General features: G+C 37.5%; 1 protein-coding gene and 1 long non-coding RNA gene across 3 annotated transcripts; one reads left to right on the forward strand and one right to left on the reverse strand.

Annotated features, from left to right (window-relative positions):
- Positions 1-534: 534 nt before the first annotated feature.
- On the reverse strand, positions 535-51,833 carry LOC110543012 (transmembrane protease serine 11C). The gene is made up of 10 exons (XM_060380841.1): positions 51,778-51,833; positions 44,368-44,483; positions 36,448-36,566; positions 28,677-28,744; positions 25,029-25,189; positions 10,845-10,883; positions 6,812-6,983; positions 5,163-5,422; positions 4,076-4,218; positions 535-696 (listed from the first exon to the last, which is right to left on the reverse strand). The coding sequence occupies exons 1-10, from the start codon at positions 51,831-51,833 to the stop codon at positions 535-537; spliced, it is 1,296 nt and encodes a 431-aa protein (XP_060236824.1).
- On the forward strand, positions 14,055-32,180 carry LOC132653183 (uncharacterized). 2 transcript variants are annotated; one of them, XR_009590932.1, is made up of 4 exons: positions 14,055-14,109; positions 16,448-16,501; positions 30,047-31,038; positions 31,531-32,180. It is a non-coding gene; the product is annotated as an uncharacterized LOC132653183 (long non-coding RNA). The 2 variants fall into 2 exon arrangements; XR_009590931.1 differs by lacking the exons at positions 30,047-31,038; positions 31,531-32,180 and adding an exon at positions 20,840-21,010 and having other exon boundaries at positions 14,066-14,109.
- Positions 51,834-61,951: the final 10,118 nt, after the last annotated feature.

Raw genomic sequence — 61,951 nt, forward strand, 5'->3', positions numbered from 1 at the left:
TTTTGGTTTTTGTCACTTAAAATGATGAAGAGTTAGAAGAATTAGTTTTGACACAGAGAACAGAAAGAAAATAGATATTTTCCTGAGTAATTCTTATGGGCAGGGTTACTGCAATGCAACTGAACTCCATCTGCAATCACTGATCCCAGGGAATCCATGAACTGGTCAGCAGAACATGGCATCTGCAATCAGAAACATGTATCCCTAATGCTCATGTGATACATTACCCAAATATCTGCTCTTACAAAGTAGCAGAGAGTGTTTCCTTAATAAACTGAAACCATATTCACTTATATAATTATATCCATTTTGAAAATGGGTATAGAAAAAAATCATGTTCTTTGGTTCATAATCTCACTAAAGATTTTCCAAACTTTACGAAACAAGTCTTAGATCTAAAATTTCATGCCATTACATTTTCTATTTAAATGTGTAGAAGAAGAAAAAATATCTAAGGAAAATGTGGTTTGAGGATTACAAACTTATTTAACAGAAAGGTAACCTCTAAACTTTAATTTACAGAGAAAAGCTACACTAGAGACCAGTTTTGGATGCGATCCAGTCTCGATAGTATGTCACCCGAGTGTAGACACCAGGCTTGTTTGGAAGTGCACATTCATCTCCCCAGCTTACAATACCAGCAACAAACCAGATACCCTTAGCATCTTCACTAACCAATGGCCCGCCGGAATCACCCTGGGGAGAAAAAAGATATAGACAGTAATATAAATTTATGACAAACAATATATATGTTTTTCTTTAGTAAAAATTACAGGAGATCCCCCAAACAAACAAACAAACAAAACAAAACAACAAACAAACAAACAAGCAAAACCAGGAAACTTTGGATGTTTCAATACTTGAAATGACCCCAGACTTACATTTTTTTCTGTCTCATTATTAACCCTGCATGTCAGAATATATTTTTGGCTAGTGCAATGTAATTATGGAAAATTAGTGTGAAAAGTTTTAACTTAGTTACCAACTAAGGGGTTGTTGAAGGTATTTCTTCCTTTGCAGTCATCACCATATTAAGGAACACTCCTCACTGTATTACTATTTTGCTCAGGGGAAAAGAAATGCGTGTGTGGGCTTAGTTGTTATTCTTCAGCAAATGTTCCCTATCTTAAGGAAAGTAACTTTTTACATCACATATTTACTCTCTTACTTGAGAATACTAAGATTCTACTTGTATCACATTTCCAGTGGATACTATGTTATTATTAAGTAATCATGCTATATATTAGATCTCTAAACTTACAATCTTTTTAAACAAAATTTGTACCATGTTTTGAATTGTATTCCTCCATTTCTTTCCACCTCCCCATTCTTGATAACCATCATCATCATCATTATTGTTGTTGTTACTATTTGTTTTAAAGCTGGATTCTTATTTCTATGTATGTATGTCAGAGCCTGTGGAGGCCAGAAGGGAGCTTGGATCTGCTGGCACTGGAGTTAGAGGCAGCGGTGAGACACCCTATGTTGGTGCTCCCTTAGGCCTTCTGCAAGAGCAGTACATGCTCTTAAATGCTGAGCTAGCTCTCCAGGCTCGACAGACATCATTATATTCTGTTTCAGTGAGTCTTTAATAACTCCATGAGATCATGCAGTATTTGACTTTGACTTTTGGTGTAGGCTTTTTCAGTGTTTTGTTTGTTTGTTTTTAGAAGTACTATACTGTTTTCCGTCATGGCTGTACCATTTTCTTTTCTTTTTAAATTTTTTTCTTTTTAATATTAGTTACGGTTTATTACCTTTGTATCCCAGCTGTATCCTGCTCCCTCATTCCCTCCCAATTCCACCCTCCCTCCCTCAACTCCTCCCTGCCCTTTTCCAAGTCCACTGATAGGGGAGGACTTCCTCCCCTTTCATCTGACCCTGGTTTGTCAGGTATCTTCAGGACTGGCTGAATTCTCTATCCATACCACTAGTATATAATTTTCTCTGAATTCTTGCACACAATTCTTTCTTTTTATTTTAGTCATAATTGACATCACCTTAAAATGATATCTCATTATGTTTTTAATTTGCACTTCTGTGATTATTGATTTTGAGTACCTTTTTGTATGAAAAGGTGTTCGTGTGTGAACATGGGTGTGTGTGGGCGTGTGCACACATTTGTGTGCATGTTTTTATGCATGTGGAGGTCACAAGTTGGTGTCAAGTGTCTTGTTTGATTACTTTCCAGCTTAATTTTTTGTGATCGTGTCTCTCACTGAACCTGGAGCCTACTAATCCAATAGCAAGGCTGTCTAGCTAGCGGTACCCCTTACTTTCCCCAGTGCTAGAGTTATCGATATAGACTACCATCACTGGTTTTCCCACCACGGACGCAGGGGAATACAAATTCAGCTTCCTCATGTGTGTGTGCTAAGCACACTGCTGACTGAGCTCTCTCCCAATGCCCCATCTGTACTTTTTCTTTTAGAAAATGTCTATTTAGGCCCTTAGCCCATTTTAAAGTCAGAACATGGTACTTTTGGTTTATATTTGATTTGTATGGGTTACAGGAAGTTTCCAAGATTTGGACTGAATGAGAGACTTGATGATGTTTACAGAATGTACATAAGGGATCAACAGACTGGGGAAGTTAAAAAGTATGGAAGCTACCATAAATAGAGAGTACAAATAATTGTGTATATGGGAGGATACAGTGGAAAACAAACAAACAAACCTGGAAGAGATTAGTTTTCAATTGTAGAAGAAACTTGCCATGACCAGAAGGTAAACATGGGTACAAACAGAAAGGTATCAAGAAGTAAGGAAATTACAGTGGTTTTCATTTGATTTCTTCAACTTTTTCTAGGTATTAAGAAAACTATAATATTCTAAAGAAGATTGGAACATGGTTACATATGAATTAAAAGAGTACAATGAAATTTTGACATAGCATAATAAAAGGTACATCAGGGTTCCACAGTTAAGAACTCAAAACCTAATTTTCTTAGGTTTCCAAGAGGGAAATATTTCATCTAGTGTGTGGTACCTGATAACGTTGGCAGATTACTCTGTGATTCAGATTATTAAGGCAGGTGTAGGTAAGCAGATGAAGTCACTGGGGGTGCAGGAAACACAGTCCCTGAAGCATGGGTCTCAGGCAGTGGCAGGTTAGGAGACACAAGACTACCTGACCAATTTAGTACAATGGGGATTTAAGCTCCTCAGGATCTCCAGGAATAAGTTTACCTTAGTGTCTTTTTAAGCCCTTAGCCCATTTTGATTTATGAGGGAAAACTAGAAAAGTGAAAACCTGTAATTATAGAGGACAACTATATGTTATAAATACTTATTTGCATGTCCTCTTGTTCTTAAAGTATAGAAATATACTTGTTCATTTCAATATTTGTACAAACAGTACAATAATAAGTTCTATAGAGTGATGAATAAAAAGAGGTTCTTCCTGGGTTTATCACTACCTGTGCTTGACTAGACTACTATGAGACAATCCAGAATGATTGCTTATCAACAGCATAAGAATAGTAGAAGCACACTGATAAGTAAAAGTACCTGGATATAGAGTTCAGAGAATGGGTACAAGTACCTCTGTTTATGCTTCTGCTGTGTCAGCTACATGAGTGACTTTGTCTCTGCCCAAACTCCTAATCAGAAATGGGTTTCAAACTAAACTGTGGTGTAGAGGATTACCATAACTAAAGTAGGTGAATATTTGCAATGATCATAAAACAATGCCTTGTATGTGGGATTTCACATAGAAGTTGCCAAATAAATAAAATAATTAGGATGTTGGAGCCAGGTTGTGAAAACTTTGTAACTGATTAGAACTAGAGTGACTTGAAGCTTTCTTGGAAACAGACTGGTCAAACTAAGGTTATCAGTAATGTATTCCATCTCCTCACTGCTCACTGTGTCTCTCCTTAACGCTGTGCACAGCTCCTCATAACAGGACTGCTGGTTTAAAACATAGCATTTTACTGATATCAATGTACATTTTAGTTAGATGATTTGGCTATAAAGCACACTCGCACTTTTAGTACTGAGAACATTGCACTGTCCATTGGAAGTCTAAATCTATTGGAAACAAATAGTCATGTAGGAGTCTGGGGAGAATTACCTGGCAGGCGTCCACACGGCCCTCCAGGAACCCAGCACACAACATCCCAGGTTTAATCACACCACCATACGCCTTTCCACTGTTGCAGGTCTCGTTGTCTATAACCTTCACCCTTCCTTTCTGGAGTATGTTAGGGCTTTCTCCTGAAGAAAGAATGTTACGTGATATTTAAAAGATAATTTAAGAATTATGTTTTTACATGTGTGAGAAAGTGTGTGTGTGTGTGCAGATTGCACACGTGTGCATGGATATGGAGGTCAGACGTCAGTGTTTGGGTGTCAGTTTTCTCTTTCTATCATGTGGGTTCTGTGTATCAAACTCAGGTTCGGTGGCTTGGAGGCAGTTACCTTTACCTGCTGAGCCATCTTGCCAGCCCTCCGTATTGTAATAAGTTTTTAGAAACTCAATATAAATTTTTCTGAATTAGTATTTAACTCTAAAATTATGTTTTTCAGGAAATGTACATTTTAGTTAAAGCACATCAATTTCTAAAAACAATCATATCGAGAATTAGTTTGTATGTCATACATGTTAGAATTTTTTCTTTTAAAATGTTTTAGAGTTTATATATACTATGCATGTTTTAGAAGGCAAAATAAAAATTCATATGTCAGAAGCAAGCATTTTATAATGATTTATAGATTTTTTTTAGCTGAGCTTACTACTGTGGTTATAGATCTTAAGATCATTTAGCTTTATTTTCCTACTTTATAAACCTATTTTGCATTTATTTTGACCCTAACTCTTTATAGGTTTCAGGTCATAGAATGCACAGGCTATGTGGATTTTGCTCAAATATTACCTTCTAGATGAAAGATAAATATTTATGGAGTGAACAAATGACACAGAGGAAATAATGTATCCAAATAAAAAATATTTATGACAATTACCATTACCAGGGCTTTATGACAAACAACTCTATGAAATTATAGCTTCTAAATAAATGAGCACAACATTCCATCCCTTGTACTTATACTATTTTAAATGCTCTACAGAAACTATTTTTTTTCAGACTTAGTGGTAATTCAAAATGTATTTCTTTTTAAGTCCTAAAGCTGGAGTCCTGCATTGGAAAGATGGAACTTACCATCAGACTTTAACGTTCCCCATCCGGTGACCACCACGTCTGAGTTAGGTGGGAACTGCTGAGTTGCTTCTGGTAGGCAAGCCCTTCTGATGTTGCTTTCATACAATACTGGTGAAGACATGCGCACAACAGCTATGTCATTATCATGTGCAGGGTAGCTGTAGTTCTCGTGGATTATAATATTCTTGACAGTTCGTTGTATTTGTGGTTTATTTAAAAGAAGCCCAAAACTAACTTTCCAGTTTTTGGGATTTGTATCCCTAAAAGAAATAGATTTACTTATTAAAGCTTCTGTGTGTTAGAGCTAAAGGAAGTAGTCTTAACCTTTTACAACTAATTAGTTAATTTGCATTTTCATAGTTTTTTTTTTTTTTTTTTTTTTTTTTTTTTTTTTTTTTTTATGGTGCAGAGAAGTTCTGGCTGGTCTAAACTTGTTTTTGGTTGTCCCCAAACTCAGAGATCCATCCGCCTCCACAGTTTATGCTGAGATTAAAGGCATATACCATATGGAAAGCTTCCCTCTCCCCCTGCACCCCAAAAAGCTGCATATAAATGAATAAATAAAAACAATGTTATTTGCACAGTAGCTGGGCATGCGAGCCTGACACTTGAGGAGAATGGTGAGCTTGAAACCACTGTGGGCTACATGGTAAATTCCAGGCCGTTCTGAGCTATGCATAGTGAGATTTTTGACCTAAAAATAATTAAAGAGAAAAGACAATTTATAGAATATGCATTGTCTTGGCTTGAATAAAAAATTCTGAAGGGAATTTAGAAAGATAAACATGGCAATATAGAATGATAAGACTTAATTAAAAAGTAGGTGGAGATGTGAACCTAAAGAATTTATGGAAATTATATTGTTTAAATCTTTTCTTTTAGCCATGGTAAACAACTAAATACTTTTGTTGTTCATCTTTGCTATTCAGGGTTTTGTATGTTATGTTCTGAAAAGTAGTCCTGTTGGAGCATTTCCTAGCTCTCTACTGAAGTGTTATAATATGTAAGGATGATTTTGAATAGAGATGACCGAGTTAGAGATCGAATTTTGTTTTTTGTTTTTTTTATCCAGCTCAGTGGTAGAGTGCTGGCATACAGGAGACCCTGCGTTTGATCCCAAATACTGAGAAAAGAAGTGAGGACAGTGAGGTTGCAGTACCTCGGCACGATAACTCTTTAATGACGTCATCATTTTCTCTGGGCGTGGTAGACCACACCTGTAATGACAACACTTAGCAGAGGCAGGAGGATTGCAAGTGTGTGGGCAGTTCAAGCTATGCGGCAAGTTTGAGGCCGTGCTGTTGTTGAAACGATTGCTCCAACTCACCTTTGCGGACACTGTGGTTGTTAATATTGAGATTTATCACTGGTGGTTAAGGGCAGGGGTGCTGCCACGTATTCCACAGGGCAAAGGCCAGCTTTCCACGAGAAACTAGTATAACTAGTCCAGAATGTCAGTATTTCTATTTTTGACAAAATTCTGTTACATGACCTCTACGCTTGCTATGTCACTGTTAAATGAATGAGCAGTTTTGAGGCTGTAGCTCACTGGGGTAACAAACAATTGGAAACATAGTTGCATGATCACGTCAGTGGGGAGGTATTATTAGACTCGCGTGCCCTTGAGACCTTCACAGGTCATCTCTCACCTTACAAAGCAGTGAGCGGCAGTGATGAGCCAGTTGTTACTAATCAGAGTGGCCCCACATCTGTGGACACTGTTTTGTTGAAGGCTAGCTTGCCAGGGCCATTCTCCTTCATCAGCATCCTGGCCCCCTGCTACTTTGTGGCCTCCGGGAGTAATTGTGCGTCGTCCACAACCTGTTCAAAGGAGAGTTCATCAGTTTTGACACTGCTTATGCACTCGTGTTGCTATAGTAAATAAACTATCCACAACATATGCCCTTAGTAACTAGGAACTGGGGAAAAATCTCATTGTCTTGGAGAAATTAGAATATCTTTACTGCTGACATGATTTACTGAAAATACACTCCAAGTACATTGCCATCTTAATCTCTTGGGCCTATGTATTCTGTGTCTGTCTTGTCTTGCTATGACCTGATGTATAAGGTTTGGTTTTAGAAGAGGCAAACCTTACTAAATCGCAGAAGGATTATGTGGTTTTTAACTTCAGTGAGGGCTAGAAAACAATGAATGCCATCAAAATATTCATATGAAAGTATGAGCAATTGGTTACTGAGCTACCACAGGCTACAGTGAGGGGAACAGGGACTATTTCTAACAGGAACTCAATGACTGGCTCTTTGGTCTCCCCACCCCCGAAGGGAGGAGCAGTCCTGTTAGGCCACAGAGGAGGGCTTTGCAGCCAGTCCTGAAGATACCTGATAAAACAGGATTAGATGAATGGGGAGGAGGTTCCCCCTATCAGTGGACTTGGAAAGGGGCACGGTGGAGATGAGGGAGGGAGGGAGGGAGGGACTGGGAGGGAATGAGGGATCGGGACATGGCTGGGATACAGGGTTAATAAAATGTAACTGATAAAAAATAAAAATAAAAAATAAAAAAAAAGAAAGTATGAGCAAATATAAATGTTATGATATAGAGTGAATAAAAGTCCCAATACACAGTACCTATACAAAAGAAATGACCTCAAGATGGCCAGAATTTTCAAAGTCACATGCTTTTCTGAAGTAGGTCTGTGCATTGTTGTCAGTTTAAGAACATAGGAACAACCAGACTCTGAAGTCTTCTAAGCAAATTTGTAGTAATAATATAAGTTTTTATTCATCACGCTGATCCTGGTTCCCTTGTCTATCTTAACTTTATGCCCACCAAAGTGCTTTTGAATTTGTCCTTTAAGTTTGTCATCTTTTACTGGAGATTGCCATCTCATTGGTAAATACTTTTAAATATTAGGAATTTTCTTTTTAATAAAATAGGTATTTAAAACTCACCACAGAAAACATATTACCTAAAAGGAACTCAATAATTATTTGTACAAATACAGCCTGTAAAACTTGAAATAAAAATACTTGTTTACTACTTTATCAGGAGAATGAAGAAAGTAATCAGTTCAAGGCATAGATTAAGGGAGTATCTGGCATTGTTGGAGATATTTTTTATTATAAGGTGGGAAGCATTGGGGAGTGTCTGGATATTCAGTGGACAATGGCCAGGATGTTGCTAACTATCCTGTATAAACTGGAGAGCCACTGAAACAAAGAATTACCTGGCCTCAGTGTCAATAGCGTTTAAGACTAGGATACTCTGGAGAACAGAATTGGCTTGTATCATGAATAAAATATTTAAATAAATTAGAAATGTTAGCTGGTCAGTTGCTTTACAATTGATACATGATTACAGTGGCTGTTTAAATTTTGAGATATTCTTTCCTGAAGGGAGGAAGACCTGAGGAGCACAGGGGAGTCATATATACTTCTAAAGGTCCTAGCTGACCTTCCAAAGCCTTTGGGTTGCACATTGCTTTTAGCACTTGCTTGTTTTCTAGACACATTTCTGACCTCAGGTTAGGGCATCTTCTTCCTTGAGTCACTTAGCTGTGGTTGCTATGTCTAATGAGTACTCTCACATTGACTCATTGAATGTCACTCCCTTCTCTTTTTCTTTCTACTCCTTTGTCATTGACTCTAAGGAGGATAAAGCCACGAATCCAGAATCCAGGGGAATGATGGTTGCTCCTTATTCTCCTTTGTGTTTGGGTTACTCCTAAAGGAAGTTGGCTTTTACTCAACTTCCTCCAAAGAAATATAAAAACAAAGATCTTTCTCTGTGGGATGGGTGCCTCCCTAGGAGGCATGGCTTCACTGCTCCTGACCTCACTCATAATTCCTAAGTTCCATCTATCCTGAAGCTCCCAGTTACTCATGTGTGCTGTGTGTGTTAAGCTTTCAGCCATCACCTCTGCAGCCTTACCTGGCTGTTACCTCTGCTCAAGTCCCATGTGGCACCTGTAGCTTTATTGTACCAAAGGAAAGAAGATGGTAAATGTCAAGGATTTAAAGAACAGAATGAAGGTCACCACCTGATACTTTCAGAAGCATCATGGAACTTACAGAGGTTTTACTGCCTTCCTACCCTTCTACTTCTAACGTGTTTTGTGCTTTAATATGCTTCAGTGTGTCACACCCTCATGCTCTATTCTTTGAATTTAGTTGTTCCTTTTTCCCCCCTGCATATCCTTTGCTTTTTATTATAGATGTGATCAGAACCCTAGATAGGTCAATACAAATACTGAGTTCTGTAATTAAAGGGTCTTAGTGTTCCAATTGGTGAGTAGATAAACTGGATTTTTTGTTAGCACTATACCCATGTACCTGTCCAAAATTCTATGAACCTGGCAATCTTCCAAATTATGGATTTTCAGTTTACAGATACAGAAGATTTCACTGGAATAAATTGTTTTAAGATGCTTTATTAAATTGTCCCTGGGTTTTTTAACCAATTTTTTTGAAGGAGAAAAATGAAATGGTCTTGTGTAAATATAACCTAGAACCCCTTCTCGGATGTAGCCCATGGTAGCTCAGTATCCAAGTGTGTTCCCCAGTAAGGGAAACAGGGACTATTTCTGCCATGAACTCAATGGCTGGCTCTTCGACCTCCTCCCCCCCCACACAAGGGAGGAGCAGCTCTGTTAGGCCACAGAGGAGGAACTTGCAGCCAGTCCTGAAGATACCTGATAAGCTAGGGTCAGATGGAAGGGGGAGAGGTCCTCCCCTATCAGTGGACTTGGAAAAGGACAGGGAGGAGATAAAGGAGGGAGGGTGGGATTGGGAGGGAACAAGGGAACAGGCTACAGTGGGGATACAAAGTTAATAAACTGTAACTGATATTAAAAAATAAATTTAATTAAAATAATAAAAAATAAAATAAAATAAATTGCACTAAAAAAAATTGCCCTAGTTCCCCCTAAATAACTGAGTGGTGACTAAGAAAGGTAAGAGCAAGCTGGGTTAGTGTTACCTAACTCTAGAGGGTGAATGCACTAATACAACTACCGCAGTCTAGTTCCCAGAGGAATGCAATGCTTTCCTTTACAGAGTTGTCAGCATTCCAGCCACCTCGATGATGATATTGCCTAAGACCAGTAATGGAGGGGAGGTGTGTGTGAAAACAATGCCTTACTTAGCCAGGAAAAAGTGCTTTGCATATAGAGCTTACAGCTTTCTGCTCACAAAGTTGCTAAGGTCAGAATTCCAGAGAGAAAGACAGAGAGAGAGAGAGAGAGAGAGAGAGAGAGAGAGAGAGAGAGAGAGAGAGTTTCTAGGCCTGGGGTTCTTATAGGCAAACAGAAAATAGAAATAGCTGACAAATACTGAGTGCTAACTGTCAGTGTCTACACTCTGGTAAGTAATTTATTCATATTAAATTATTTTATCTTCACACTCCTTTGGACCTACGGCTTTGGAAAGTTAAAGAACTTATGGTAATTCTTCCCTTTAGAATTTGGCAAATCCAAAACTCAAAAAGCACAAGTAGTTGATTTGAAATTCTAAGTCCTTCATTACCACTCCTTGTCCCTAGGATCCCTCTGCCATTCTTGCATTTAATAATGCTCCTCATTTTAAATCCATGGTATCCGTCAGCTTAAGGGCAATTATAGTAACTTTCACACATATTTCTAAAATCAGGCTTCAACTGCAGGTCTTCTTGGCAGTATAAGGATGAAGTTTTGGCAGAAAGTGATTTTGTTGGTAAACTTACATGTGTTGAGAAGATCTTCTGCTATTGGCATTGAAATGTCTGAAAGTCAAGAAAATGAAAATATTTACATCAATAAACACATTTTATTTTTTAACATCAATGGTACTTACATTGTTTTGGAAGTAGCCTGTAAACATCTCATTTATCCTGATTGCCAGTTCTGTTTATGAATTAACATAGAGAAAAATAAAACATTTATACTTCTAAAAATACTAAAGTTCTTCATTACAGTTTATTTGCAAATCAATTTAGTGTTGAAATGTCCTAAAATATATGGGAAATGATGACCTTCTACAAGATCTTAGAGGGCACTGGAACAATAATCCTAATAACTAAGATGTTGTTACTTTTACTATACTTTTAAAATTAAGATGATTTTTGATTAACAAATAAAGAAATGGGTTCCACTGGCCTGTTTTATACACATATAGTTATACTTTCTTCTTGTTGCCTCTCAATCTTCTATTCTGTTTCTTCTCATCTGGATGCCCTTTTCCTCTCAACTCAGGCCACATTTCTGCTTTCTTTACACATATTCCATTACCCCTTCTTTTTCTTACCTCCTCATACATTTAAACTTTCTCCTCTTTTCTTTTTTCTTTTTATTAATTACAGTTTATTCACTTTGTATCCTAGCTGTAGCTCCCTCCTCCATCCCATCCGAATCCCACCCTCCCTCCCTCTTCTCCTATGCCCCTCCCCCAGTGCAATGATAGGGAAGGTCCTCCTCCCCTTCCATCTGGCCCTAGTCTATCAGGTCTCATCAGGACTGGCTTCTTTGTCTTCCTCTGTGGACTGGTAAGGCTGTTCCCCCTTAGGTGGAGGTGATCAAAGAGCCAGCACATGAGTTCATGTCAGAGACCGTTTCTGTTCCTATTATTGGTGAATTGTCTCGGACACTGAGCTGCCATGGGCTATTTCTATGCAGGGTCCTTCGTTGGAATATCAGTCTCAGAAAAGACCCCTGTGCCCAGATTTTTTTATTCTATTGGTCTCCTTGTGAAGCTCCTATTCCCTCCAGGTCTTTCTGTCTCCCCCTTCTTTCATAAGATTCCCTGCACTCTGCCCAAAGTTTGGCTATGAATCTCAGCATATGTTTTGATACCCTACTGGGTAGAGTCTTTCAGAGGCCCTCAGTGACAGGCTCCTGTCCTGTTCCCTGTTTTTTCCTCCTTCCAATGTCTGTTCCATTTGCCTTTCTGAATGAGCATTGATCATCTTACTCAGGGTCCTCCTTCTTGCTTAGCTTCTTTAGGTGTACAGATTTTAGTGTGTTTATCCTATCTTATAGGTCTAATACCCACTTATAAGTGAGTATATACCGTGTGTGTCTTTCTGCTTCTGGAATACCTCACTTAGGATGATCTTTTCTAGATCCTACCATTTGCCTGCAAATTTCATGATTTCCTCATTTTTAATTGCTGAGTAGTATTCCATTGTGTAAATGTACCACAATTTCTGTATCCATTCCTCAACTGAGGGACACCTGGGTTGTTCCTAGATTCTGGCTATTACAAATTATGCTGCTATGAACATGGTTGAGTCAATGTCCTTGTTGTATAGTTGAGCATATTTTGGATTTGTGCCTAGGAGTGGTATAGCTGGATCTTGGGGTAGCACTATTCCTAATTGTCTAAGAAAGTGCCAAATTGATTTCCAAAGTAGTTGTACAAGTTTACATTCCCACCAGCAATGGAGGAGGGTTCCCCTTTCTCCACCTCCTCTCTAGCATGTATTGTCACTTGAGTTTTTGATGGGTGTAGCCATTCTGATGGGTGTAAGGTGAAATTTCAGGGTCGTTTTGATTTGCATTTCCCTGATGACTAAGGATGTTGAGTATTTCTTTAAGTGTTTCTCTGCCATTTCTCTTTCTCCTCTTTTGTAATTTTCATTAATGTTCTGGCTTATTTCACTTAACATAATACTCCATAGTTCTGTGTATTTTCCTGTAAATGTTATAATGTTATTCTTCTTTACAAATGAACAAAATTCTGTTTTATATAGGTACTACATTATCTTTAATCATCTGTTGATGGATATCTAGGCTGGTCCTCATTCTGACTATTGTGGACAGTGCTGTAATACATATGGATATTCAGATTTAGGATCCCTTAGTGTGTGTCCAAAAGAGCCGTTGGCTCAAATAGTAGTTCTGGTTTTAGCTTTACCATTTTTATTTGTGTTAAGTGCATTTTACTATATTTTAAATTTTATATTCTTTGTGTGCTATAGGCCAATTGTTTGCCATCCCAGTTCCCATTTATTTTGGATCAAAAGAATTTAATTTAGCAATGAGACATAGTTTAAAATTTTCTTTTTACTCCCGGATAGAGAAGACATCTTAGGGAGTTGGAAAGAAATTATTTATACCAGAGCGTTTCACTATGCAGTACATTTGTGAACAGAATTGCAAAGTTGCTCAATCGATGTAGGAAAAGTATGAGGAGGGAATAAACAGATGAGTTATACTTCAAGTATGTAGAAAATATGACAGTTTTCATACGTAGAAAACTGTCAACTTCACTAGCTAGTTCTACTTAAAGGGTTCAAAAAGGCATTAGCCACTGTAGTATGAGAAAAACACTATTAATGTCTATGTTGGTTCATATTATGTTCTTGATTTCTATAAATCAAGGAAGAAGTATACAAATCTTCATTTCTATTACAGTTACAGTTTTACATTTGGTTGCACAATAAATCATATAGACAAAAGAATCCTTTACCAGACGTTGAGCTGTGTGGACAAAAGGCAAGGGCACTTAGCAGTCACCTAGGCTAGAGAAGAAAGGATCCACCCCTGCTTCATAAGAAGTCTGCCATAGCTTAATGTACCCATCACTGCTGCTTCCAGAGGCTGTTTTTTTGTTTGACATATCTATAGTTCAGTTTTGAATTTTTTATGCTTGTTAACATATATCAAATCCAATTAAAATTAAAAAAACACTTTTAAATGAATGGGACTAATATTGTCTTATATTTAACTGATAGTTTTAAAACTCCATGTTATTCATGTAAGTTCCTTCTTTACTAGAGGCTTTCTTTATTAATCTCTTCCTTGCCAAAGAAAACAAATGACTTGGACTTGTAGTTTGCTTTTTAAAAGCTGTGCTGTCCCATAGCTCAACAAAATACTTGTCACTTGGGCATGTGGAAGACAAGTGACAGAAAACTGAAAAATGACTTACATCTTTTTCCTTTCAGATTGAGTCATGGCGGTGGCTGTCTGTTTTTCCTGCCTTTTAAGTCCCGTGACTCATACTCAGAGGTTAGAAGATTTGTGGATTGACCTCACAACCACAGATTCAACAATGTAACCTAAGAGACTCTGTTTACAGTGAACTATATTAAGGAAGTGACAGAAAACAATGCCTCTGTCTCTGCCAAGGAGGGGATGGATCAAAGGATAGTAAGAATCCTGGGAGTGGTGGCTCACAGCTGTAATTCCAGTAGAAGGAGTGAGGTTGAGGCCAGACCAGTTTATAGGACAAGAAAATTAAAAGAAACGAACAGCTCAGCAAACATGCATTGATCTTCTCCAAGGGCGTAGGTTATCAAAGTGCAGGCATAGATTTATCTTAAGTGAATCAAAAATTCATAAATAATATTTAAATAATTTCTAATTCTGTCCATTTTCCTGTGGTAAGTTTTATGGCAGACCTGTAGACAATTGAATGCATCAATAAAAGCAAAAAGGGAGGATTTAAACGTTTGACAAAAATTTCATTTTGTGAAGGAGCCAAGGAATTTATTTTAAGACCGAGCATCATAGGTATGATGTTGTTAAAGGCTGAGTGTTAGATTTGGAACATGCCTTCTAGGTTAGTGCATCATTACTATTCATGGTTGGGAAGTATGAGAGGCAAGTCTGGATGGATTGGGAAGATGGAGGATTCTTGTCCTGGGTGTATTGGGGACCTACTTTAAATCTAACACTCAGATGACAGAGGCAGGTGGATTTCTGTGAGTTTTAGGATAGCCTGGTATACAAAGCAAGTTCCAAGCCAGCCAAGGTTACATAGTGAGATTATGTCTCAAAGAAGAACAAGAAGGAGGAGGAGCAGAAGGAGGAGAAAGAAAAGAAGGAGGAAAAAAAAAAGAGTTGCTGCTCTAGGTGGTAGAATATACTCTTATCCTCATTGATCCTAGGCTATCCACAGTGAGTGACTTCCAGGCTAGTGAGGACTATATAGAGAGAACAAACAAACAAACAAATAGGGAGATAAAGGTTTATAAAAGGAAGACTCCTCTACAATCTGATTTCATTTTTCCTTGAATGAAGAAATCTGAAGCAGATGATGATAATAAAAACCAAACTGTAAAATTCTAAGAATAAGGAGTATTTTTTTTATAATAGTAGTAGGCTCATTCATAATAGTAAGTGTATAGATCATGAATTTTCATGTTAATTAGGTGAATTTATCACTTTACACCTGTGCAAATTCTAAATAAGCCAATTAATTCTACATTTCATATGCATTTCCTGAGTTTTCTATGTAGAAGCATTCAGCCATACTCTTTAGGGATATTTAAAATGTTCAACTGGTGGATTTCAGAAAACTTTAAACTGTAAGCCTATATGGACTTGTTTGGCAAAATATACACAAAAATTGTTTCATGATGGAAAAGTTATCTCCCACTGTTGTTCCTCACTGGTGATATTTTAGCAAACACAGCTGTAATGTAAGTGGTCTGCATTAAAAAGCAAAGGACCATAGTGTGGACCTGGGTTATGCCTGAACAGAACCAGAACACTCCACTCATTGTAGGTTCTGGTTGGCCACCTATCTATCTATGCTCAATAACTGCTTTTCTTTGTTTCTAATTTGACTGAAAATTATCCTGTAGTTACACATCATGTGCCATTTGCTAATCCTCAGATTGATGTAGGTTAATTTTTTTTTAGAATAAAATATTAACTTAATCATGAGTTTTTTCACAGATGCCAAGTTTTGTTTTGTTTTTGTTTTTTTTTAATTTTTTTTCAGATGCCAAGTTTTTTTTTTTTTCCAATGCAGTTTATTCAGGAACATTGAACAATCCTCGGACCCCGGGGAAAGCCAGCCCACAGCTTAAATAGCCTCTGGGTAGCCAACCCAGGCGTGCCACGGGGGCAATGCAGATAGGTCCACATACATAGAAGCAAGCCAGATTCTCGGCCTTAGCCAAATGTGGAGTTGTTCGTGACAGAGAGCACTCACCATCGGGAAGGTGGAAGGCGGAAACCAGCTCCATCTTTAAGGCATAGCATTCCGCAGCTCTCTACAGTTCCCCCTTTTTGTTTTAGACGCATCAGGCAAGAGTAGAGGTCTGATCTCTGATAGCCATGATCATTCAGGCCTTTACAGCCATTGAAGCAGGACATTCTCCCCAAGCATCGTTGGATACCATAAAAAGCTAAAATGATACGCTCAGGATGCGAGGCTAAGCACTGCACTCAGGGTCAGCCGCTTTGGACCCAGAGAAGAGCATGTCTGATTGCATGCGGGTTGATGCCCCAGGTCCCGCCTCTGAGAAAAAGGTATTGGACGGGTCTGATGCTCTTTGGGTGGATGACACCTAAATGAACATCTGTACAAAGTCCCAATTTATTTCTAATATCACAGATGCCAAGTTTTATGGGTAGGTGGCACATGCAATTTCAGAGGACAACTTGGATGGTATGTTATTTTATTATTATATAATAATATTATGTAATATTCTATAACTCTATCCATAATATTATTTTGTGACATTTTAATGTGTTTATCTCATATGCCCTGTTGATCACCATCACCTTTAAGTAGTGACTGTTTTAATAATATTTATGATGGGCAGTATCTAGTACAAAATTGTTTTATTTAGTTGTAAGCATCTCAAACTTTAAACTGAGGACCACATTTAAAAAGTATACAAAGTAATGAATTTCTAATGCCTGGAAGCCGCTTTAAATGAAAAGTTTGGGAAAACTTCCTTATATTTTCTATGTGGTGAAGTCAGGAATTGGGGAAACAAGGTTTCTGCAAGAGTCAAAAAAAATATGCACTGAAGTTTCTATTGAGTAAATGGTCCAATACACTTTCATTTAAAGGCCATTTGTTTTTCTAACGTCCGTATATAAACCACTGTAAAATATTGACAAGAAATGGAATGAAGGTAGGAAGAACTTAGATGAGAAAATAGAAGAAACAGATAAGACAGTAAGAACTCTTGACATCAGAAGATGAAAAGAAGAATAAAATATAAGGAAAAAAATTGAGGACCCAGAACTGCAAATATTTGAAGAATTTAGTGACGATGTTAACAACCTATACTTCCCCAAATGTCATGAGGCCACCACAACACCCAGCCTGTTAGTAGGCTCTTCTAGGGATGTAGGGAAGTCTTTGGTAAGTTTGAGAGTTTTCCAGAAACATTTTAAGAAATAAAACATTTTAAAAATTTTTATTTAAAAGATAAATTACTAACTACTCTGAAAAATTGTCTATCTAACAGTTGTTTTTGCTAACAAATGGAGATGGTTAAGGTGTTTTAATTGAAATATTTTAAGAAACATTTTGCTGATAAAAAATAGATTTGTTAAAGCTAAAAACTGGTTCTTCGCTAAGAAAACACATTTTTATAATCATATTCTCTTTCAGATATCTTTAGAGGTTTATAAAAAAATGATGGGGTTAGTTCAGTCATTTAAGTCATGACACAGTGAAACCATACCTTGTCCCAAGGTCAAGGCTCATGAAGATATGTGTTCTGCTAACTCAGGTGGTGTTCCAGTTTTAGCCAGCTGCTAATGGGTGCTAGGCCAAGCCTTGCGGCTAGGTTGGTAAAAAGCCTTGGCAGTGGGTCAGGGTCAGGATCCATGAATGTGTACATGATTGTTTCCAGTTTTTTTTCTGAAGCTTTGCTTTAACCAATTATGATTTAGAGTAAGTACTTAGCATGATTCATCCCTATTCAATATTTTGATATTATTGTGTAAGAAGTTATTGTTATTATTTAAAAACAAATAGAACCCTAGCCTTAAATTGCCCATTAAAGCCATGAACATTATAAGACATTTCAACTTTATAAGGCATTTCACTTAAAGTGCTTTCATTGGTGTATGAAGCTTGAAGCTTTTTTCCTTTACATGACTGATTTAGGGTTGTTTTTTTTTTTCTTTTACAATTAGCAAGAGACAGCCACTGCACTTGTCTCTGCAGTTTCACAAGTCTACTATTGGACTGTATTCTTGGCTCAGTGCTTCAGTTTGTGTCAGTAATAGGCAAGCTCATCATGTTGTGAGATGAAGTTGTTTATGAAATATCACTTGCATGTCTCTTTGACATTAAAATTTAAGTTATATAAATATTAAATAATAAGTGCATGCCCTGTTTATCCAGCAATATCAGATGAGCATTCATAGAGTAAGAGAGGAGAAACTGTATCAGGGCATGCTGGTGGAAAGGTATAGCCTAGTGTTCCAGAAGAAAGCAAGTTCCAGGCCACCCTGCAATTCTTTTTTTTTTCCTTTTTTCTTTTTATTAATTAAAGTTTATTCATTTTGTATCCCTCCCTGCAGCTCCCTCCTTTCTCCCCTCCCAACCCCACCTCTCCCTCCCCCTTCTCCATCCATGTCCCTACCCACGTCCACTGATGGGGGATGTGCTCCTCCCCTTCCTTCTGATCCTAGTTTATCTGGTCTCATCAGGAGTAGCTGCATTGTCTTCCTCTGTGGCCTGTTAAGGCTGCTTCCCCCTCAGGGGGAGGTGACCAAAGAGCAGGCCGATCAGTTCATGTCAGAGACAGTCCTATTCCCATTACTATGGAACCCACTTGAACACTGAACTGCCATGGGCTACATCTGTGCAGAGCTTCTAGGTTATCACCATGAATAGTCCTTGGTTGGAGTATCAGTCTCAGAGAAGACCCCTGTGTCCAGATTTTTTTGGTTCTTTTGCTTTCCTTGTGGAGCTCCTGTCCTCTCCATGTCTTAGTATCTCCCCCTTCTTTCATAAGATTCCCTGCACTCTGTCCAAAGTTGGCTATAAGTCTCAGCATCTGCTCTGATACCCTGCAGGGTAGAGCCTTTTAGAGGCCCTCTGTTGTAGGCTCCTGACCTCTTTCCTGTTTTCTCACTCTTCTGATGTCCATCCTCTTTGCCTTTCTGAATGGTGATTGAGTATCTTAGCCAGAGTGCTCCTTCTTGATTAGTTTCTTTAGGTATATACCCTGAAATCCTTATGGAGTATCTGTCTCAAAAAGCTATAGGATGGTGTAAAGGGGATATTGTGCAGTTAACTTTATCTATTGACTTAATCATTTTAATGGAACAAGATACTAAATATCACTGAGTACAAATTTTGGGTTTGGGAATGAATATCAGCTTTCCCTCCATTAAAATAAATGGAATTAGGTTAAGAATTTGCCACAAAATTATCATCATCATCATCATTTGTTTTTTTGAGACATGGTTTCTCTGTGTAGCCCTGGCAATCCTAGAACTCACTTAAAACAATTTTTTTTTCTACAAACATGGTTAAGCAAATGTCCTTTTGTGTACTTGAGCATAGTTTGGATATATGCCTAGGAGTGCTGTAGCTGGATCTTGAGGAAGCACTATTTCTAATTCCTATTCTTATAAATTTTTATTGGGTAGGAGAAATATATAAATGTTTTTTTTTCTAAATTTTATTTTAAATAGTCAATGTCCAGGGATTTAAATATTTTACCTTGTAATGGTTTAATATTATAATAACAACAAAAGGTTAAATGTAATGCTGCTGTATCTATATTTATTTAGTACAGAAGTGTTTGTGTATCTTTATTTTATTTGGTGCTTTTATTCTTATATGAGCAATGTTTTCATTTTTTTATTTTTATTTTTTGGTTTTTCGAGATAGTGTTTGTTTAGCCTTGGCTGTCCTGGACTTGCTTTGTAAACCAGGCTGCCTTTGAACTCAGAGATCTGCCTGCCTCTGTTTCCCAGAGTGCTGGCATTATAGGCATGCAATGATATCTATGGACTATTTACTTCATCCCTAAGGCTTGTAAAATCATGTTAAAAGAGCTTACTACCCTGCTTTGAATCCATACATGAAAAACACACATATATATCTCCTAAGACTCAGCTGGTTATACAGTGAATATCCAATATTCAGTTATCAGAAATATCAATGAAAGAATAGTTTCTTGATATACTTTATATAGTAACATTTCTTCTATTCTTGCTATGTGCCAGGTAGTATGCTAAGAGACTTTTCTGTCTATGCTATGAAATCTGTGATGTCATATTCTTCTTTTTAAAGATAAAGAAGTGATTAATTTTGGGGGGAATGTGAGGTAGAGAGTTTAAGTTTTCTGTACTCTCCTAATGTGTAAGAGGCTCTTTTTAGAAATATCTCAGTTTTTTCCTCTTAATTAATAAAGAAATGCGAGTTTATATTAGACTGAGAATTGGATTGTTATGAAATAATCATTTAACCCATTTTATTAAATGAGAATACAGCAAGAACCCCTATGAACCAGGTCAAAGGCCCTCAAACAGACACTGAAATTACCGAACTTTGATCTTAGAATGCATCCTTTAGAACATTGCATCCTGCCAGGCTTCAGATTGATAACCCCGGAATGTTTGCTCCAAAAAAGGGCTAATCACTTCCAAAGGATTTGCTTTCATGCTGAATGACATCAGGATGAAACTTCTATAGACAACTAACAGGAGCTATAAAGAGGAGATGGGTAGTTTTGTAGTGTCCACCCACTCCAAGATGACTCCTGACCCAGATGATGGCTTTGGAAGGTGATGGATGTATTTTTATGCTCGCTAGGATTTCCTGGGAGAAATCTCTCTCCCTTCTCATTCTTCATCCATGTGGTTTAGCTTCCATGTGACCTGACTTGTACACTGTTCTCTATCACCGTTTTCACATTTAATGAAGAAATGTGACCCACTCTGTTCACATTTGTTGGTGGCCAAGCAGAGGAAATCATTACATTTTTCTGGCGTATTAAGCAGAATCTGTTTCTTCTTTCATTAGGATTGCCCTCTGGAGAATTTGTAAGTCACGAGCTGCTGAATGTTTTCCTAAGAATGAAGCTAAAATGGAGCTAAGAGATGGAAAAACTGTTTTCTGTAACCTGCTTAAAGCCCCTGTCTCTAACCCTGCCAGAAGCAATCTGCATGCTGGTTTCACTGCTGTATGAGCAAATTAAAGTAAATTGAATTCATTTCTGTCACTTGACTCGTATTACAAAGCTTACTGAATGGTATTTATCAGCTTTTTTTTTTTTCATGCCAGGCACTGTGCTGTGATGAATTTTCATTGTACTTTAAGGCAAATCAACTTTAGTCTTTATATGTGGAACACTGGAGCCCAAGAGCCAGTAGAGCTGAGAAATTGTGTTTGGCCTAATTCTCAGGTATCTAGAAAATCTTGAAATGTCACAGATGTTTCTTTTATCAGTTTAACCAACAAAGAACATGTTTTATGCTGTGGGCTTACCCATTACCGTGGCACATGATATTATATTAACCACTTTGAGTGTAGCGGTCTCCACCAAGTCATCTCTATTAGTTTTCTTGGGCTGATGTAAAAAATTATCACAAATGGTATGACTTATTACAATTTAGTCTCTCACAGTTATCAAGGCTAAAGTCTGAAGTCAAGATGGCAACAGGGTTATGTTCTTGATCTGCGTCTGTTTCCTTCTTCTAGGCTTCTGGTGGCTCCAGGGACTCCTTGGTGTCCCTTCGTTTACACTCAGTCTCTAACCCAGTCTCTATCCCCACATGGCTATGTTTATTCTTTTAGATAGACTTATTAGGACCCTGTTCAGAGAAGCAGGACCACTGTAATCTAGTGTGGTATCATCTTAATTTAGCTAGTTTAATCTATAAAGACTCTGTTGTCTAATGTAATCATCCCCGTTTATCCTGAAGATCTAATATAAGGATCCTCAGTGGATGCCTGAAACTGGATATTTTTTTTTTCTAGGTCTTAGACTCAAAGCATAGTAGGCAAAGAGAAGGTATGGAAACGAAACAAAATAACACAACAAAGTCAAATGAGCAGGTAAAAGAACGAAGTGATGCAGTGCAAACGAGAAGCCCCTCTGTCATCAGGGAGTTGTTCCACAGTGCTGTTCCTTCCCCACTGTAGACCCTAATCCAGTGCTGTCCAGACATAGAGTCTTTGTGCTCACAGAGGCACTCCATGGAAGCCAGCATTGTTCAACGTGCATTGCTGTCTCATAGAGGAAAGAGGTGTTTAGCCTCTTACTGGTGTGTGTGTGTGTGTGTGTGTTTCTGTGTGTGTGTGCATGCACATGTGCACATGGTATGTTGGGCATGTGGAGGTCATAAGATAATTTGTGAGACTCAGTTCTCTCCTTTCACCATGATCCCAGGGAGTAATATCAGGTCATTAGACCTGTTATCAAATACATCTACTTTTTATCTACTTTTTGAACCATCTCACCAACCCCCACAACTATTTGTACTGACTGTGTGTGTGTGTGTGTGTGTGTGTGAGAGAGAGAGAGAGAGAGAGAGAGAGAGAGAGAGAGAAATTCACAAAGGGAGCTCAGTTGAGAACTTGTTATATTGAACTGCTTGCAGGAAAGCTTTTGGGCATTTTCTTGATTAATGGTTAATGTGGAAGGACTCAGCTTACTATGGGCAATGCCATCTCTGGGTTGGTGGTCCTGGGTTGTATAAGAAAGCACACTGACCAAGCCATGAGAAGCAAACCAGTAAGCACCTTTTCTCCATGGCTTTTGCTTCAGATTTTTGTCTTGAGTTCTTTTTTTTTTTTTTTTAAAGATTTATTTATTTGTTATGTATACAGTGTTCTGTCTACATATACACCTGCAGACCAGAAGAGGGCCCCAAATCCCACTATAGACAGTTGTGAGCCACAATGTGGTGGCTCGGAATTGAACTCAGGAGCTCTGGAAGAGCAGCCAGTGCTCTTAACCTCTGAGCCACCTCTCCAGCCCCCTTGTCTTGAGTTCTTACCCTAACTTCCCTCTACAGTGGGATATGACCTGAGAGTTGTAAAATGAAAGATAAATGCCTTTGTTCCCAAGTTTCTGTTGGCTATGGGTGTTTCATTACAAGAATAGGGACAACTTCCAAATCTGTAAATCATACATATTGAATGGTCTTGTTTTCTCTGGATAAAAAAAAAAAAAATCTCAGTAACTAATAATAATTGTGTTAAACCTAAGTAATGAATAATAATTTTGTTAAATATTTCGGTTCATTATAATGTATCAGTTCTCTGAAATCTCTGTAACAGCTATAAGAAGTATTTAAAAAATTTTTATACTCATTTCTATTATGCCATGGTTTGACAGAGACACTCAAATGTTAAGTAAATGTCTCAAAGTCATGCATCTAATATATAGAAACTGAAAAATCTAATTATCAAGCCATATGGTGAATGTAGAATCTTGAATCACATCCAGAATCTGTGATCTCAACCACTACTTTATGTTACTTTTCTTTTTTGAGTCACATTGTAGGATATTGGTGCTAAAAACCAGCCATTCATTTGATTACCAGCTGTGGCCAGAGGCAGGCAAGTCTGTCTTAAAAATGTAGAGACTTTTCTGTATAATAAGCAGCATGTATGAAAATGTATTTGAAAGCTTTGACACATTTTTTTGTGAGGAACTGAGCTAACTAGTCATCATAAGAAGCCCATGGTATTTAATAAAGTGTTGAAACAGCAACTTGGCTGCCAAATAAATTTCACAGATCCCTATGGCACAGACCTACTTACGTGTTGACCAATGGTTATCTTGGTGAGGGCTGTCATGGATGCTTATAAGCCCTGTAGTAACTTGTTTCATTGTGGTTAGGGGAGAATGGCTTTGTCAGCTGCTGGGTTTGCTACTACATGGGTGAAACCTCACTCAGTTTTATGAGGCACCTAACTTCTGATGAAGAATGAATGGGGAGGGACAGAGTTTCCAAAACTTAAGATGATACCAGACCACAGTTTGTTCTTACTCTACTTTATTTAACTGCTTCTGAAAATAGTGTAGCCTCACATTTCAACACAAGTCCTGAGAAAAATCCGTTGTCTGCAAGAGACCACCAGAACATATATTTCCCTGATATCTTGTGTACTACTTTAAAATTTGGAAGCATGCCAGGAATAAAATATTTCTTTTATACTTGTGTTTGCGTAGTATGTAGCAATGAGTTTCTACAAGTAAACCTTTGTATATGAGGTTCTCTAAAGTTGGGAGGCTGCTTTTTTCCTGCTGTTTTAAGGCCACTATGTTTAGAGCTAGATGAGAAGGAAGGTGTGACAGGGGACATCTCAAGATCTCAGGGAAGTCACAGTTCAGCAAAGAAAGCCTCTTGTCAAGGAGAAGCCTGTTTACACTTTGCTTTTTGATGCTTTGATGTTCAATGAAAAGGAATGCTTGTTTGAGGGCCCCCAGACCCCAATTTTTTAGTCCTTCCTGTAAAGAAAGTAATACTTTTCCACCCGTGAATAAGCTTTTGATACAAAATGGTTTCAATTCTGTCTAAAAAAATTTCTGCATTATCTTTTTTTTATAGTAAAGATTTATTTAATGTATAGCAGTGATCTAGCAACATGTACTCCTGCATGCCCAAAGGAGGGCATATAGGCCCACCCAGTAAAGATGGTTGTGAGCCACCTTATAACTGCTGGGAACTGAACTCAGGGCCTCTGGAAGAGCAGACAGTGCTCTTAACTGCTGAGCCATCTCTCCAGCACCTGCATTATTCCTGTCACACAATTCGTAGTAGAGACTGGCATCCTGTCCTAGAGATGACTGTATTTTTATCACATCCCACATTATTCCCACTCTTAGTGACAGGGATCAACTGTGACCTCACTAAGAGTAAGATTCAGATTATATGTGACCGTGTGAGACAAGTTCCATTAAATGTATGTCAAAAGGGAATTTAATTTTTAAAAATGTCTACCTGGCCATCCAGATTGTTGACATTATTAGAACAGAAGGGGTCATCATGACCACAGAGTAAGCCATGGTTTAAGCTGCTGTGTTTAACCCAAAAAGAAATAGGTTATTTTGGATTCAGGTTACTTTCATGGGGCACAAAAATAGCTATCATTTTATGTAGCGTAATATTTAAGGAAAGAAACTCTGCTTAATATATATAACAAAGCACCCTATTCAGCTTAAAAGATGGAAGTCATTCCATGTCATATATATTCTTACCTGAAAATTTAAATGTAGAAGGATCTATAAGTAATCCAGTTTGGCCTTTGAGCTTCTGATACAAAGTGGTCTCAATGCTGTTCCAGAATTTTTCTACATTATTCTCATAACAAGCTTTAAATTTCAGCACAACATGTAGCACCACCTTTCCATTGGCTTTGCTGTAAAAACATAAACAGAGAAGTAGACTGTTATTTCGGGATAGAACCCCCGTCACTGTTAGTGACAGGAGTTGGGAGATAGTGAAGAGAGAAGGGTTGAAACAGTACCATAGAACTATTCTGCTTTGTTAACCATCCAGTCCCTCCAAACAACATTTTATGGATATAATGAAACAAATTTTTCAGTTTTAGATCCAGGGAAGCTGAGTTTGAATTTTTTATCTAGTATTGGCCACTGTGGTTATATAGCAAGTTGTTCTCATTCTGTTTCTTGATCTCATCCTCAAAATGGAATGATAATCTTAATTATTTTTTTTTAAGGCCTCCCACTTTTGCTTGAACTCAGGTTTCTAACCCAAGATCACGGCTTTTCTCCCATGTGCGGTCCAACACTATAAAATGTGTTGTTTTGTTTTTTTGTCTATGAGACTGTTATGCTTGGATTTAGAAACTAAAGGTCTCTGGTGCCTAGATTATCAATTTTACATACTTTATACATTCATCGGCACTACTTGACAATTTAATTATCTAATTGGTTTCTTGATTAGTAATGAGAGTTGTGATTGTATTTTATTTTTTCTGATACTTCTTGATGCTCATCAAAACTCAAATTTTTTAATGATAACTCATTAATACATATTTAAAAACTAAATTCCATGTATGTGGACCTATCTGCATTGCCCACGTGGCATGCTGGGGTTGGCTACCCAGAGGCTATTTAAGCTGTGGGCTGGCTTTCCCCAGGGTCAGATGATTGTTCAAGGTTCCTGAATAAACTGCAAAAAAAAAAAAAAAAAAAAAAAACCAAAAAAAAAAAAAAACAAAACAAAACTAAATTCTGTTGGCTCCATTCTAAGCTTATTGACTGAATATCCTGGACATTATTTCCTGTTGGGTTTAAAAATCTCATGAGGTGGAAAAAATAGTTTTTGTGCAAATAGGTGGCAAACAGTTTTTGAAGAGCTGATGTTAATTGAGATCCATTTCTCTGTGCCAAAAAAATTTATCTCCTTTACCAATTCTCCTTTCTGTGAACCACCTTGTCAGAGAGGGGGGACTTTTAGAGACACAAACTCCACATCTTCAAATATGTGAACTTCTTATTGCTCCAGCTTCTTTCTCTTCATACCAATTCCCCCTGATTCTTTATTGTTTATCGATATGTGTGTGATCATCTTGACATTGGGCAGAGAGCTGGGAAACCTTACTTCCGTAGGCTCCCTAACTGTGAGGGAAGGAAACCGATGCACTGTTCATGCAGGATTTGAGTGTTAGAGTCTGCTACAAACTGCTAAACACGTAGGTGTTTTTCCATTTATTATTTATCTATTTGTTTTATCCATGTACTTTTAATATTTTTACTTTTTAATATTAATTACAGTTTATTTACATTGTATCCCAGCTCTAGCCCCCTCATCTATGTACTTTTTAATGAGAGAAAATTTCAATATGGAACCTGTCTGGCTTGGAAATTGTGACTGCCTCCTCTCCTTAGACTTTCAGTCATGAATTACAAGAAGGTTCTGCTATGACACAGCAGCTTTTTCCTATTGATACCATGTGGAGTGGAGGACCAGGGTAGTATTAGAATTTGATTTTTAAACAAAAGCCCTAAATCTACTTTCATGTGAAATATTCTTCCTGTGATACTGAATCAAGTTTTTAAATATGTTTACAACCCCCCCAAATAATTTTTCAAAATTAATCCAGACATTCTGCCCATGATCTGTTATTCATTTTAAAATGAAAATTATTTATTTAATGTGTGTGTATGTGTGTTGGCGTGGGAAGAACAGCTCTCTAGTGGCAAATCTCTCTGGAATACTAGGATGGAACTTGGGTCACCAGGCTGATCCCAGTACTTCTGTTAATGAGCCTCTCTCATTCAGTTAAAAAGTTTTTAGTACATTCTTAAGTTTTCATTTATGTTTATTCGTTTATTCATCAAATAAACTGGAAATAGGAGTTGTGGTTTTACTCAATTTTCATTTTTGTTTGTACTTACTTATTTTATGTGTATGAGTCTTACGCTTGCATGTACATATGTAAACCATGTGCATGCAGTACTCATGGAGTTCAGAAGAGGGTATTGGATCTCCTGGAATTGGAGTCATGGATGGTAGTAAGCTACCACATGATTGATGGGAGCTGAACCTGGGTCCTCTGCAAGAGCAAAAACAAGTGCTCTTAACTGCTGAGCTGTCTCTCCAGCCCTGTACTTGTTTTCTTTTTTTTTTTAGATGTAGATATTTTTTATTTAATTAAAATTTTATTTTTTATGTTAACTATAGTTTATTTACTTTGTATCCCAGATGTAGCCCCCTTCCTCGTTCCTTCTCAATCCCACATCTCCTTCCATGCCCCTTTCCAAGTCCAGTGATAGGGGACATCCTCCCCTATCTAGGGTCCATCTGACCCTTGCTTATCAGGTCTTATCAGGACTGGCTGCATTGTCCTCCTCTGTGGCCTGGCAAGGCTGCTCCCTACTCAGGGGGAGGTGATCAAAGAGCTATCCACTGAGTTCATGTCAGAAACAGTCCCTGTTTCCCTTTACCCACTTGGATACTGAGCTGCCATGGGCTATGTCTGAGCATGGGTTCTAAGTTATGTCCATGAATGTCCTTGGTTGGAATATCAGTCTCAGAAAAGACCCCTGTGACAGATATTTTGGTTCTGCTGCTCTCCTTGTGGAGCTCCTGTCCTCTCCAGGTCTAACTATTTTCCCCTTCCTTCCTGAGATTCCCTGCACTTTGCCCAAAGTTTGGTTATGAGTCTCAGCATCTGCTTTGATACACTGCTGGGTAGAGTCTTTCAGGGGCCCTCTGTGGTAAGGCTCCTGTCCTGTTTTCTGTTTTCTCCTTCTTCCAATGTCCATCCTGTTTGTCTTTCTGAGTGAGGATTGATCATCTTACCCAGGGTCCTCCTTCTTGCTTAGCTTCTTTAGGTGTACAGATTTTTGTAGGTTTATCCTATATTATATGTTTAGTATCCACTTATAAGTGAGTATATACCATGTGTGTCTTCCTGCTTCTGGGATACCTCCCTCAGGATGATCTTTTCTAGTTCCCACCATTTGCAAATTTCATGATTTCCTTGTTTTTAACTGTTGAGTAGTATTCCATTGTGTAAATGTACCACAATTTCTGTATCCATTCCTCAACTGAGGGACATCTTGGTTGTTTACAGGTTCTTGCTATTACAAATAAAGCTGCTACGAACATAGTTGAACAAATGTCCTTGTGTACTTGAGCATATGTTGGATATATGCCTAGGAGTGGTGTAGCTGGATCTTGAGGAAGTGCCAGATTGATTTCCAAAGTGGTTGTACAAGTCTGTAATCATTTACTAACAAGGATTTCTCTTACATATATGAAGCAGAGGGGGATTTGCTATACTACATTAAATTTTATTTCTAACTGAAACACAATTTGTTGAAGAACAATGTAAAGGTAAAGATCAAAACTGCTTCTCATGATGTTTGCCATACCTTACTTGGACTGTGTGAGATTTGACGTAATGTTTCCTCAGTTTTGATTCATGAAATGTTTCATTCATCTATTAAAAAGAAAATGAGTTAATGACATGGTTTCACCTTGTTTTCAACATTTTTATCACTGTGGAAAACTTGACATACTGTGGAAAACTTGGTAAATAATAGTAAAACAAGCTATCCATTATCCAGCTTGACCTCATATGGCCAAATGTGTCTAATTTTACTTATTTATGAATGACTGCAGTTAAATAATTTCTATATTTCATAAAATATGCAATGTTGATATCTTCCCAAATCATGAAGAGCAGCATGATAAACTATAATATTGATTTTGAAGTGGTGAATTCAGTGGACCAGTATAGATTAATTTTCTTCCATCTGCAGATTTTATTAAATATCAGTGTAACAAAAGCAAGCAGCAATGTGCATAGAGATATTTCTAAATTGTGCATGTGTGCACTCGTGTAGTGTGTATTATGAATGTGCGTGTGCTGTGGCAGACCTGTAATGCCTATATGGCAATCCATTTTTTTCCTTTTTCAACTGTATGTTGTTGATGAGCTTAGAGGGAGATAGCAGGACACAGATAGTATGAAAGGGAAAAGGGATGGCATACTTTAACTAGGGAAAGGGAAGGAGGGTAATATGGATATAGGGAAAAAAATAACACTATCAATGTTTGAAAAAGCCACAGGGAAACACATCATTTTATAAGCTTACTTATGCTTAAACTATATATGCTGAAGTTACATCCACATGGGGTGACATTGTAGCCCCTCCCTTCCCTGAGCTCTGGACTATCTAACTGAAACCCCAGTCCTAGGCATGTGAAACTTTCTTTTGAGTTGTTAGTCAATCTCTTGTTGTTCCAAGACACTCTCCAAACAATACAGGCTTTTGTCATTGTCATTGTCATTGGTTGCCTCCCAGAATTTGAGGATGAGAGTCTATTGCCACAGACACAGTCTCTTTCGACATAGGACTTAGAAGAATGAAATCAGAACTAACCTGCAAGACTCTTCCCCGAAGATTAGTGCTCATAATATCTGAATGTGCTATACAAGCTGCCAAGGGAGAAGAGCAACCAGTTGTCCTACCTAGCTGTAAAGCCTAGGAACTACAAGACTGGTCTGCCAAGAAATCCCCAATGGTGGCAGTTATATCTTAGGGTAGGCTAGCCAACCATTGTCTAGCTGGACCTCTCAGAATGAGGGAATGCATGCCTGCTACTATAAGTCTAGCCAACTACTGATGGCTATAGAGATCATAGACTCTAGAGGAGAAACTACTATCACAAAACTATCATTTTTGTAAATGAATATAATTTCTAACTGTATTCTAACTACTTATCCATATGTCAACAGGTATCAGAAGCTCTCACCTCCATCAAAGAAACTTCTTTTTGCAGCAGATTGAGACTACTGCAGAGATCTCTAGTCAACATGAAGAGAATAAGTGACGGTGGGATGCCCAATCGCCAGTTGATTTGTTTGCACTATAAACCTAATCTTAGGGAAAAACCGCAGGAGAGGGTATGGAAAAATTTTACAACCTGAAGATGAAGATGCCTGTTTGCAAAATACTTTTAGACTTAACAGTTTGTGAAATCGCAACAAGATGGTCACCCAAACACAGGCATAATGACCATACAAGTCAACATGCAAACCTGGATGGGGCCATTTCTATAAGGTCTCACCCTTAGATGAAAACCTACAGCCAATCAATGGTTTTTGAGAGATGGAGAATCAATTTTCTCTATGAATAAGACACCTGACAGGTTATCAAATCCCAAGTGGTCAGTACTAAACGCATGAACAAAATAGGAATACCAAATAGACTGAATAGGTTGTGTGTGTGTGTGTAACAAAACTAAAGAAGAGGTCTTGAATTTGACAGGGTATGGGGGGCACAGAGAGCGAGGAGAGAGTATAGAGCACTGAAAATTATATACATACAGTATTCATGTATGAAATTCACAAAAATTAAAAACTAAAAGAATGCAAGGCTATACAAAGAAGTCTCAAGAGAAATCTTATGTAAGAATAACTTTTCAATTACTTTTCTCTCCGGATTTCCAATGTAATGGATGGTTCCTACAACAGAATCCTCAACATCACTAGACAAGATTTTCACCTGCTATAGCTTGCATATTGGCAAATATAGCCTTTGTAAGCATCATCATGATGGAACTGACAAAATGTTTCATTTATATGTCTTCCTGCTGCCAAGAATTGGAATATATGCATTTATTCAGTAAATTTTTTTTTTATCTTATGACCTGAACTATAAACAAGATTGTCATACTGTTTAAGTGAATACATGAAGGAAGACAGTTGATTAAGCAAGAAATAGACATGTAAGTATGGTGGTTTGAGATAGGTTTGATCTGACAAATGTTAAGTAATGAGATGGAATGATTCAGGCCTCATTCAGATAAGGCTTCTTTGAAGAAAGGATATGTGAATATAACCTGGAAGATGGAAAGTCAAAAGTAAAGGGAAGAGTGTAGTTTTCTAGGTACAGGAAATAAGAGTTGTGAAGGTCTCAGGTAAGAACAGACTGGTGTATTTGAGAGATTTGTGTCTCAGGTGACAAAGGAGATATCATATAAGTTGTATTTGCACAAGCATGTAGGGATGCCATTTCATAGGACCTTCTGGGCGAATTAGTTTGGAGGTTACTGGTGAGTATTCAGAGACCATGAACACAGAAAGTAACCATGTGTTCTTCTATTCCCAATTTCAAGGTATCTGCCTCTCATGAGAAAAGATACAATTGGCTTTATGAGAGTCAATAAAACACTGAGATGATAAAAAAACAAAACAAAAAAAACCTTTCTTTCCCACAGGTTAGGCAAAAATCCTGAGAACTCTCTGCCCTTGGAAAGACTCAAGATACCTGTGGAGATCCAGGAATGAAACTGACTCTGGTCTTTTCTGGAACTTTCTATAGTTCCATAAAAGCCAATAAGGATCTGAGGCCAGCTTGGCCACATTGCAAGCTGCAAGCCATCCAAGGCTACAGAGTGAGACCATGTCTCAATAGCAACTCCAACAAAACCAAAGCCAACCAACCAACCAACCAACCAACCAACCAACCAACCCAATAAGGGACTGCAAGGTGAGGCTTCCTTCCATCAGAGCAGTGTGCATAAAACAGAGCAGGGGGCTTCTTTCTGGGGCCTTGGTGTGGACAGTAGAATGCCTTTGTACCAAACTAATCTGGCAAGATTTAAGAACATCTCCCTTGAGGACAGGAGGTCCACAAGGAGAGCAATAGAACCAAAAAATTTGAGCACAGGGGTCTTTCCTGAGACTCATACTCCAACCAAGTACCATGCATGGAGATAACTTAGAACCCCTGCACAGATGTGGCCCATGGCAGTTCAGTGTCCAAGTGGGTTCCATAGTAATGGGAACAGGGACTGCTTCTGACATGAACTTTGATCACCTCCTCCTGAAGGGGGAGCAGCCTTACCAGGCCACAGAGGAAGACAGTGCAGCCACTCCTGATGAGACCTAACAGACTAGGATCAGAAGGAAGAAAAAGAAACCCTCCCCTACCAGTGGACTTGGGGAAGGGAGTGTGTGGAGAAGGGGGAGGAAGGGAGGGATTGGGAGGGGAGGTGGGAGGGAACTAGAGGAGGGATACAAAGTAAATAAAGTATAATTAAAAATTAAAAAAAAGAACATCTCTCTTTCCATCTCATGGGGTTGCTTTGGATGAAAAGAAAATGACCAACAAAGAAAGACAGGAATGAAAATAAAGGAACCCAGAAGGCTGAGAACATAAGGCAGATTGAGTGTTCAGTGAAACATAGCTGCTAGAGAAATGATTGCAATTTGAACAATAATTGCAAAAAAGTAAAACAAAAACAAGCAAATAAAAAAAACCCTGACAATAATACTTAGATATAGAGAAAATAAAAAAAAAACTAGTACTGAAAAACAAAAATTTCAGATTAAAAATTTAGTAGTTCAGCAAGGCATGGGGACACATGTCTTTAATCTCAGAATTTGGGAGGTAGGGGCAGCTAAACTTTGTGAGTTTGAGGCTAGCTTGGTCTACAAAGTGAGTTATTAGACTAGCAAGGGCTAGGTAGTGAGACTGTCTCAAAAAAATTAGTAGATCAATTGAAAAACACAGTTTAAAATTTTTTGAGATATGAATTTATGTTTTGAAATTCTAAATGGAATAAATATCTTACATGTTAAAGTATTATTAATACTTTACTCTTGTACTACATTTACCAAGAAGTGATATTAAAAATGTTGTTGATGGAGGTGGAGGAAGGGTAGTCACCTGAACTGCTGGAATAAATGTGAGTTATTTTACCTTTCTTGACAGTTACATGGTAGCATTTCTTATATATATTATGGTTTCCAGTTGTGTATTTTTATGGGATGTGTGTGTTTCTTTTGCTTTTTCTTGGCTCTTTCTCTTTTTGTTTGTGTGTTTGTTGCTCTCCCTCCCTCCTCCTGAGATGTGGATCCTGAGGTGTGGGAGTGGAGAGATGAAGCTGAGCAAAGGCCAGCAAGCGGCATGTAGGCTATGGTAGCTTCCTTGTGCTCTTGACTGTGGATGTGGTGTGACTGGCTGCTTCAAATTTTGTCAGTGTGACTTCCCACAACGGTAGACTATAACCTGGAACTGTAGATGAACCTGTTCTCCAAGTTCCTGTTGGTCATGAAAGTTTATCACAAAAAAACAAATGAAACTAGGAAAACTTCAAGTCACTTAAAATATAAATAATAAGGCCATAATGTTTGATGCATTCTTAATTAAGTTTGAATTACCTCAGTTCTTTTATGGCTAGAATCCTAATTCGGAATGGTTTCTATTTAATGTATCAGATTAAGTATTATGTTTCAAAAATAGACATTGAGTAATATCTGAATTTAAGATTCTTGGAGTTTAAACTGTTTTTTTCTGAAACATTTTGAAGGACATGGAACTGAATGAATGTTAACGTAATTCTTACTCAAATTATAGATTTGCTAACCTATATTAAATGGAACAGAACTATTGTTATTTACTTTATTATTATTGTTTTTAAAATTATATATTTTTAACTCATATGAATCCCATAGAGAACCTGTCATTTGATTAGCTGAATGTAAAAGAGGCATATGCTCTGGTTAGTTTTGGGAGTTTTACTTGATGAATGCTCTGGTTGTTTCGCTAACTGATAGGTACCTTACTTTTGGATACTTCAGTACAGGTTTAGTGTAGAATGTTGGCTGAGTGTGTATATGGGTGTTTTGACCATCTATAAACCCAAAGCATTTATGTGGTAAAAATGATATTGCATTTTATTAACCACATTGAATTATTTATCTGGTTACCTTAACTTCTTTTTAAAAAATTATTTATTTATTTATTATTACAATTTATTCATTTTGTATCCCAGCTGTGGTCCCCTCCCTCAACCCCTCCCAATCCTATGCTCCCTCCCTCATCTCCTTCCCCAAGTCCACTCATAGGGGAGATCCTCCTCCCCTTTCCTCTGACCCTAGCCTATCAGGTCTCATCAGGACTGGCTGCATTGTCTTCCCCATGGCCTGGTAAGGCTGCTACCCCACCTCCTCCAAGGGGGAGGTGATCAAAGAGCCAGCCACTAAGTTCATGTCAGAGACAGTCTCCATTCCCATTACTAGGGAAACTTGGAAACTGAGCTGCCATGGGCTATATCTGTGCAGGGGTTCTAGGTTATCTCCATGCATGGTTCTTGGTTGGAGTATCAGTCTCAGAAAAGATCCCTGTGCCAGATTTTTTTGGTTCTGTTGCTTTCCTTGTGGAGCTCCTGTCCTCTCTAGATCTTACTATCTCCTCCTTCTTTCATAAGATTCCCTGTACTTTGCCCAAAGTTTGTCTATGAGCTTTAGTATCTGCTTTTTATACCCTGCTGTGTAGAGTCTTTCAGAGGCCCAAACTTTTTACAGTTTGAAGTGTGCTAAAGATTTTCTAGTATTTTTGTGGTCTTTAGAGGACCAGAAAAAAAAAACAAAACTCACAAAGTTTCACTTCGGGCAACTTAATCTCTTAGTGTCTCAGTTTCTTTATATGACATTGGGGCATTCTGAGGATTAAATATTGACATATAAGTACTTATATTAATTAATAAATTAATAAAGCTAATTATATTACCTCAATCTTGCCCATTGTTAATTATTCTTAGAACTTCTTTTCTTTTACATATCATACTTAAGAGTTTAAAATAGTAATGGAAGGCATGGAGATTTTGTGAACTGGCCTTTAGAGAACTGTATAAAATATGCACTTTGAGAATGCTTTCTATCAAGACCTTTCCTTTATAGTGCATGGCAAAGCAGCAATTCTCTTGAAAATATATATTTTAGGGTGAGACATTGAAAGATTTATATAGTGGCAATTAGAATAAGAGAGTCCTGTAGTGACTGTGAGATTTGTCTGATGACTTGTAACTCCATCGGGTACATGGTATTATCAGAATGTTGTGATCATGAACATTGTATATATGGTAATAACTGTGCTGCATGGGGCATTATTATATTCAATGAAAACAGAAAGAAAGGCAAGTATATAAATAAGACATTGCACATCGTATATTTGGTATAAGTTGTTTTCAACCAGATGTGTTGGAAGCCTCGAACAAAGTTGCTTAAACCTAAAGGAAATCATCACAATCACTGCTTAAAAGGCAAGGATGATGCAATAATTAGTTATGCCAGTTACTCTAGAACAGTGGTTCTCAATCTGTGGGTCATGGTCCCTTGAGGGGGGATGTCATATGACCCTTTTACAGGGGTTTGCATATCAGATATCCTGCATATCAGATATTTACATTAGGATTCATAACTATAGGAAAATTACAGTTATGAAGTAGCAATAAAAATAGTTTTTGGTTGGAGGGGGTCACCACATCATGAGGAACTCTAAGGTTCACAGAGTTAAAAGGTTTGTGAACCACTGAGAGTAATTAGGGGCTGAGCTGAATGAATTGGTCTGAAGTTAGAGCTTGTCTTAGGGTAATTTCTTAGAAACTCAATATTGGCATAAATGCCATGGGAGTAACCATGACTTAAGGCCCACTCTTCAAGACGAAACCCATACCTGGCATCATCATTGGGCCAAGAACCTATGACTAGAAAGATCATAAATCCTAGAAGAGAACCAACTGCTATTATGCTGCTAAATGGATATAATATTAGACCAACTCTTAATGACCCATAGAGTAAGGCTATCTTTTTTTTTAAGACTGACAAAATAATAGGACTTTGGCTTATGTCATCTCATGTTTTGTAATGTCAGCATTACGTTATTATGTTGGCATTTGTGATATAACATGCAGGTAAAGAAGCTGAGGGTGAAGGGAAATTGAGGAGCTAAAGTCATAAAACAAGTAAAGCACTAACTCTGGATTAACTAAGCCCTTGAGTCCATTTCTTTCTCTCTTTTTGTATTTTGTTGTTTTATTGGTAATAGTCATAGTATAAAATAATTGACTTCATTATGGTATTTTCACATAAGCATATTATATACATTTGCTTGTTTGCCCAATACCCCATTCTGTTTCTGTGCCATTTTTCTTAGGGTTTTTGAAATGTATTACTTTGCGTATTTCCTTGTTCAAGTTTTCAGAGGACTGCATGAAAATGGACTGACTCATATAATCTAGAACTTTGGTATTGATGAGAAAATGTTTTGAACTTGGAAGGTGACTTCTAGAGTCTTAATACTTTTAGGAATGCACAGAAGAAAAAAAAAAAACAACCACTCAACTTACCAAAGAAACGACCTTTTTATTGAGGTCCATGTATTCCTCAGAATATGGTTTTGCAAATTTGCTGTCATAGTCAATGTTGTTAACCTTAAAGCTGACATGGTAGTAGAAAGGTGCCTTTCCTGAGGAGAGAAAAGGAAAATAGTTTTTCCATAGTGCTCAACCAGCTCATTCTGAGAAGTCACGTGCTCATAAAATGTCAGGTTACATGACGTCTAAAAGTCTGAATGCCCAGTGACTGTGGAAAATGCTCAGGTGGAGGAATGTTAAATTATAACCTTTCACCAAAAATATATTCAAGGTTTTTAAATATGAACTTTTACTATGCCAGTTCTCAAGTTTGGGCAATATGTTATGAAACAAAATTATATTAAAATATAGTAATTATCTTGGTCTTTGTGATTGCCATAAATTACATTTTGAAAAATCGGTGAAATCATAGGATTTCTTACTCATAGAATACCTAAGAAATTAAAATGAATAAGGGAGATTATGAAAGGAGGCAAGACTTGAACGTTCTGCACATTAAGGAAACTAAACAAAGATATGAAGCATGTGATTTTAGACAGGCAAAGCAATGAAATGGGCTGGGAGCAAGGTTGGGCAGACCCATTCAAATTCCTTTAACAGAAAAATGAAAACCTCTCTTCTTAAATTTTGAGGTTTGTTTGTATGCCTGGAAAGACTACAGAAGAAGGGAAAGGAAGGAAGAGAACTAGAAACAGTAGAAAAAAAAACAGCGAAAGAAGTAAAATCATTTTGAAGTGTTTTGAGAAAATTCTTTATGACAGTGTTCGTAACTGTTTGGTGTAGTCTGCCTTGCCTTTCACAAATAACTAAAGAAGTAAAAAGTAAAATAGGATAGATACACGTGTGGTGTGCATGTGGGTGTGTGCATGTGTGTGTGTGTTTGCCCCTGTAGGGGTATATGTGGAAGCCAGAAGCTGATGTCAGAGCTGCTTGTTTCTCCAGAACATTAAGAGTGGCATTTTATGTGGGTCCCAGAGATCCTGACTCAAGCCTTTATGCTTACAAAGCAAGCAATTTATCTCTCCCAAGCGCTCTCCATAACCCACGATTTTGTTTGCTTTAGATTAAGTTGAAAAAGATGATCAATCAATCAGTCAATCAGTTAATCTACCAGGATGGTTTTGTGGCCTGTCGGGAGAATGGAAATCAGTACACATTTTTGGAGGACAATTTGGAAATGTCACCAAAACCTTGAAATATATCCTCAGATTTCATTCTGATTCTTCCTTTCAGTTGTATTCTCAGTATGAGTTCCATATAAATCTATACATAAAAGAGATAGTGCTATTTAAAACAATGTTAAAAATTAAGGCATAATAATAGAGCATACAATTAGCAAAATAAGCCAATCATACATAAATAAGTCCAGTTTGTAATAGATTATTATGTATTCATTACAATCACATCTTAGAAAGATATTTGATTAATAAAGTATACATGTAAAGAAATGAAAAAAGGTTGAAAAGGAAGTGGGCTAGGATGTTACATTGTTGTGACTAGAATGCGAGATTACTGGTAGTTTCTATTTTAAAAAAAAAGCTTTTTAGATTTATTTTATGTGTATGAGTGTATCTGTATACCACGTGCATGCCTGTTGCCCGTAGAGATCAGAAGAGGTCATTTGATCCCTGGAACTGGAGTTATGGATGGTTGTTAGCCATCATGTGGTGCCGGGAATTGTTCTTTTCAAGAACAAGTGCTCTTCACCACTTGAACCCTCTCCCAAGCCCAGTTTCTATTTTTTAGAATGTTTTTCTATACATTTCATTTGTAAGCAACAAGTAATATTTCATTAGAAAAATAACATGAAGAAAATTTTAGGAACTGTGTGTGGATGTGTCTGATTGTGTGTGTCTGAGTGTGTGTGTTTGAGTGTGGAAGTGAGCCATGGAACACATGTGGAGGTCAGAGGCAACTTGTGGGAGTCATTCATTTTCTCCCACCATCTGAGTCTTGGGAGTTGAATTCAGGTAGTCAAGCTTAGAAGCACATGGACTCAACCCATGGGTCATCTTGTTTGTCCAGAAAATTAATGTTAGAGGAAAAACTTTCTCTGCAATTACTTACTTTAGCTACTGATTTTCTAATTATTTTATTAGAATTTCTGACATCCGTTTTTAAATATTATATGTACTATTTCCTTGTCACAGGCTTTATTCAGAATAATTCTAAAGAAATATATTTTTTGTCAATGTATATTTGTTAGCACAAATGTCACATAACTTATCTTTGGAAAGGCCAAGGCTTTTATTATTGTGAATCCAGGCACTAGAGAATGAAGCCATTTGTAGCTCCTGATTCTGTTAGGTCACTGAAAACTGACTTGAAAAGAATAGAAGTAAATTGAATGTTTTCATTTGCATGTATATGAATGAACAGATTGTCATAATAAAGGGATACCTCCAGCTTCTCACACACATTATATATATATATATATATATATATATATATATATATATATAATATAGGCCATGAACAGAAAAAAAAAGAGCATAAGATCTGTTTAGGTGTTATTTTTATTTATAAAAGAGTAATTAGTTCAATTAATTGAGGTCATATGATTAGTCAGGATCGAAGCTTAAGGAAAATTAAGAACCTCCATAATTCTCTTCTTTACATTTAAAATTATTGGATACAACCTATAATTATTTTCAAAAATGCATATTTAGTCTGAATGCTCAGATAAATGTTATATAGAAAATATTATTTTGTTTTTAATTTGCATTATTTTTTTCATCTTGTCTTTGGACTTACAGATTTGTATGTGGACTTATAATTAACCAATAAACACTATATATGCCCAGTTTAATGCATAGTTTAACAGCTGAATGTCATACATGTGACCTATTGTGTCTGAATTAATCTTACAAGTTGAGCTATCTTGAAAGTCCTCAGCTTGGGCCTCAACTTCTACTTTTCAGATTTGTTTCCTGCTCTGTTCTCTCAGATGGACCATTGGAGAGTTTACAATGCCCTTTACACAATGTATTGCTGCACTTGGCTTTGGATGCCGAGCAAAATGATGAAGCGAATCAAAGGGCAGTTGTGAAGGCTCTGTTTGCCTGTACTCTTACGTTTTTACTGTTATTTACTATTCCTTGGAGCCAAAGTAGCTATTTGTGGAGGGGTGTAAAGAGTTTAAGAGTTCTGTTTTTGACTAGTAGGAAAAAAAAGGAAATATATTAAAATAGAAGTAATAAGAAGGTTAGTGAGGAAGATTAACTTTCTCCAAGAATCAACCATGTGTCATTTTGTTGACATTCTTCTCTTTTCCAGGGTAACGCATCTCTTATTTTTACCTGATTGAATGCTAATCTTAAAAAGTGTGTTATCCAGATCTAAAAAACTCTGTGCACAGGGGTCTTTTCTGAAACTGACATTCCAGCCAAGGACCACTCATGGAAATGGCCTGGAACCCTTGCACGAAGGTAGCCTACGGCAATTCAGTGTCCAAGTGGCCTCCATAGTAATGGGGACAAGGACTGTCTCTGACAGGAACTGATTGGCCTGCTCTTTGATCACCTCCCCCTGAGGGGAGAGCAGCCTTAACAGGCCACAGAAGAAGACAATGCAGCCACTCCTGATAAGACCTGATAGACTATGATGAGAAGGAAGGGGAAGAGGATCTCCCTTATTAGTGGACTGGGAGAGGGACATGGATGGGGAAGAGGGAGGGTGGGGTTAGGAGGGAAGGAGGGAGGGCGGTACGGGGGATACAAAGTAAATAAACTGTAATTAATAAAAATAAAAATAATCTAAAAAAAGTGTTATCAAGCCTATGTAATATCTAAGAGTGATCCTCTTGCATTTGCATTCTGAAAATGCCTTTGGATTATCTGAGATCTTCTCTTATTTTTACTTCTGAATGAGAATGAAGCATCTTTCCTAGGGTCCTCCTCGCTGTTTAGCTTCTTTAGGTCTGTAGATTTTAGTATGTTTATCCTATATTTTATGCCTAATATCCACTTATAAGTGAATATATCTCATGTGTGTCTTTCTGGTTCTGGATTACCTCACTCAGGATGATCTCTTCTAGTTCCATCTATTTTTTATGATTTCCTTGTTTTTAATAGCTGAGTAGTATTCCATTGTATAAAAGTACCACAGTTTTTGTATTCATTTTTCTGTTGAAGGACATCTAGGTTGTTTCCAGATTCTGGCTATTAAGAATAAAACTGCTATGAGCATAGTTGAGCAAATGTCCTTGTTTTATGGTTGAGCATCTTTTGGGTATATGCCCAGTAGTGGTATAGCTGGGTCTTGAGGTAACACTATTCCTGGTTTTCTGAGAAGGCACCAGATTGATTTCCAAAGAGGTTGTACAAGTTTACATTCCACCAGCAGTGGAGAAGCATTCTCCTTTCCCCACATCCTCTTCAGCACGTTGTCACTTGAGTTTTTGATCTTAGCCATTCTGATGGGTGTGAGGTAGAATCTCAGAGTCATTTTGATTTGCATTTCCCCAATGGCTAAGAACTTGGTTGCCTGTTCCTTGAGAACTTCTCCCTGATGGGACAACTTAGCCAGCCCACAGAAGAAGAAGATCCAGGTAGTCCCGATGGAACCTGTCAGACAGTAGGGGAGGAGGACTTCTCCCATCTATGGACTAGGGAAGAGAGATAGGGGAGGTCGTGTAAGAGAGAGTGGGACTGGAAGGAAATGAGGGAGGAGGCTGCAACTGGGATACAAAGAAAATAAATTGTAAACAACAACAACAACAACAACAACAACAATAATAATAATGCATATATCCAAAAATACTCAACCACAACAAGGACACTTGCTTAACCATGTTCATAGCAGCTTTATTTATAATAACCAGAATCTGGAAACAAACTAGATGTCCCTCAACTGAAGAATGGATACAGAAATTGTAGTACAAACAGCAATTTTTTACAATAAATGATATTAACAATACTTTTATTATAGCTTTTAAAATTTGGATCTAATTCCAAACTGCATTATAAATATGCATCTCTGTGCCAATAAATTAGTATAGCTCATAGTAAACCTCATAATGGAAATTTCTTTGTGATGTGGACAGCAGTCTATTTAGAAACTCACAATTGGTCAAATTATAGAGAATAAGTGTCTGTATAATGTTCGTACACAAATGGTATATTTATAATTATACCCTCTACCACCAAGGCTCAAGGACAACACGAAAAAGGAACTAAAAAGATTCTAAGAGCCAAGATTGGAGAGGTTTGGAATGAAATTGTGATTTCTGTGTATGACAGGGCCACAGTACTCATGAACTCTTAGCAGCTGTGGATGCTGGAATGAAGTCAAACCAGTCAACATTCCAGCTGGAAGAGTTGGGGCTCTTGAGCTTCTATCTCAACCTCATGGATTCTGGAGGAGGACCACTGTGCTTTAGAGCAGTGGCTCTTAATATGTGGGTTACATCCCCTTGAGAGGTCACATATAAGATATCCTATGTATCAGATGCTTACATTATGATTAATAGCACAATCAAAGTTATAGTTATGAAGTAGTAACAAAATAATTTATGGTTGGGGGTCACCACAACATGAGGAACTGTATTAAAGAGTCACACTAGTTAAACTGTATTAAAAAGTCACACTAATGAGAACCACTGATAACCTCATACCCAGGAGTATATGGGTAATACCACCACTTTGGAAATCAATTTGGCACTTTCTCAGACAATTAGGAATATAGCTTCATCAAGATCCAGCTATACCACTCCTAGGCATATATTCAAAAGATACTCAAGTACACAACAAGGACATTTGCTCAACCACGTTTGTAGCAGCTTTATTAATAATAGCCAGAACCTGGAAAAAAAACCCAGATGTCCCTCAACAGAGGAATAGATACAGAAATTGTGGTACATTTACACAATGGAATACTACTTAGCAATTAAAAACAAGGAAATCATGAAATTTGTAGGCAAATGGTGGGATCTAGAAAAGATCATCCTGAGTGAGGTATCACAGAATCAAAAAGACACGCATGGTATATACTCACTTATAAGTCGATATTAGACATATAACATAGGATAAACATACCAAAATCTGTGTACCTAAAGAAGCTAAGCAAGAAGAAGGACTCTGGGTAAGATGTTCAGTCCTCACTCAGAAATACAAACAAGATGGACATTGGAAAGAGGAGAAAACAGGAAACAGGACAGGAGCCTACCACAGATGTCCTCGAAAGACTCTACCCAGCAGTGTATTAAAGCAGATGCTGAGACTCTTAACCAAACTTTGGACAGAGTGCAGAGAATCCTGGAAAGTAGGGGAGATAGTACGACCTGGAGAGAACAGGAGCTCCACAAAGAAGGCAACAGAACCAAAAAATCTGGGCACAGGAGTCTTTTCTGAGACTGAAACTCTAAGCACCATGTATGGAGATAACCTAGAACCCCTGTAGCCCATGGCAGCTCAGTATCCAAGTGGGTTCCCTGGTAAGGACTATCTCTGACATGAACTCAGTTGCTGGCTCTTTGATCATCTACCCCTGTGGGGGAAACAGCCTTACCATACCAAAGAGGAAGACAATGCAGCCAGTCCTGATGAGACCTGATAAGCTAGGGTCAGATGGATTGGGAGGAGGACCTTCCCTATCAGTGGTCTTGGAGAGGGGCATGGGAGGAGATGAGGGAGGGTAGGATTGGGAGGGAATGAGGAAGGGGGCTACAGCTGGGATGCAAAGTGAATAAACTGTAATTAATATAAAAAATTAATAAAAAAATAAGGACACAAAGTTGAAAGGAGTTTGGGATAGGTAGTGGCTCTGGCAAGCATTAGGAGGAGGCATAGAGGTGTTTATGTTCAATATATATTACAATCATTTATGAAATTCTTAGAAAAAAACAATGCAATGTTATACTTAGACTAACAAAAATTCACTACATTATCAAAATCTGTGGTTACCCTCCTGTTAAAGAGAACATCTGAACTTATTTATCCTATAACACTACAACTTAGGACTAGTATATTAATGTGATACTATTTTCTCTCTTCTTTTCAACTTCATTCTTGCCTTCCTTCCTTGTCCCCTCTGGTTTTTCTTTTTCTCTCCCTCTCTCCCCCTTTCTTTCTTTTTCTTCTTTCTTTCTTTCTTTCTTTCTTTCTTTCTTTCTTTCTGTCTGTCTGTCTGTCTGTCTGTCTTTCTTTCTTTCTTTCTCTCTCTCTCTCTCTCTCTCTCTTTCTTTCTTTCTTTCTTTCTGGGTTACTGGGAATTGAGCCTAAAGATTCATGCATTCTACATAAGTATTATATCACTGAGCTGCATCCCCAGCCTATTTTGACAGTATTCTTTAAAAAAAAGTTCCAAATGATTATAAGAGTTGATTTAAAATTCGTTGATTTGAAATAGGGATTTTCAGAGATGATGTACAGAATCAAATCTAGTCTGGTTTGGGGTTCTCTGACTATATAAAGGCTTCTCAGCTTTTATATTTATTTGTTAGCTCATTGATTGTCTCTTTATAGAGCTACTAAGTTCAACAAATAGAGGCTGGGTGTACTTTCTTCATCAATATGATCTCAATTCCAAAATCTTTTCAGAAGACAAAACAAAACATTACAATATCTCTAATTTAGAATGCACTGGGCTAATGTCACTCGAGGACAAAGTCTGAGAACAAGCTTTTGGGGTAAATATTTACTATCTTAATTGTACTGATAGTGCAATGATCATATACCAAAACTAATTAAAATGTTACATGTGCATTTTTTATATATTAGTTATCCCTCAATAGAGTTTTATATATTAGTGAGGTAAATGTTAATGACCATGATGTTAAAAAAAAAGAGATAACAAAAGTTATCTGTTTCCTTTCCTTCCTTAAATTTCTTAGTTTTCTCAATGTAGAGTCAATAAACTCATGTGATTGTAAAGACAAACATAATGAATACTTACCACAGGCGACAAAATAGGCAATGAGTCCAATTACTACTGCAGCAACCACGGCCAGTAAGATGCCTAGGGTAATCTTTCCACACTCTGTAAGTTTTATTTGTCCTTTGCACTCTGTTCTGAGTAAAAGAACAGGAAGGTGTCAGTAAGAGCTCAACTTAGTACCCTTGGAAATACACATGAATTTAACATTAAGGGTAAAATTGTGTTATTTTACATTAATGATGTATTCAGTAGATGATGAGTTTGGAAACAGTGGAGGTAGTGGATAAAGCATTGTGACTGCTGATTTTTTAGTACCCATGATTGATAATGGTAACACTAAATCAATACTCTTTTATTCCTTCTAAAAGTATTGTAATTGTTTTACTCTGCTAGGCACTACTGTAGGAACCTCTGTCCCTGTGGAGCTTACAAACCACAGAGTAGTGCTCCTACATAGGACAAAAATAAATCAATAAGCGCAATGTATAACTGGCTACAAGGTATTAAGTGCTATAGGAAAGCAGGACTGGGAAAGATCAGAAATATGGGCACTTGTTTTCCCTGCAGGAGTGATAAACTGCTATTAAGTACAGTGGTCAAGGTGCACCACGAAGGTAAAGAGATAGCATAGTTACAAATAAAAGAGTTATGCATACTGACATCTGGAAAATTCCAGACAAAGAGAATGACTCAAGGAAGGTCCAGCGTAAGGAGAAGCTTGGCATGCTACAGAGTGTGTCTGTACAAGGATGAGGGGAGAGTAATGGAAAAGCAAGCTTGAGAAGCATTAAGTCCTAGATTTCTTGAGCCTCATGATGATGACGTTGGTTTTTCACTGAGCAAAATGGCAGCACTGAGTAGGTTTAAGCGGAAAATTGTGATGACTTGGCCTAATGTCTTAATGGGATACCTTTGGATGCTGTACAGAGTGAACTACAGAAGACAAGTAGAAGGAGAGGGACAGGACAGAAAATATTACAATGACTGAAACAGACAATGGTGTTGGCTGAGAGCAGGGTAATAAAGGTGGAGGAAAGAGGTTCTATTCTGTATAGACTGTAACTATAAAGCTGACGGAGATGTCCTGATGAAAAAATGGGTTCTAACAGAGGAATTGTGGATGATTTCTAAGTGTTTAGCTGGAATACTTAAAAGATGGCATTGTCATCATATAAGAAGAACAGGCTTTTCTGCAGCAGTATTGTTAGGGATGTTCAGCAGGTGTTCCCATGGCAACACAATGTGAAATTTGGAATAGGAGTATAGGCTACTCATATTAACTTGTCATCCCTGAGTATGCATATTACAGTATGGCAGTGGATGAAAATACCAACGGAGTAACTGTAGGTAGAGAAAAAAAAATCAAGATATTATTACCTGAGTACATTTTTGTTAGAGTGTGTGTGTGTGTGTGTGTGTGTGTGTGCGTGCACGAGAGAGAGAGAGAGAGAGAGAGAGAGAGAGAGAGAGAGAGAGAGAGAGAGAGAGAAGACCTGGCATGGGATAGATACAAGAGGAGACAACAGGGATGAGCAAGCCAGGCAAAGTGGCTGCTGGAGGCCAATGGAGGTGAACCAAGGATGAGGAACAGTCAAAGCTGTGCTAGAAGGTAGCTCAGATAGAACAGAGAATAAGGATGGTAGTCACAGATGAGCATCATAAAGGTGATCTTGACAGAAGGCTTTAGAGATAACATGGTTAGAGAGTTTGAAAGAGAATGGAATTAGTGGAATTAGAGAGCTGGCCATTGATCTTATCTTCCAAGAGTTTGCTGAAAAGAAGAACAAAAAAAGCCCCAAATCTAGGTGAAGAAGTAGAATAATGACTTGAAAAAGCTTCAATACACACCCCCAAAAAAGACTAATTGGACTAATGGCCACATTCCTACTTTAAAACTTTAAGAACTATTAGCATTTTACAATAATATTTACTTCATGTTTTTATGTAGTTTTTTTTTAAGTAGTTACAATGAACTCATGATATCATCCTAGTTAATTTATGTTCTATCTAAAAATTAAGATTACTTTTTCTGTGAACATTGATATACCTAATGAAACTACTATTAATTTCTTAATATCCATTAATACCACGTTCACATTTAAACTTGTCTTCCAAATGTCTTTTACATATGTTTGCTGGAGCCAAAATGAAATCAAAATTTCTACATTGCATTTGGTTCTTGTATGTCTCAACTTTTTAAAACTGGTGTAGTTTTCAAATTCTACTTTTTCTTTGTGGCATTGCTCTGCTGTAGTTTTTGATCAAATTATTTTACAGAATACTCTTCTTAGATATGTTTCTGTATTTTTAAAAGTTTTCAGATCAATGTTTTATTTTGAAGCAATTGTAGACTTTTATAAGAACTATATAGTTCTTTTTTTTTTTATGCAGTTTATTCAGGAACCTTGAACAATCATCTGACCCTGGGGAAAGCCAGCCCACAGCTTAAATAGCCTCTGGGTAGCCAACCCCAGATGCCATGTGGGCAATGCAGATAGGTCCACATACATGGAAGCAAGCCAGATCCTCAGCCTTAGCCAAATGTGGAGTTGTTTGTGACAAAGAGCACTCACCATTGGGAAGGTGGAAGGCGGAAACCAGCTCCATCTTTAAGGCGCTGCATTACGCAGCTCTCTACAGTTCTCCCTTTCGTTCTTATTTCTTATAAGCAACTATAAGAAATAATCTCAATTCCTTGTACACTCTAAATAGTTACCTTTGATGGTGATTTATACTATAATATCAGAGCCTGGACATTGATTCATATTCACAGAGCCAAGAGACTGAGCATTTTTATCATTAGAGGCTCTGCATGTTGCCTTTTAACTATTTAATCTACTTATCTCATTTCCCCACCTTCCTTAACTCCCGACAGCCACTATTCTATCTTCCCTTCCTATGTAAATTTTAGGCATTAAGTACATCTTGGAAACAATAGATGGATAGTATAGGAGAATACACAAAATTTTAATTTATTCATTTTTAAAAATCTGTGTTTATGTGGTGGGGTGTAGATGCCTGTTTGTGTGTTTATGGCGGTCTCAAATCAATGCTGTGTACCTTTCCTTTCTCTTTCTCCACCTTTTAATAAGCAAATCTGAAATTATTTTAATGACATACAAGTTTAAAAGCTTTACATGTTAGGGAGAGCCCTGGTCCCTAGGATCGGATCCCACAGTTATGGACACGTGTAATGTTTCTCTACAAAACCCAGCAGGTTGGCCAGTTCAAAGCTACAGCCTCAGGAAGCCAAGCGTCTCTTCAGTCAGTTCCACCATAGTCAGGGAGCCATTTGTCCACCCTGGTACTTCTAATCCAGTCAGACCACCCAAATCTTCCTGCCTTTGCCTCTTCTATACTGCTTATAGGCACTGTGCCCCCACGCTTGGATTTTTAAGTGGGGGCTACGGCTCTCAACTCTGGTATTCGTGCTTGCACATCAAATATCACCTATTGAGTCCACCCCTGTCCTTTAAAAGCTATTATAAGAAACTGTCTTATAATTTGAAAATTGGGAAACAATTTTTATTTTATTATATTTATGTTTTAGCACTACAAAATGCTCTTTTATTTAGACGTACACAGATGTAGAATACGTGTCTCTAGAAATTAAATGAAGACTGTCTAGTTCCCATATTTGTTAACCATTGTACATTTTTCCTCTTTAAATGTAATGTGAAAGAACTGTTAAAAAATAACTTGTTCTGTGTAGCGTGTATTGCTATCAGCTTGCAGGACTGCCATGACAAGTTTCACAGACTAGTTATGGTCAGTGCAGAAAGTTGAGTTCTTGCTTATGGTGGTTGGAAACCTGAAAATAAGATTCTGGCAGGTTCACACACTCCTGAGACTATAGGTGATGGGTATTCCCCCTGTGACTTCACACCATTCTTTTGTTCCCATATCTTGACTCCTTCACTTATAAGTACAGTCATACTGTTATATTGTACCCAATAACCTCACCTTAATCACGCCATTTAATTTTCCCCCAAATGTATTCCTTCCCTGAGAGATCAGGGGCTAGAATATTAATGTATGAATGAGAGGGCACAGTTCAATCCATATATATAGATATAGATATATTTACATTTTATGTATGTATTTTGCTATATATCAACATTATGAATTACTATTTTTTTCTTTTAATTTCTTTTTATTATGATTATCATTTATTATAATTTATTCAATTTGCATCCCAGCTGTGGTCCCCTCCCTAGTCTCCTCCCAAACCCATCCTCCTTCCCTCTTCACCCCCCTATACACCCTCCCTTAATCCACTGATAAGGGAGCTCTTTCCCCCCACCTTTTTTTTTTCTCTTGTGTTCTTTTCTTTTCTTTTCTTTTTTTTTTTTTTGGAAGTTGCTTGGTTCGGTTTTTTTTATTAATATGATTTGGGATACTATATAAATATATATACAAATCTAAAATAAATCAATGAAGATGTTCAAAACATAGAAACCAACGGCAAACACCAAAACACTGTCAGGGATACAGTGGAAAAGTAGTATGAATTACTATTAATGCATGTATAAATATCAGTATTTTGTTTTATATTAAGAGAAACTCATATTTTGTTTTATATGCTATATTACATACTTCATGTTCTATATTTTACTTAGTCTATATACTACTCATATACTTGTTACATATTTACATGTTTATATGGATGTCTGTAGGGTATTTCTAACATCAAGAAACATAAACATATATTAGTGACTATATTAAATACTAGTCATCTTGAATAACCTATATTAGTGCATATAGTATTTTTATTTTTTTGGTAAAAAAAAAATCAAGTATCTGTTAGGAAGCCTACTTTTTAATTGCTTAGCACTGATTCCTTGAGTGTTTTTTTTTTCCTAAAGAAACCAATGTCAATGACATCTCCATGTCTCTCAGAAGTTTCATTTTACTTCAGATAAGATTCTCTTTGTTGAAAAGCCCATTGTCTAAGTTTTTTGCACATAGAGATTGGTGTCTTTCAATGTTTCCATATGAGTCTATGAACTTTTGGGGTTATGAGAAAAAAAAAAAGGAATTACTCCACATATGTACAGTCCATTTCTCCCTTTCTCTCTAGATTAGCCTTAAGAGTGTTTCCCGGGTTCAAGAGATTCTTTTGATTTAGATGGAAAATATATTTCCTCCAATTCACATATTGAATCTAAAACAGTGTTTATAATTTTGTGTGAAGTAATTGGTTACATGATATGGTGAGCTCTGGTAAGTTAGTCCTACCTGTGAGGCTGTGTCCTCAGACATTCTCCTCCACACTTTACCAGTAAATGCATGCGTATTTTACCTTTATTCACACACTTGCCACAGAATCGGTCCCAGTGAAAATGTTATAAATGAAAATTTTGATGTGGCAAGGAGTTGGGTTCTATTTTTCTACTCTTCTCAATTGTGTCCTTATAATACATAGAACCATATAAAAGTCTGCTTCTGTAAATTAAAAAAAGTGAAGACTAGCTGAGCAAGGTGGTGGACTCCTGTAATACCAGCAATGGGGGAGGCAGAGGCAGATGGATTTTGTGAGTTCTAGTACTGCCTTGTCTACAAAGCAAGTCTAGGACGGGTAAGGCTACACCGGGAAACCCATCTCAATAAACAACAGCAACAAAACAAAACAAAAATATGAACACTTGTTTTATAACAATTTCATTATTTATAGATATTTAGCAACCATTTTTTGATATACCTTCTGATTTCCTACAAGGATATGTAAAAGTAATTCTTGAGTACAAGAATTTGATTGGTAGGGAATCATCATTTTGATCTCAAACTTCCTTAATGTAGCTTTCTTGGAAGTAGAAACTTCCTGGTCTAGAGCTGGGAGGGATTTTAAGGAAGGGGAGCCAACCTTTATAGTGATCTTTCTTTGTGGGGGGTACTGGGAATGGGGGCTCCCTCTGGGTATCTTCATACACATAGGTAGGAATAAGGATTTAGGGCTCCCTTCACACCCCAGACATCCTTCCAATTCCTAAACTCAAGAGGTATGTCCCACTTTGTTATTTTTCTTTTCATTAGAACATTCTTATAAACAACGTCAGGCATGTGAATTCTGCTCCCTCAAATTCTTATTACTAGATGGAATGTTTGAAAAACAAATTGTGAAACACTAAACAAGTTGAGTCTTGGTAAGGAGTTGAGGTAAAGAACAGAAAAAGTTGGTTTTATTTTAACAACACATGCCAATTTTACACATGTGATTTACTAAAGAAGTGTGTATTGGAGTCATTCAGGTGTAATAATAAGATTAGTGATTCAAAGGATTATTCATAAAGGACATACAGGGATTTCCAACTGTGGCCTGGGCCTAAAATTATTAATTTTTTGTGATATAACTAGCTTAGGTAAAATTTATGGAGTATAAGAAGATGATCAAGTTGATCTGAAGGAGGTAAAAGACACTACTTAGTGCCTGAGAATTTTATAGGTTTGGGTAAGTGAATAAAATAATGAAAACTAACTTAATTTTATGGAAAACATTTCAGTATTTCACTAACATTTAAGAAAAAGCTAAATAATAATGTGAATGTGAAAAGTGGCACTGTGAAAACTGTTTATGGGGGTGTTGCAACAGCCCAACATGCTGGTCACCCAGAATCTAGATTTTATCCAGACTGTGTCTGTTTTTAAAATATAGTAGTTCCCGATGAGTCTATCAACGTTTGCATTTTGTGATAATTCTGGAAAAACTAGTGTATATGTAAACACTTTACTTTCTGTTAATCAGATTAGCTTAAAAATTAAAATGTAAATGTAAAAATTCTGGTCCACCTGCCTCCTACATAAGGTCAGCACATTTCCTTGGCTTCCAGGCCAATTACTAACTAATGTATCATTGCTAATGTCAGGAATCAAAATCTTCCCTTTGGTTTTGCCTTTGCTTCCAAACTAAGTGTTAAATCATGCCACTAAAATTACAGAGTAGTGAAGTGCTGTGCTGTTCCATCAGTTTTAAAAACAAGACTTCGGCTTTGTTTTACCACTTCCAAGTGTGAGAATAGCTCAGTAAATAAAACAGTAAACATAACTATATCTCCATCACCTCACACCACTAGAAACACAGGCACATATTTAATATACATCTGTTTAGTGTCCTTTCTTTATTCATAGTGAAGCTTAAAGATATCCCCACCTCAAATCTTTATGTTTCAGCAGTTACCCAAGAACACCTTGTTAATAACTGAGAGTTTAGAGTAAACTCTAACGGCAAAAACTTTTCCATTATAATCATTAAAACCATTTCCCCTTTGTTTTCACTATATTTGCCGAATTTCCATAAAAGGTGGAAGAAACTACTTATTTTTAAGAACTTTAAATGCAGGTTAAGTACATAAGCAGTTAATCCTCTCAGCAGAACCTTGCTGAGCCATGGTAAAACCTCCTGTTGGCCCTTTCCCCCGCCCTCACACACACCTGTTCTGCAACGAAGTCCTTGGCTCCTCGCTCCGCCGAGGCTGTCCCCTTGCCATCTTCCCCTTGAGTGCTGCGTGGCACAGTCATCCTCCACCTATTTAGCTTACAAGAATCTGTGGCTTCCATGTGTTTTATGATAATGGCATAATGATAATACTTAGCACTTACACAACTTTTCATCTTCAAAGTGCTTTCCAAACATTTACTAATTAATTTTAAAACATTAGTAAACCGTGAGCCAATTCATAAATAATAAATAATCCTATCACTTCTGTTGGGGGCAAAATTGAAAATTAGGTTGTGGTGACTAAGGAAGTAGCTGGACTGACTGGCCTGAGAGAATGGGTCTGTGTCCAGCATCGAAAGACAGCAGTTTTCTCCCTACTGCTTACTTAGACTTCACTTCTAAAACTTCTGGCGATTTCTTGTTGGTTCCTCTGTGAACAACCAATGGCTCTTGAAGCTCTAACCTTCCATTAGGATCTGAATGTTTTCCAACCCATAACTCTCTTGCAACCATGTATCATCCCTATATGAATTCCCTTCTGAAATTTTTACTGCCACTTTAATTCTAGAGCTCTTTAAAGAATGTTTGTTACTCTGAAACTTACAGGGTGTTGAGTTTTAATTAAAAGATATATGGGTTTAACCAGCAATTTTCCACGTTTTGGATAGCAATCTGGCTTTTTGTAGCCAATTTTGATATCGGTGCAGAGGCAAGATAGGACACATCTTAACGTTCAATTATGTGGAAGAAATTGAATTTGCTAGAGGCCAAGGGACACAGTAAGGGTGTAAGGAAGAGTTTAGTTTTTATGCTGAAGGAGAAAAGATTTCCTTGTTTACTAGTCTTTTCTATTTCTCTCTTTCTCCTTAGGCAGGGTCTCACTATACAGTGTTGGCAAGCCCTGAACTGGAAATCCTTACAAGTACTGTGATTACAGGGTGTTCCACTCACACCAGGCAACAGTCATTTTAAAAGACGCTCAGCTCCGTGATGTCTGTGCTGGTCTTCTTCCCAAAATATGGTATGGGAATGATAATCAGAGATATCATGAAACTCTAGGCTAGCTCTTTGATCACCTCCCCCTGTGGAGTGCAGCCTTACCAGGCCACAGAGGAAGACAATGCAACCAGTCCTGATGATACCTGATAGGCTAGGGTCAGAGGGAAGGGGAGAAGGTCCTCCCCTGGGGACTAAGGAAGGGGCATAGGGGGAGAAAAGGGAGGGTGGCTGGGACTGGGAAGAGACAAGGGAGGGGGCTGCAGCAGGGATACAAAGTGAATAAATTGTAATAAATAAATATATAAATACAATTAAATTTACAAATTAATAATAATAATAATAATAATAAAGAATCATAATGGCAGTGTGCACTTGCTGACAGGACCTTGATAGAGATCTATCAACATCGTCTACTAATATCTACTTTGATCATATGTAATTGATCATCACAAACACTACTTCAGTATATGTGCGTAAAATATTCAGTGTATTCTTGCCATTTGCAATTGTCTCTATAAATCTTATTTATCCTTTGAGGTTTCTTATCAATTGAAACTCATAGACACTATTAAACTCCTAGAAACAGGGCATGGGATACATTAGACCAGGGGCAATGGAGATAAAGATTCTCAAGGATGATACTTTCTCCCTCATCGACGACACATATCACAAAACTTTGTGGACTTTGCACTAAATCATATTATTAGATACTTTTAATCTCACATTAAGGCAGTGAGGTAAGTTGGATATTAGGACATATAAATAAAAACATGAGATGAAACACATACAAAGCACTCTATGAATACAGAAGCAAATCTAGTCCTTTGTGCTATTGGTGGGAGTCAGCCAATTAGGTATGTAGATGAATTCAAGGAAAAACATTGGATTATACCTGTAACATTCTATATTGGAAGAATGTTATGGAAGGGTTTTACATGGAAACCATAATTTTAAGCTTCTTTTAAAATCACAAAACTATGTAGAAGTGCTTTTAAAATAGTTTTAAATATTTGTGATTATTGAAATCAGAGAATTTCTAAGTCTGGTTAATTATTTTTCTTTTTTTTTTTTAAACTTTTTAATGGTGTCACTGTTCACCTTAAGATACTATTAAAATCAACCAACTTATAGGCTATTGAATTCAAATAATGTTATTAAAACCCAGTTTTTTTAATTTTTATTTTTTATATTAATCACAGTTTATTCACTTTGTATCCTTGCTCTAGCCCTCTTCCTCATTCTCTCCCAATCTCACCCTTCTTCCCTCATTTTCTCCCTTGCCCCTCTCCAAGGCCACTGATAGGGGAGATCCTCCTCCACTTCCCTCTGACTCTAGCATATCAGATCTTATCAGGACTGGCTGCATTGTCCTCTGTGGCCTGACAAGGCTGTTCCCCGCCCTCAGGGGGAGGTGATCAAAGAGCAGGCCACTGAGTTCATGTCAGAGACAGTCCGTGTTCCCTTTACTAGGGAACCCACTTCGATACTGAGCTACCTTGGGCTACATCTGTGCAGGGGTTCTGGGTTATCTCCATGAATGGTCCTTGGTTGGAGTATCAGTCTCAGAAAAGACCCCTGTGCTCAGATGTTTTGGTTCTGTTGCTCTCCTTGTGGAGCTCCTGTCCTCTCCAGGTCTTTCTATCTCCCCCTCCTTTCATAAGATTACCCGCACTCTGCCTAAAGTTTGGCTATGAGCTTCAGCATTTGCTTTGATACACAGCTGGTGGTAGGCTCCTGTTCTGTGTCCTGTAAAACCCAATTTTTATATTACTGTCATGCAGTAAGACACAAACCAGAAAACAGTAAGAGGCCGACTCTGGGGGAAGAAAGAACAGGATAGACATGAGAGGAGGTTGGGGGACTGAATATATTATATACATGCATGAAGTTGTCAGAGAATAAGTTTAAAAATAAAAATGAAGTAAAAACAATGTATTTTTTATAAGTACAGAATGACTGAGGACATAAAATATAAAATGAGTAAGGCAGAATAAAATTTTGCTTTACATTTTGATGACTCATATGTGAAAGTAAACATTGTTTATTGTTACTGACCTTTAAACAAGTTTAAAAAATGTATGTATGTTTGTCTCTCTTTGACTTCCTCCCTTCCTCCATCTGTGTGTGTGTGTGTGTGTCTGTGTGTATATATTTAGGTTACCAAATAACTTGTGAGTCGTTCCTTCCATGTGGGTTCAGGAAGTTTCACTCAGGTTATTAGTCTTGGCAGCAAGTGCTTTACCTACTGAAGAATACTGCTGGCCCTATATAAGTTTTTAATTCCTTCACATTACTATTGTCCTGATCATACAACACATTCTTTTAAAATAAAGTAGTTCTTAACAATCTTTAAGGATCCTTTTTAATTAACTTTCTGACAGTTTCACAATTTATATACTGTAGCTGTAATCATATTAATTCTTCTCATTCTAACTCTCACTATCCCTAACCATCTTCTTCCCAGCTAACACTCTTTCTAATGTCATATCTGTCTGTCTGTCTGCCTGTCTTCTTCCCATTTTATGTTCTTTTTTTTTTTTTTTTAAATGTAGTCCTTGCAGGTGATCACCATCATTGTGTGTCCATGTTTGCTACAGCTCCATCATATCTGGAAGGCTGTTTTATAGTATGTCTCCCCACTGTCTGGCTTTTACAACACTCTGCTTCCTCTTCTTCAGTGTTTCCTAGAACTTGTGTGTGTGATAGAAATGTCCTGTTTCAACTGAGCATGCAACCCCACTCTCACTTATGTCCATTTTGTCCATCACTCACAGCCATAACAGGCTTCTCCAAAAGGCAGACACCTGCACTAGTCTGTGGGTATAAACAAATATTTAGAAAGCAGTTTTATGCTATGTCCATTGAGCAGAAATATAGAGAAATGTAGAAAATCCTAGAGAAATTTAACAGAAACATGAAACTGAACTATGCCATGACTCTAAGGCAATAATTTCAATAGAGAATGAGAATAGGTACTAAGCCTTGAAGATGAGATCATCATCACATTATCACTCCCATCATGTAGGGGCTAGGGAGAGCATGTCTATTAACCACATTTATTTGTTTGTTTGTTTGTTTGTTTGTACGTATGTATGTGTGTGTGAGTGCATGTATGCCATGGATATTTGGAGGTTAATGGACAGCTTACAGGAGCCAGTTTTCTTCTTCCATCATTTAAATATTCGGAATATGTCAAGTCATCAGGCTTGGTGGCAAGTGCTTTTGCCTGCTGGGCCATCTAGCATGATAATTATTGAATTAAGTAAATTGGAGTTAGTGATTATTATATTGGAAACTCACCTTAGGAAATGAGAATTAGATTTTTATGTGAACATTTCTGTTGATACCAACAATTATTTTTATAAAAGGCTAGTGCACAGGGCTATAGTCTCAAAACCTGATTTCAGACTGTAGGTTCACTCCGCGATCTGAGACATGTTATTTGGCTTTTCTGAACTTCATGTGATTCTTTTTCAAGATATATTAACAACAACACTTCTCCCAGATGTATTATGTGGGAGGTCTGCTGCATAAGCAACTTTTAAAATTAACATTGTTATTATATTTATTAATGTTGAGTGAAGATCTTGTATCTGCATGGAGACCTCACCTGTCAATAATAATTGTGAGGGCCTATAGTTTAGGCAGAAAATAGGAGGTAGGACATCCATCAGGCAAAAAGAACTCCAGGATACAGCCAGATGTAGAAAATTCCCTGGCAAAATGTGAGGAGGACAGATGCATGGTACCTTAGTAGAGGTAACCAGCCATGTGGCAGAATGTAGATTAGTATTAACAGGTTACTGAGTGATGAGCTATTCAGAGAAGAGCCTAGCTATATGACCTAGGTATTTGTAAAATTATTTTGAGTCTTATGAGTTATTATTCTGGGAGCCTGGGGCTGGGATAAAAATCATGTGTCCTTCTGCATACTGATACCCCACGTTGGACACTGTGTGTAGAATGATTATTAATGTGAATATGTGAATATAAAATTAGTATGGTGGCATTTTATCTTTAAGCAGATATTTACCCAAATAATGACACAGGTAGAACGTGATTTTTTAAAAATTATCCTAGAACACAATATTGAGCAATTATTACTCCATACTAAACCTCCAAGCTAGTCTAGTTTCATCCCAGCCAAACCTCCATCATCCTTGCTTAGCTTCTGATTTTCTTCTCCTGATGCTGCCTGTACCTCCCTCAACCCCTTGATGGACCCAAATATCCCACTGTATTCTCTCTAACATTCAGCATTGGCTGGTCAGAGTTTATTAGTAAGGTAAAGAACAAATAATGAGCATATTTACACAAATTGAGACAGGAGATACTCAGAATAAACCTAACCATGCTATTTGTGGATTGAAACCAGATAGTTGGATAGAGAAATCACCATTTGAATAGTATAAGAGTACTATACACCGTGCACAATACATCATGCTGACAATTATTGAGTTTATTTGATTTCTTTGTGATATTTTTAGCATAGACAGTCACAAAATGGTCTCGTAAAATTGCCTTTCCTATAACACATAGCTCTTGTTAAGCTGTGTTTCAGTCTAGAATTCATAGTACCCCAAATGTATTTGGTGACCTACTTATCATTCAAAAATGGACTGTTCGAGGGTAAGGAAATATCTCAGTGGATAAAGTGTTTGCACAGCAAGGATGACGACTGGAGTTCATATTGCCAGAACCTACCAAAGGCTTGGCAGGCATGGCAGCTGTCCACAATCCCAGTACTAGGAAGGCAGAGTCAAGGATCCCCAAAGATGGATATACAGAGCCAGATTGACAGGCTCTGAGGTCATCAAGAAACTATGTCTCAATGAATAATGTGAAGAATGATTTAAGAAGACACCCAATATTAATACAGGCCCCTCACAAAACAAGTGTTCTCCTGCACCAACACACATGCTCACCCACGTGTAATCAAACTCCCATGCAAACTCTGTACATATGTACACACATTTTTAAAATAGCTTATTGTTCAAGCTCTACATGCTTGTGTAGCTCTGAGTTTCTCTTGCAATTGATTTCTACTTTTTTTTCTTATCATTTGATAAGTTAAGGTATATTACTTTGGCAGTTTTACCTTTAGTAAAACTTTATGCCCTAAAATGTAATCTATTTCAGAGAAAGTTGCACAAGCAGATGAGAAGAGGAATGTGCTGTAGATGCCTCATAAATGTTTTTTTTTTTTAATATGGTGCATTTTAGTTCTGCAGTTTCTTTTTTGGACATTTTGTCTGGTTGATTGATAAATTGATACCAATGGGAACTAAAGTTATCCACCCTTGATACATTTGTGCATACTCGTTTTTTTTTTTTGGGTTTGTTGTATTAAATTATGTGCATCAACATTCAGTTCATGTGTTGCTCCAATTGCTGTGTGGTCTTGATGGACTCTTCTTTTTATTAATATCTAGTGATTTTTTTCTATCTCTTCTAATTTTGGCTTGATAACTATCTTGTTATACATAAGGATCGATGCTCCTATCCTTTTATGTTCAGTATCTGTGTGTCTTTACTAGTGAGGTTGATTTTCTTTAAGATTTGTTTATTTGTGTATATAAGCACTCTATTTATATGTATGCCTGCATGACAAAAGAGAGCATCAGATAGAAGAGAGTATCAGACCCCATTATAGATGGTTGTGAGCTACTATGTAGTTGCTGGGAATTGATGTAATGACCTTTGGACAAGCAACCAGAGCCATCTTTCCAGCCTGAGGTAAATTTCTTGAAGGTCATCTCCTTTTGGATTTTGAGTTTTAATCCAGAAATACAGTCAGCATCTTGTTTTTTCTTTTATTATTATTATTTATTACAATTTAATCACTTTGTATCTCATCCGTGTGCCCACCCTCATCTTATCCCAGTCACACCCCCCCATGCTCCTCCCCTAGTCCACTGATAGGGGAGGTCCTCCTCCCATACTATCTCACCCTAGCCTTTCAGGTCTCATCAGGGTTGGCTGTATTCTCTTCCTGTGTGGAATGTCAAGGCTGCCCCCACAGAGGGAGATGATAAGAGAGCAGACCACTGAGTTCATGTCAAAGTCAGCTCCTGTTCCCCTTACTAGCAAACCCACATGGAGACTGAGCTTCCTTTGGGCTACATCTGAATAGGGGTTCTAGGTCCTCTCCATGCATGGTCCTTGGTTGATTCATCAGTCTTTGTAGGTTCCACTGGGCCCAGGTTTTTTGGCTCTGTTGGTCTGTGGCGTTCCTGTCCCCTCCTGATCTTTCTATCTCCCCCTTTTTCTGTAAGATTCCCTGTAGTCTGCCCAAAGTTTGGTTCTAAGTCTCAACATCTGCTTCAATACTATACTGAACAGATTCTTTCAGAGGCCGTCTGTGGAAGGCTCCTGTCCTGTTTCCTGTCTTCTCCTGCTTCCAATGTTTGTCCTGTTTGGCCTTCTGAATAAGGATTGAGCATCCCTAGGATCCTTCTTGTTGTTTGGCGTCTTTAGGAATATAGCTTTTAGTATGCTTATCCTATATTATATGTCTTATGTCCACATATAAGTGAGTATATAACATATGTGTCTTTCTGCTTCTGAGTTACCTCACTCAGGATGATGTTTTCTACTTCCCACCATTTGCCTGCAAATTTCATAATTTCCTTGTTTTTAATTGTTGCGTAGTACTCCATTTGTGTAAATGTACCACACTTTCTGTATCCATTCCTTCGTTAAGGGACATCTAGCTTGTTTCTAGATTCTGGCTATTTCAAATAAAGCTGCTATGAACATAGTTGAGCAAATGTCCTTATTGAATGGTGCGGCATCAAGACTCTACCCACCACAGAATCGAAAGAGATACTGAAGCACATAGCTAAACTTTGGGCAGAGCACTGGAATCCTTATGAAGAAGAGGGAGATAGAAAGACCTGGAGGGGACAGGAATGCCACCAGAGAACAATAAAGCAAAAAAAAAAAACAAAAAAAAAAAAACAAAAACAATAAAACTGGGCCTGCAGAGAGCAATATTCCAACCATGGACCATGCCTTGAGAGGACCTAGACCTTTTGTACAAAGGAAACTCATTACCTGCTTAGTTTCCAAGTGGGGTCCCTAGTAAGGGGTACAAAGACTGTCTATGACATGAACTCAGCAGGTAATTACCTTCCCCTGTGGGGTGCAGGCTTGCCAGGCCACAGAGGAAGTTGATGCAGCCAGCCTTGATGAGACTTGATAAGCTAGGGTCAGATAGAAGCAGAGGAGGTCCTCCCCTATCAGTGTACTAGTGGAAGGGCATAAGGGAAGAAGAGGGAGGGGGCTGCAGCAGGGATATAAAGTAAATAAATTGTAATAAATAAATAAATAACACTAAATTTTAAAAAAGAAAAAAAAAAAAGAAACGTTCAGCAAGGCTGTGTAAGACCATGAATTGTTCTAGTTTGTGCTTATCTATAAAAATCTTTACCTTTCCACTGATCTTAAAAGCTACCATTATTGGATATAATAACTTTGATTGGCACTTAAGTTCTTCCAAGATTTTAAATATGTCATTCTATGATTTTTTTGTTTTTAACATTTTAGTGTAAATTATGTGATTGGAAGTAAGTTAAGTCACTCCTCCCAGCTCCTTCTCACTTCCCCTTCCGTCCAGATCTACACACTTTGTTTCTTATTAGAAAACAAACAGGCATCTGAGGAAAAAAAATAAAATAAAATGCAATAATATAAAACACAAACAAACAAACTGGAATAGGACAAAAAGACCAAATGAGAAAAAGAGCCAACAAACAAAAGCACAGAAACACACACTCATCTCCAAAAACAGGAAATGCCATAAAAACACAAAACCAGAAGCCATAATATTATGAGACAAAGAAGCTCCAAACATGCTCTTGGCTGCTATCATGTTTGCCATCTAATGTTGGTCATGGGGCCTACACTTAAGAGTTTTGTTTTTCCGGTAAACTCTTTAGAAGAAAACTGAAATTTCATTTGCAATAGGCTATCAGTTGGAGATAGCTTCTGGATTAGGGATGGAGACATGTGTTTATTTCTCCTTTCAGCTCTAGATCCCATCCAGGGCAGACCCTTGCAGGCCCTGTGTTGCCACAGTCTCTCTTAGTTCATGTATTTGCCAAACCTGTTTGTGTAGAAGGCCTTGATTCCCTGGTGTCCTCAGTCCACTCTGGCTCTTAAGCTCTTCCTGCCTCTTCTACAGAATTCCCTGACCCCTTCAGGTAACGATTTGATGGAGACATCCCTTTTAGGGCTGAGTGTTACAAGTTCTCTCTCTCTCTGCATATTGTCTCTGTATTTGTTCCCATCTGCTGTAGGAGGAAGTTTCTCTGACGATGGCTGAGCCAGGCACTGATCTATGAGTATGGCAGAATGTTATTAGGAGTCATTTCATTGCTATGTTCCCTTAGCAGAACAGCAGTATATAGTCTTTCCCTGGATCCCCAGGCTATCTATTCTCAGTTTCTTGGCCATCCAAGCAGTATGGGGAATGAGTTCCATCTCAGGTAGATACTGATTTGTTACTCCCACAAGATTTGTACCACTTAATCATAGTTCTGATTGGTTTAATTTCATAAATGATTTGTTTTTTTGTTTTGTTTTGTGATTGTCTATTAGATTAAACATGCAAATATATAAATGCCCCCAATATTTAACAATTATCTTTTTTTTTGTAGAGATACTTCTAAAACTATTTACTTATTTTTGGTAGCCTTTTAGATTGGGATAAGATCTTGGAAATTCTTGGAAATATTCATCCAGCTTTTATCCAACAATCTTTCATGAAAACATATTTATCCTTCAAGAGAGCTGCCGCTTCATTGAAGTAAACCACAGTAAATGTTTTTTTTTTTTTTTCTTTAGAGGATTAGTCAAACTAGCTGTGTAGCAACAGCACAGATTTAGCTTGTGTGTATCTCTGTGTGTGATGTTCCTGTGTATGTTTGGGTACACACGCAAATGTGTGTGCATGCATGTGGAGGCCTTGGTACTGATCCTAAAGAAATATCCATATTGGTGTTTTGGGGACAGGATGCCTCACTGGGACCCAGGGTTCACCAATTCAGTTAGGCTGATCAGTGAGACTCAGGGAGTCACCTACCTCTGCCTCTTCAGTGCTAGGTTTGCAAACACATACTCTGTACTCATTTTTTACATGGAATCTTGGGATTCAACACAGACCCC

Source organism: Meriones unguiculatus, chromosome 3 (genome assembly GCF_030254825.1).
Source record: "Meriones unguiculatus strain TT.TT164.6M chromosome 3, Bangor_MerUng_6.1, whole genome shotgun sequence".
Classification (NCBI taxonomy): domain Eukaryota; kingdom Metazoa; phylum Chordata; class Mammalia; order Rodentia; family Muridae; genus Meriones; species Meriones unguiculatus.

Bases quoted from the DNA above. Each gene is read 5' to 3' on its own strand.
- LOC110543012 (XM_060380841.1), bottom strand. From the start codon at position 51,833: ATGGCAAGGGGACAGCCTCGGCGGAGCGAGGAGCCAAGGACTTCGTTG. The intron at 28,745-36,447 runs GTAAGTTGAGTG...TCTTTTTAATAG, and splicing joins ATAAAAAGGTCGTTTCTTTG to ATGAATGAAACATTTCATGA. The intron at 6,984-10,844 runs GTAAGTTTACCA...TCCTTTGAACAG, and splicing joins AGAAGATCTTCTCAACACAT to GTTGTGGACGACGCACAATT.